Consider the following 72,089-nt stretch of genomic DNA (forward strand, 5'->3'; position numbering starts at 1 on the left):
TAGAGATTATAGTGGAAAAAGAATTATTTACTCCAGAGTCTAGCCAAACTCTTATCACAAAATATTTTTATTAAATCTTACATTACTTTATAATAATTGTGATGCATGTATAATAAAATTAGTTCAAATAAAATCTAATGTTATAAAGCATTAATAAACTTTCATTCCAGCATCTGTTAATACATTTACATTTATAATAGAATTCATAAGATTTGAATAGGCACAGGATTTTAAATCAAATATCATGTGAATGAAAACAAAACACTTAATAAACTTAAATTCTTTTATATTAATCTTATTGTTTCCAGTTTTTTAGGCAAAATCTTTTAAAATTTGGCTTTAATAATAAATTAGAATTTAAAAAATGATTATTTGTGTAAAATTATATTTCAGTAAATTTAATGAAGGTAAAATGACAAAAGTAGTTAAAATTGATGGAAATAAATATTAGGGTATTGTAAAGGAAAAAATGTTATTATCTTTCACAAAAGCTTTTTTTGCTTTAATTCTTACATATCTTAAATAAAAAATGAGATAAAATCAAGTAAACAAATTTAATTGAAATAATTTTATTCAATAAAAAATAATTTATTAACAACTATAATGCTAATACATAAATATAATACATAAATAATTACAATTTTATAATTAAAAGTCTTGTTTTCTTTGTTCCTTTCTGTCTATAATCATGTCTAGATCTAGAGAAAATATAAATATATATATCAAAATATATCACATTACTTTCAAGTGCTTCAGATATTTTAATATTATTTGATTGATCTAAATTAATTGAATACTTTTTATAAAATAATAACTTGATGAATTGACGATAAAAATATAGGATTATTGGTGGGAAGAAAAAAAAGCTATGATCATATGTTTCAACAAATAAGATAAATTTTTAAAATTTAGTTTTTTTATTCGTTACATAACTTATTCAAATTAAAATATATAGTTGGTTACATTAATTAAAAATTGTATTTATTGCAAAGTTTGATGGCTTATATGATTAAAATATATATAGATGATAAATATCTTTATAAAAAACACAACTGATTTTTAATAAATAAATTGTTGAATTTTAATCGTATAATTGCGAAAAATCGGATAATTGCGAAATTTTTAAATATTTCGGTCCCAAGCTATCGCAATTAAACGGTCTTGAATGTATCTTTAATATTTGAGAAAGATGAGTTTATTTGAAAATATTTTTAGGCCTAGTTCACACATATAAGATATTAATCAAGAACTATAGTATAAATTAAAAATTACAATAAATAATTAATATTAAATTTTCATTTTATCATCAGACTCAATATTTTATAAATTATTACCTGGATGTTAAACGTGTTTAAAATTAACCATATCTATTAATAGATTTTGTAAAATTAAAAAAATACTTATTGAAATAAGTATTTTAGACTTTAAACAATTTTAGTGAAATAGATAAAATGTTATAGGATGTTGACCTGGCCAGTCAGCAAACATAGCCATTTATGGCACTTACCCCTTACATAATTTTTATTTTAACCATTACTATTATAATTTTAGACACATTAAAAAGAGATGGTTTTTTTGGAATAAATAGTATTATTTAAAATCTTTTAGACGCATTTTTTTAAATCTATAAAATCAAATGACAATTTTTGATGATTTTTCTTATATAAAAAATATATGTTAAATTTAATATTGCATTGCCCTCAAGTGCTAGGGTTGAACGATTATTTGATTAAAGATTATATTTTCTGATCGACGCACTCTAGGTAATATGACAGTATGGAAATGTTATTATTTTTGGGATGGGATGAAAAATAAATAAATTATATATATTTTAAATTTTAGTCATTTTTATTTGTAGAAAAAGAGATGCGCAAAAAATATATTAAAAAAATTCAAGGAAGAGTTGCTTGGGTCTCTCCATTGGAATTGATCATTAAATGAGAAGAAAATATAATCTAGGAATAGTCAATAACTTTGGATGTTTGCTAATTATTAAATAAAGAATAGAGTTAAAATTTGTTTACCTACTGAAAATCTTATTTTTAATAACAATATTTAAAGTATTTTGCTAAAATTTTAAATGATTTATTATATCCTTAACTGATATATAGGAACTGAAATTTATTATTTAAAATATAATATATATTATTAACCTCTATACTTTTAGAAAATTATCAAATAAGCATAATATTAATATTTTAAGTGTGAAATTGCAAAATAATATGGTAAATAAATAAATAAAGAGGCTTAAAATTCAAAAAGAAAAAATTGTTGATAAACAGATAACTTTTTAATTCATTTGTCAGAATAAGATCAACGATAAACATCATATCATATAAGTTATTGGATTCAAAATGAATATAAATCAAGTGATAGACTACCCCTCAAAAATAAATACCTATCCTCCAAAAATTAATGCCAACCCCCAAAAAATTAATATCAACCCCCAAAATTAATACCACCCCCAAAATGCCAATATATTTTGTAGGCATTTGTCTCCAACCCACCCCGGCCATGTAGACACTGCAAATAAGTATAGATTTCTTTATAATAAGTAAGTAGACATTTAGTTTATAATCCTCTTATACAGGTGTTTATAAAATTTTAGATATAATGTCAATTTTATAGACGTATTTGACAGTTATATAATATATTACAGTTAATATTATAATAAATTTTACTAATAAATGGTTTTGATAATAAATATAATAACAAATTGCATTCAAGTATTTAACGCCATCTATTTGCTTATAAATAATTTTTAAAATTAAACATTTTATTATTATCCTGCAATAGATGTAATAAATTTGATATCTTTTCTTCTTTTTTTAAAGTGTTTTTAGGAAAGCTCTTTTTTTCTTTTTCGAAAAACAGTCTTGAGTTAAATTTTTAACACAAGTATATTTTTGATATTATTACAAACTACTATTATTTTAAGATATAATATACCAAGGTGTGCGACAATATATAAAATCTTAATTGTTTCATCATATCATTCTGGTCCTTATTTTATAGTTAGAAAATGTTTCTTTTCTAATATGGCATTGCCGTGTAAATAACTCCAGGCTTCAATATATTTGCATAATTATTTCTTCCAAAGATTTTTAGTGTTTTTATTCTATCAATTTATCCAATATAATAAATTCTGATATTAATTTACATCATGAGTGTCAGGCTATTACTGCAAATTACCCAACATCTATTATTTGTGTTGCTATGTAATTTAAGATTTACTATAACGGCTGAGAGCATATAATTGCATATTTTAGATAAAAATGGTCAACTGCGTAGTCGTTTATATATCATTTAAAATGGAAGATAATCTTTTAGAAATTTAATATCTCACAATAATTTTCTCGATTACTTATCTAACTTCCATCATGTCATCTAAGAGGAAGCTCTAACCACCATATAGTTTTATGATTTGGATTGGTCGTTTATACTCTCTCCTTCAAAAATTGTTGATTTGGTTTAGGCCTATAAATTTTTCCTTATTAGTCCATTCTATAAAACATTGTCTAAAATGGTTACAGAGAATTATACTAGTTTGATAACCTTTTGTCAATGTAAGTTACTAAGAATTTTATTATTGCATTATGTGATTTTTTATATACCAGTTTATTTTGTATGCATAATATAATAAATGACAAAATATAAAAATCAGATTAATTGCTGAGAGTTTTAAAAAAGTATAATAAATTAATATAAAACGGGGAAAAGCGGGCCGAAGGCCCGCAAATTGGGGGTATGGGGGCGAAGCCTCCCATAAAATTTTTTTTTAGTTGAGCCCCCTGAGATTGTAAAGGCTAGCGACGCCCCTGCTTTATTCAAAATATATAGTATTGTAAATTGCATATCTTTCTTCATCTATTTCATATCCCTGTTGCTAAATAGTAAATACAACAATCGCTTGTGAAATATCTAGTCATAGGCAAGTGAATATATTCAATTTTTTTTTTGTGCAGCTTGATTCCCCATAACTAATTCAAAATTCTAAACTCAAACCAGACCATTGATATTTTCTAATCATGGATGTTATTCTGGAAAAGTAAAAATCTTTTAGAATAATTTTTTATATTTCAATCAAAAATACTGTTTATTTAGTATAATTAATTTTAGTTGATTATACAAAGTTCACTTAAGTTTTAAATTGTAATGGATGTCGTCTTAGCATGTAAAAATTAAGATATTTTATTATGAAGCAGTTTAGTTGATTATACATAGATCACTTTAGTTTTAAATTGTAATGAGTGTCCGTCTTAGCATGTAAAAATTAAGATATTATATCTTGAAGCAGTAAAGGATACAACGAAATAGGAAATCAGTATTAATTCAATATACAGATTTAAATATAAGACTGGAATAATTTTTACAAAAACTTCCTTTTATTTTAACTGTTGTGCATATAATCAATATAATAGAAAGTTTTTATTAAAATCTTTATCATCCTAGAGTGTTAAATGCTGATCACTTCCAAATTTAAAAAATAATTTCGATAAGCGTTTTCGATTTTTTTGTTTCAAGGACGGGTATTTATTTTCTCCAAAATCGATTATTACAAGATTTCTCCAATAATTACCAATTATTCAATATGAATCAAATTAAGCTGAAAAACATGATACTTATTCATCATGGCACAATTAGTGATTGTTCCTCAAACATCTAACCTTGCATCAATTACAATGTTTTCTAGTCAACCTATCACTTCTTTTTCTCCGCAAAATATATTTGGGTCATCTGAAGCTGAAACCCAGTTAGATAAAAATTCTAGTCCATCATATGAAGAAGCCAGTAAAAAAAATAATTCATCCAAACTTAATCAATTTGCAACTCAAAATGACCCTCTTTATTTTTATTCAGGAGAAAGCCTATCACCTAGACACAAATTATTTAATTTTGATAATACTACCACGGATCACAATTTTATATCAAATAATAATTCTGAAGATAGAGAGAATGCCAAAAATTCTATAACTTTTGGTAGTGAGGATAAGAATGATAAGCAAGTCAGTAATGATTGGAATGCTCTTAATTATAACAATTATGTGCCATTAAATCATAAACATGAATTCAATGCTAATAATCCTGATTCAATATGGAACAATGATCAAACAATTTCCACTTCAATCAGTGATAAGTTTAGTTTCAATGTGCCAATGTCACCTACTAACACTTTAAACCTTTTTCAGCTTTTCAATAATGACCCCAAAAGTTTGGATTTATTTTTGAACACACAAAACAAGCAACAACAAAACTATGAAAATGAATTATCCCTTAATCCAAACAATGATTTTAATGATAAATCATATGATATATTCAATCCCCTTCCCACATTTCCTCCTTACTCTTTCTCCAAAAAGCACCATTCGCTTCCCACCCCAGATCTCAACATAAACGACTCTACACCAAGTTATCCAAGATCAGCAAAGTCATTTGATCACAGTTATAACACAGGCAACCCATCAAACCTAGGTCCCAATGATTTAGCAAACTTGGAAAGCATCCGTAACTACTTTCTAAATAACCCTAATAGTCAGCTAGATTTGGACCAGCAAAATTCTTTCAATCCTCATTTCAATTTTAGTGAAAATTCTAAATGGTCTCAAGGCAATGAAGTCCCATCTCCCCTCTTTAGTTCAAATCAATGGCCCACTAATAATTCAAACTATCATCAAAATGAAGACTTATCTATAAAATCCATCTCTTCAAAATCTGCCAGAATTCCTTATACCATCCAAAATAATTATAAATCCTTAAATATTAATCAGGCCTCATCATCTCTACCTTACCATGTAAATTTTCCAAAACAGCCCCATCATTATATGCAACAAAACCAACATCAGCAAAAACCAACTTTCAATAATAACCAGGGCAGTAATAACCTCCAACCCTCTACCTCTGTACCTTACTTTCATGGCAAATCTTCCTCGTTTGTAGGAACCAAACATAACTTTTCACATGGTCATATGACTGGTACACACCACTTGAATCACCACCAATTTTCAAATAAAAACCCACTTAGAGCAATAACAGGAAACACCTTGACCCATCATAACCATCCTACCAATTCCCTTCATCAACATCACCCTCATCCTTCCCACATTGGTGGGCCTCACCCTGGCAAAAGGGGCAGTCATAACATATTTGGTTCCTACTCTTACCAAAGTGTTGACAATTTTTTACCCACTCACCACAAACAACCCCCAGTCAGTACTAATCCTAATCTAAATAACATCAATAGTGGAATCAATTTGGATAAGATGGCAGCTATTTTGTTAGCCTCTCTTTGTTCTTCCAACAATGACCCTGCTTGTGACACAGAAGATACTTCTGTTAATGCCTTGGGGATTCTGCTACAAAAATTTCCTGCTCTTAAATTCAAGCTGGATCAGTTGTTGCGGGGTACTGTTGGACCAGAAGGTTTAAAATCTAGTCGGACTATCAACCAATCCTTGGATTCTGGTGTTGATTGCAAAAAGATTGATTATGATATTGAACAGATTTCACCATTTGAAAAGGTAATATACATAATTTTAATTTTTAAAATTATCATTTATTTTTATTTACCAGTAGTGCATTCTACTATTGGTATCAATTGCTGCTTTCATTTTTTATTTTTACTAATATACTACTAGCCAATGCCAAATTAAATTCATAACTCTTTTATCACATATTAATATTTTGATTGTCTATTTGGGTAGAGTTCCTTATCCCAGAGATAACAATTGTTCATAATTTTGATTGTCTATTTGGGTAGAGTTCCTTATCCCAGAGATAACAATTGTTCATAATTTTGATTACCCACCAGGTGCGAGTCCTTCTGACATAATAAAATATCATTAATACTTCATGCTAGACCTATTTAAAAATGACAAATTGACAAATCAAATAATTTATTATTTGTATTCTTATATATAATTACTATTTTGTTATATAAAATAATTCATACAAAAGTATATTGATATAATTTTTTTTATTTGCAGGTCTAATTTTAAATAGATAAAATAATCTGATGAGGAAGTACATGCCATAAAGTTATTAACAAAATTAAGAGATAATGGCATTTTGATTAGCAAATTAGTTCCAACTCATAAAAGACTTTCATAAGTCATTGATATATCTTGTTTATAACATAAGACTGGTTATCTATAGAAATGACAAAATTTTATTAAAAAACATTAATAATTATTCCTAATAATTTGATTATTTAAATAAAACATATTATTCATATTCTTTATGCGATTAAATTTATTATAATTAGTGAATAATTTAAAAACTATTTTACTTTTATTTTATAAAGTTAAGTATTTTCTAATGAGAGATAAATGACTTTGAAATGGAAATAAGAAATATGAGAAGTGAATGAATTTGGTATATCATTCTATAATACAATTTTAAAATGTATTATATTTTTTTATTATATATGATAATAGTCGAATTTCAGGATATTCGGCCTGGCCTTATTGCTGAAGACCTGGCCTGGGATTATTTTAAAAATTCCTACAGGGCTGAGGCAGGTGGACCTGCAGGTTTCTAATAAATAACATTGATGAATTAAATTGTTCTTAATATTATCCTTTGACAAAACGTTTAAATATTATCTTGGAAAAAATATTTTGGAGCAATTGGGTAGACCTGAGAACTGGGAAGACAAAATGCATATCACATTTATAATTAATTTTTCTTCCCCATTGAAACATTAAACATTAGTAAATTTTATATCTTGTTAGTATCGCTATTATTAATAAAAAGTTTATACCAATGCATCTCTTATTTTTTACTGATTTAGCGTGATATGCCTCAATATGATGTTTTGTAGGTTTTTTTAAATAATAACTTTTCAATATATATGAATACTTATTTATAAATATTTATGCAATTAAGGGTTATTATTGAACTATATTGATTTATTTTTCTGAAAAATTCCATCTGATATGATAACTTAAGGTCAATTTTGATTATGGATTTTTTCTTCTCTAAATACATATTTTAAATATCAGCGATATTTTTTTTTTCTTATGCACTTAAATATCAACAGGGATTATCACATGGCATAATTGTTATGATAATACTGTTAGAAAGCTAAGTTATAATACATTTATAAAAAAAATTTGCCCTCATAAAAGTATACTACCACAATTCTCCGAATTTGCATTAATTTTTTAAATCAATAAACGTAATCCAATTAACTCAAACTAGAGTCTTGCATCGAGCTTGATTTTTTCAAGTCCAACCTCATCTGAAAATTCTCTTTTTTAAAAATATTTTTGCCCAATGAATTTTTTTTTCAAAGGTTCAAGTTCGCCTTCTGATCCGATGTTTGTTAATTTGACTGTTGAAAAAGTAAAGATATTTCAACGAAATTAGAAAAATTTTAAGAGTTTTGTAGAAGTTCCGGTTCTGTCCGAAAAATTCGACCGAGTACGAGCAAATGTCTGTTTAATCGGTTCGGACTTTGTAGGGCTCTACCCAAACCAATCATTACGTAATAGCGTGGTTATGATTGGGACTCCCGCAAATTTAAATTTATATGGCTCGTGACTCAAATTAGACAAGTTCTGACTGTATAGGAAAATCCTCAAAGATTACCCTATGCAATTAAACATGCATTTAATTAAAAAAAAACCTTTCTATGGGACTTATTCAAGATGTCCAAATATATTTAGTGAATACTTTATGGATTGAATATTAAAATATGTGAAACATGTTTATTTTTAGGATGGAAAACCCGTAAGCCCTCTCACCCTAGCCGCCGCTAGAAAAGATATATTGGCGTCGACTTTGACATCACCCTATCAAAATTTCGCTCAAAGAGATAAATTCTGTTTCTCGCCATCATCCGGTCAAGATGACTCCGGTATAGTCGTCGACAGGTCCGTTTCAACCGAAGAAGACGTTTCTCACTCGAATAAACAATCTGCCGAAAAAACGAACTCGAACGAAAACGATTTCGAAACTCTCATTCTGAGGGAACTCTTAAATAATCTGAACTTGAACTCCACGGCTTCAAATACCTTTAAAGATGATGATATGTTTGACGCCAAAAATCGGGGGGTAAAGGGCTCTAATATTGACGAAATGAATGACCCTAATCTTAAAGTTGTTAGCAGCTATTTTAACGGTGATACGGGAGGGTGTGATTATTCCCAAGGGCACAGGAAGTCCTTAGTTTCCGATATATTAATAGCTTCCTCCAACTATAATCCGCATGTCCCAGACGAACCCGTCGATTTGCTCAACCTTCTACCTTCCCTTTCTTCAATTCAACATACGCAACAGAAATCTACTGCTTTTCATAGAGGTTAATATAAATATCCATTATTTTCGATCTCTAATATTAGTATATAACTGAGGTACGAGACCTTCATTTTTATTTCAATTCGAAAGACCTACAAATCTATATAAATTATTTTAAAAAAATTCACCTAGTATTTTAGAGTTAGTTGAAAGGTAGGCATTTTATAGACAAAATGATAGAAATTATAAAAAAAAGGACTTACAAATTGAACGTTGCAAACGTAAATAATGCATTTTAAATGCGTGCAAATTGGTCAAATTACCGCTTGGCGTTAAAAACCATTTAAAAAAATGCAAGCAGGTTTGCTTTTTTCTAGGGACCCGGAGTGAAGAATTATCGACTAAACCGTTAAGAATATTTGAACCGTACGTAATCTTAACTAATTTTTTGTAGTTAAAAGAACGTTTAAACCTGTTTCAGCCAAAATAAAATAAATAATTTTACATTTTTTAACATTCTTTCCTTGTGGTGCATTACATATTTTGCCATATCTTGGTCGTTATTTATAATTATTAAATGATCAAAATATTTGTTTAAGTTTGTATTAATTTTTCACTATGACTTAAATTGATCTACAATCTTTTAATTAATTGTTTCATATAATATTAGAGCATTCCTATTTCCTAAATTTTAATATGCAAAATATCTAAATAACCAATTTTTGATTTAGTTACATTTAATTAATCTAAAATATCATCAGTTTTTGTATATTGGGAATCAAAAATATTTGAATATCCAGAATTTTATAAACTTGCTCTCATAATACTTGTGCTTCCTGTAGCACAATTTCTGTTAAAAGGGCCTTTTGGCCTTTTTGGGGCTAAAATTTGTGTTATCGTCACAAAGAACAAATTGGATCCACTTATATTAGAAAATATATTACTTATACGTTCAAATAATATATTTAGAAATGAGTTATGATTCTTATATATTATTCAGAGATGCTTATAATAAAAATAAATAAATTTCATTTATTTTATAAATAAACGATATATTAACTTAAGTGATGGCAATAATTTAAATAAATAATATTAATTATTAAAATCATTATACAATTAATAAAAATAATTTTGAAAAAAATTTCTAACCGTAATGAACCTTTATAAACCTTTACAATTAGCTGAACCGAACCGAAACTTTATAAATTTTTTCTTAAGAACCGTAACCGAACCGTAACCATTATAATTATTACATATTGAACCGTAACCAAACTGAACCGTTATAAATAAAGGTTCGGGCCCCTGCTTTTTTCAATACTCATTCTTTCATTTTACACGTTGTTCTACTGCCAGTTCTTTAAGTACTTTGTTTTCTTCACAAGCAAGTCGAGAAAACCTTGTAGATAAGAATAATAAGGGGGGAGGGTACTAAAAAACCCTTCCTAAATTAAATTTAATATTGTACAATGTAAAAAAATGGAATATTTAGAAATTAAAGAAATAAAAGGGCAGAATTTAATTTATAATTTTTATGTTAAAATGTTGAATCAACTCAATTTAAACAACGGACGCGTTACGTTTTTTATTTAAAAAAATGCAAAATCTCAATTTGTGCCCACTATTATGAAAGAAAGAAAAATTATTACATGAAATCTTAATATAAAATGGAAATAATGTTGTTAAGAAAAATATTGACTAAGCCTCGAAATTTCGATACCATATGTCTAGACCTTTACTCCTTCTATAAACAAAGTTTTCAGGCTTGCATAATATTTTTCTGGATAAAATACAGAGTTAGCCGTTTTTAAAAATCAGCTCACGAGCCGTTTAACAACACTAAATGGAAATGATTATAATTGACAAGAAATTTTTTATATATTTTGGAAAAAGCCCTTTTTATCTACATCCCTTCTTCGCGGTTAATAATTCTTATAAATAATTACATAACTTGGGTCGTTCATCATACATACCTCTTCATTTCTAATATTATTTTATTTATTTTTTAAAAAATTACGCTTTTATTTTTTTTTGGATTCTTTTTCATTTATTATTTTTATCAAAATTTAATACAAAAATTAAGCACGTTGTTTTTGCCAAAAATATTTTTTTGGCCCCCCTTCATCTATATCTCCTTTCGCTCCCCACATCCTCAATTTTAAGTTAAATTTTATACTTTTTTGGAAGTCGACACAACCCCTCCCCCTCCCCCAATAATATTTATTTTATATTCATTCGCTTCCAATAAATTTAATTTTATTTTGGTGAAAATGATCCCCCCCCCCCCCCCCATTTTACTCTTATACAAATTTGGACCGCGATATTTAATATCATTTTATGAATGTCAAAATCAATAATTTTTGTTGTTCATTAAATTAAATAAATAAACTGTATATTATTATCATTAATAATAATAAACTCGATATCATCATGTATTTGAAAGGGAGGAATAGGGGAGGGGGTAAAACATTACGATTGTAAATATAATAAATTATACCCAAATTATTTAACCTTGAATTAAAAATTTGTTTAAAAAAATATATATAATAATTCAAGTGAAAACAAAAAAAATCTATAATATTTATATAAATTTTTTTTCCCTAGGTCTATTTCCCTTCCACTCTGTGTTGTTGTTTACATTCACTATCTTCTTTCATTCTTTCCCTTCTTTTTGTTCTTTCCTCTCTTTTTTTGTTTCCTTTCTTTTTTTGTTCTTTCCTTTCTTTTTTTGTATTATTACCCTTTTTCCCTTCTTCCCATCTTCTCTGATGTGTGCATCTTAGTTTTATGAAGGTTGACTTTACCATATTTTAATCACTATTGCATGATAAAACAATTTCAATTTAGTGTATGGCCGGAAGGATGGAATCCTTAAACTGACACGCCACACATGATTTCTCTTTTTATTAATTACCATGACGTTATTTTTCCCATCTTTTCTCTCTTTATCTAATGATTTTTGTTCGAGCAATGATATTATAAAACCTTAAAAAATATTTAAAAAATCATCCCGCCCCCGCACCAGTATAAATTTTTCTTTAGATTTAGGCTAGGTCTGCTGCTAGAATTTTTATAATTAAGCATATATGGGAAAAATCTCACTCAATTTTTATTTTACTGTTATGCAATATTAAATATTCAGCAATAACTCAGATAAATTAATGATTATCCATTATATTCTCGATTCCATCTAATTTTTTTTTACTTAAAGATAAAGGATATATAATATAAATATTTTTCCTGACAGGCTGGACTAGGATTTTATTGGTGATGTTCCTTGCAGGACTCCAACAAGGATGACGGAAGGAAATATTAAATTTATAAACATTTAGCTATCACTCTAATTATATTATGATTGTTGGTTAACTAATTTTATTCGATTTTACAAAATATAATACATTTTGTCGTATTGGGATATATGGAATACGGGATCTCAGAATATCTAACTTTTTAAATCATGACCCAGGTAGATTTTTAAAATTGAGAAAAAAAATCTGATTTGATCGGAAATGTATTCCAGTATACGTATAGAGAACGAACACTGAATTTTAGACAATTTTTTCTCGTGAACTTCTGATCTACACTTAATTTATATTCATTTTTTTATAAAGCTTTTTTTAAAAAAAAATATAAATTCGAAATTATATAAAATCTAACCAAAAATTGTCTAAAATTTATAGGGGTAATTTACTCTACATATGCTGGAATATATTCCGGTCAAATCAGTGATTCCAATTTAAAAATCACTTAAATGATTTAAAATTGAGAGGTTCAGAGTCCGCATGGATTCCATATCCCAATACGACACATAACATTTAGGAAGTTAAATGAAAAGGATTCAAACCAATTTCTAATTGCGATGAAAAATAGTAAAGAATATAATATATCAGGATTTATATGTTTTCTTCTAAAATGCGGTCGGCAATTTAAAAAATTGAATCATTGCTTGCCGAAGAAGCCGGTTATATTATAGCAAATTATTTATTTTTTTGGCTACTTGCCATTGGACCTTATCAATTTTCTAAATATTCAATGGAAAAGAAGAATGGGGAATATGAAATGTATATTTCGGGCTACTGGCCTATATTTTCTCGCGAATCGCAGGCCGACCTTGCAGGGCGACTCAAATTTTTTAAAGCGGAAACTATTTTAAAAATATAATTTTTGAAAAGTTAATGTTTTTTCCCATAAAATTATTTTCTTAAAAGGGATGGATCGATACGAGAAATATAATAAATCTTTTTTGAAAAAATAATAATTTAGGGTATTAGGTTAGTAGACTTTCATTAGATATTTTTTTTTTAAAAATTTTGCTTAAAATGGTTAAAATAGTTTTCCAAAAATCTTCTTTTCATTTTTTACTTTTCTTTCTATTATTTTTTGGCCTTTCAAATATTTATTGATAATTTTTTTAAAAATTTCCCAAGTCATAATTAAAATTCCGATTAAATTTTTGGGTAAGGTTCGGTAAAATTTTTTTAAAAAAAAGAGTCAGATCCAGATTGAGCTTGACAGATCGAGCGCGGTTCGATTCGAGTACAGTTTAAGATGATTTCTACTGCTCTTCGACTTTTATTCCATTTATAGTTTTCTTTATTATGTATTTTCTTGTACATTAAGGCTAAATGTTAAATTTAGGGCAAAAGATGATTATTTTCTAATTTTAGACAGCATTTATCCAATTGTTAAGAAGGTCTGATCTTATCGTTTCTAATTTGAATGCGATTTTTACAGGGGTGTCACTAGCCTTTACAAGTTTAGGGGGCTCAAAATAAATTTTCAAATTATTTTAAAAATTACCTTTTTTTAGCTAACATTACCCAAAAATCTTTTAACTAACTTACCTATTTTTTTTAGTGGTATAAGAAAAAATTTCAAAATTTTGAGGGGGCGCTAGCCCCTTCGCTTTTTCTTAGTGGCACTACTTGATTTTTTAATGGCCTTTAAAATTTTAATAAAAAATAGTTTATCATACATTAGGTTAAATTTAAAAACTGCATTAAGATAATCATTAAATTGGGGGTGGGGTGGGCATGGAGTAGTGTTGCTAACGGCTCGATTTAGTCTATTTTAAATTAAAATTTTAGCCAATTTATATTACGCAAAGCTCGAGATTTTCTTAATAGATGTTCAAACCTTTCTGCCATCTGAGTAAAATCTCTAGGCTTTCTTAATTGCCAATTAGTATCAAATAAGAATGTAAAAAAGAAACGTTATTAAAAACGAGATTTTAAATTAAATCAGATATAAAACGACCCAGGTTTAAAATCCTAAACAGGTTCAGAGAAACCCCGAAGTATTTTCTAAAAAATTATCCTACTTTTATATATACACACTACACTGCACCCTTCTCCACTTTATTTATTTATATAATATAGCCCCTTTTTTGAAATAATTTATACATTTATTTTTTATATAAATAAAAAAGTGTTATTAATTAGAATTTTTATCATAGTCATGCTTACTTTGCCACTATTTTTTTAAAACTATAAATATATTTTTTTATAATATTTTGTGCTAAGATATAATCATTAGTATAATAAACAATCATCCTCGTGTCGTGTGCCGTGTAATCAATTTCTTGTTGTCATTTTGAAATATTTATACCATTAATCTTAAAATGAGGCCAAGTTATATTTTAAAATAAATTTAGCGTAGGAAAAAATGAATGAATGAATTATGCCTAAGGTAATAATGGTAGGAAAAATTAGCCTCATCATCTTTGACATTTAAGTTTATTAAAATTTAGATGACCCTAAACCTATAGTGTAACATTTTTCCACATGACACTAATTTGTCTAAATCGGTAATAAATAAATAATAAAAAACTAATCGATCGATTGAATGGATTTGATATTATTTAAATTTAGAAAAAAAGGAAGTTATTTATAGTTTGCGTTAAATTTAAACAAAAATAATTTTGAATATAATTATATAGTTAAAAATAGGTTATGGTCTTAAAGCCCTTTTATTTTGTAAGATGTAATAATGGTGTTTTCTATTCTTTTTTTAATGACTTTTTGGGCCAGCAAGTTATATAGCAAATCTCTTATTTTTCGTAAAATTTTAATAGACTGGCGCTGCTCGGGGTATTAATATTTAGATTATTAAATCTACGATTTGAATTTAAATTTTACCAGGAGGCTTATTTCTTTGTATTTAGAGTAGTCTATATACTAAATCTATTTCCTACAGCCAAAAATGCATGTTCAATATATAGAATTATTCCTTTTTTGGGAATCCAACTAAAAATTTGGCCATGATAAATAATTTTTATTTATGCATGTTTGATTTTATATATTTTTAAAGTATAATTTTTTTTATATAGGTTTTATTTATAATGTTATAAGATATTACTTGATAAATTTAATATTATCGAAAAAATTTAGTAAATTCACAATTAAACAATCAGATATCAAACACAAATATATTATAAACGGTTTATTGAGCCGAACCGGCGCTGGCAGATATTATAACAAATTATAATGGGAGCGGGCAAAAAAAATTAATAGACCGGGTCGGACAATTGTGCGAAAATTCTTAGCAGGCCGGCCTTTACAGATCTATTCTTTATGCATCTTTTAGAACTTATTTTATATAAGATTTGCCATAAGAATTATCTTCAAAAAACAAATTCAGTCAGGCTTTTTTTTGACAAATATTTGTTAGATTTGCTCCGTTTTCGTGATCCAAATTTTTCTTTGTGTGCTTGATATATTTTTTTTAAATCGTATTTTTAAATAACCTTTTTTTGTAAATTATTATAAAAAAAAATTTGCACACATTTTACATTATGGCAAGTATAAAATTATGTCATTTTTTAAAATATTTATTTTTTACCTATGAGTTTGACTTTGGATATTTATTTATATATATATTTTTTTTCCATAAAATTTGTAATATTTTTTTCACGGATTTCGTTATATCCTTGACAAAATTAAATATCCGTTTATTTGTTTCGTCCAAATTTTTTTAAAAATCGGCATATACCCAAAAGTTAAAACAAGGAAAGCTCTTTTAATATAGGCCGGTAATTCTTTACATTTATGAATTTATAATAATAATACTCTCACTAGAGATCTGCAAATTTTGGCCCGCCGGGCTTAAATCTTTAAATATGGTCTCACTCAATGTAGAATAAATTGATATATTTTAAAATTCTTGCAAGAAACAACACCATTATTTTTTATTTGTTGATTTTTTTATTAGGGATGGGCCGGGTTGATAAATATTTTTTTAAAATTTCGGGTCAGGCTTTTTGGGACAAATAAAGAAAATTCTCTTGGGATCCGAAAATCTTGGGCCGGGCTTGACAAATTAAGCTCGTTGTAGTTCATTAATTCTCACATTTAAAATATCGAATTCGACCAAAAGTAAAGCAAAATAAAATGAAGAATTCAGGAAATAATTAAATAATTCCTCTGCAAGCCTGAATATCGATTCTAATATCTCCCTTATATAAACTATAATAATTTACGTTTTTTCTTCCATATTACTAACACTAAGTTATACTTCTTTACTCCATGCTCAAGCTAACTTATAAAAGAATATTCCAATGTCGGCAGATTTGTCAGAAAAATATTTTGCATAATCAGCGGATATTATCCGAAAATATACGACAAATTTCCTCGAAGTGCATTTTACATTTCAAAAAAGAAAGAGTGTAACAATTAATATAATAAATTGTTAAATTTATTGTTTCGCGGCCAGAAATTTATTGAACAGCTAATTCACTGAAATTACCTGTCCACTTTCAGAAATCGATTGTATTCGACATCTGCTCTTAAAAAATATTCAGAGACACCCAGTGTAGCTCTCATAAATTCTAGAAAGCACCTCCTTTCCTTCTAATTCCTTTGCATGGCAAACAATTTCATATTCAAGTAGTGGAGATGTGAAGGTTTTCAAAAAAAATTTTACAAAAAATTTCTTATTTTTTTTTGTTTTATTATAACTAAGGAAATTTATAAATGAGCAAAGCAAGGCTGAAACCTTTTGGCTTAACATATGTTTTGCATTTCACGTTTGCTAACATTATTTAAACGCCGATAAAAAAATTTCATAAATGCGCATTGAAAATCGTATTTTTCTTTTATTTTACAAAGGACAATCTTTTTACATTTTTTTTGTTATTCGTATGTGGCAAGCAATATGTATTAACTGACTAATATCTTACGCAATCCGCGTGTTACAAGTATTCAAGTTGAAACGACTCAAAGACTCTTGTCAGATTGTCTCAAAATCCAATGTCTTCGACAAAATCCAATTTTTCAAATTAAAAACATTGGAAATATACTCGTATAGAACACTTTAACCCTATAAATTCCAGACAATTTTGATATTACGAAATATTGATTAAAGCTATAAAACGGATTGTCCGATTACGGAATAAGGAAAAGACTTTGCCCATAATGGTGGCATATTTAAGTAATCAGTTTTAGGGTTTAAACGAGCTCCGATTTTTTTTTAAAAAGTTCAAATGAAATCCTGGATACACCCCACTGCCTATAACATATTTTATATACCTTGGCTTAACTGCGAAATATATTCAAAAAATTAAATATTTTGTCCAAGCTTGCTTAACTAATCTATATTCTTTCGATGAGGTAATTTTTTTTCCAACACATTGTTTAAATTTTGAAAATATGTATAATTTTTCGGTTTACATTTTTTTGTACCCTTATTGTTTTAATCTGCATAAGAAACATATGATCCTAAAATTTGGTTAACATCGGTAACTAACTTTAGATGGGACCTTATGAATACAGTTGATATTTTCGAAATTCGCAGAAAGAATGTGTGTGGCCTAATTTGAAGATAGAAAGAAAGACACGGATTTTTTTCTTTTATAAACTTATTATAATGCACGATTGATTGATATTCACAAGATAAACTATTCTCTACAAACTGAAAATACTTTCAAAATTTAAAAAAAAACGGTATGTGTAAATGATTTAAGTTTTAAAGATTTGCTAAAAAAAATCAAATTGGTTTAACAGTTTATTTCCTATTTCCTAAAACAACGGCTCGATTTGAGCCTATTTTTTAAAACGGCTCACTCAATATATTAGCAATAAAAATATTGCTTAAGCCTCGAGATTTTTGATAATAGATGTCCAAATCTTTATTCTATCTATGGATCAAAATATGCAGATTTGCTTAATATTTCCTGGATAAAATATTGAGTTAGCCGTTTTAAATAATTGGCTAAAACAGAGCCATTTAACAACACTACCTAAAACAATTGCACTGCAAACAAAACAGATTGTATTTTAATATCATTTTTTAATTTTTAGATTATTTTTGATATCTCAATATTTGCCCGTTTTATTTAAAAAAAGCTCCAGCTATATTTAATAAACACAAACGAATTTTTTATTTTATATCAAATATTTCGGAAAGTAATCTAGCACATATTTTCTCCCTAATTTGACTACAGGAAAGGTATTTTTTAAAAAAAATTAATAATTCTAACCATTTATTATATTAGTGTTGATTAAAAGAAATCTAAAATGTCTGAAATCTGATTTTTTTTAGGAAAAGGTATAAATATTATTATATATAATGCACATGTCTTCCAAATATATATTTTTGAAACGCAATTATCAATAGATAAAAATATCGATGATGAAAACGAAAAAATATATTTTGTAGATAAGGATGTTCAGAATGTGAACGGTTTAAAAGGCAAACTAGAGTTTGTTGAAAAGAATTAAAATTAAGTAAGTAAGTTAACACCCAATGAGAGATTCGAAATACACCTTCCTAGTATGAATTATTTGTCAATATTATAAAGGTAAGTAAAAGCATTTTTATTAGATTTTCTAGAATATGACTCAAACTCCCTTTAGATTATTAATAAATTAAAAGAAAGATAGAATATTTAAAAAAACGCAATAACTTACTTTCAAAGCTTTATAGTTTCTGTGTACTCCTATTTTAAAAAAATAATCATTTTTTACTTTTTTAGAATACGCGACAATACCTATACATTCACCGAACACTCTACCAATAGGATATGAGTACCCCCATTTGAATTCCAATAACACAGACGATTACGGCGATTTGCAATCTCTTAACTTAAATCAACTGTTGATGACCGACCCCGATAAGCTGGTAGCCTTGATGTACCCTCACGCCACTCTTAACGGTTCTGCTAATAAAATAGCTACTGGTTTAAGCCCACAGGTTGAATCTGGATTGGATGATGGGAGTAATGAAAAATTCTCTAGGAAAGTGTTCGTCGGAGGACTGCCTCCCGATATAGACGAAGGTTGCTTGTTGTTTTTTTGGGGCGAGATATATGTATGGTCGTTGAAGATATGAAATAAATAAAGAAAGAAAATGTAGTTAAGAATGACGGATTGAAAAAAATGAAATGGTGGAAAAGTTGAGAGGAAATAATAAGATTTTTCTAAATTATATCAGTTTTTAATAACATGATAAATTTGAATTTTTGCTTAGTGAGCTTAATTTAGTATTAATCCGTTTCCAGTGACGAAATTCTTATATTTTGTTTGCATAAAAATTGATTTATTTAGAATGTTGGAATTTGTATTTTTACTTTGATATTTATTTTAAAAAGGTTGACCTTAAATTTCGTGTGTATTTATTAATCAATATTAATAGTCGTTTCGATTGAGTATTGGACCGATCTTATATTTATAATTTGCATTTTGATATAATCGATGTTTATTTTTAAAACGACAAAAGGAGAAAAAAACATTTCTTTTTTGAAAATTTATTTTAGAAATGACCTTTCGCAAATTTTCAACGAAATGTTTTTGTTGTAAAATCGATATGGTGTAGGTTGGTTATATGTTAATGTTACGGAAATTTTTTCGGCAAAATTTTAAAATATAAATGAAAATTTGTATCGATCTAAAAAATTTATGTATCGCATTTATTTTGGACTTTATTTATCTGAATTAATTGATTATAAAAGAAAATAAAGGATTAAAAAAGGAAATTATTTGATTTTAAAAAAAATTCAGAAATTATACATTTATTCTTTAAACCCAATGTACATTTTTTAAATATAAAAAAACATTCGCAGAAGAAATAACCAACAGTTTTAGACATTTCGGGTTTTTGTTAGTTGACTGGCCTCATAAAGCCGAAAGCAAATCTTTCTTTCCACCTAAAGGTTTTTATTCTCATAATTATTCCCCTCTTCTATATTCTTTTATTCATATTTACATCTATTTCTTATATTCTATCCTTCCTTTCTCGCTTCATTCGTATTTTTCCCTTTCCTATAATAGCTCAACTGAAGGAATTTAAAAAAGTATCTGAATTAAGGATATGGATTAAAGGTTAGAAAGATATGGGTTAGGGTTGATTAAAAGTTAGAGAGATATGGGTTAGGGTTAAGACGTATTGAAAATGCTTTTATAATCAATTTTATAATGACTAAAAGAAATTTAAATATATCAGCTTTGTAACGGCAATTTCCTTGAGTTGAACCGTAATCTTTATTTTCCCCTTTTAGCAGTTATTTAGTTCTTTTTTTTTAAATTAAAAATTTTACAATAAAATACTTTTTATTATTGATTTTTTAAAAAAAATACTTAATGGAAATTTATGAAAATAAATTCCAAGGTTACGCTTTCCTCCTTTTTCAGGACGAAACATCAGTCCAAAGCCTGGTCGAGGCGTGCTTCACGGAAAATGGCAAGAATTACTTGTATGTCAGTAGCCCAACCATCAAAGATAAACCCGTATGCATATGATTTATATAAATTTAAATAAATTGAATTTATCGTTCCCGAATATTATTGGGTTTAAACTTATGAAATAATCGAATCAATATCTAAGAATTTTTAAAAAAAGGAAAGTTAACTAATTTTACAATATTTGGGTTTTAAAGGTTGAGCCCCCGGTCTTGGAAAACTGAAAAACGGGGAAAAAAGGAAACTAAAATATATTATTGAACTAACAAGCATGATTATTTTTGCAGGAGAAATTGCAGCATTTATTTTTATAATAATATATTAAAAAAGATGAAGAGATTTTACCAATCCACTATATTGTACCAATTCGAAACACGAAACATTTTTAAATTTTTTTTTATAAATATAAATCTAATAAAGGTTCAAATTCGAGCCTGGAGTCTTAACGACGCAGATTTTGTGCTGGATTCTTCCCAGCCTCTAGACCCCAGGAAGACCATATTCGTTGGTGGGGTACCTAGACCATTAAGAGCGCGTAATATTACTTTTAGCATTTTAACCTTATCTTTCTGAATGAATGATCATGGATCGATCCAAGGCCACAAATGATTATGAGTGTCATTTTAAATTATTGTTTTAGATGTTGTTCTTATGTGATATATAATGACCATCAAATTTAATGTAGTACTTATAAGCTTTAAAAGTACATTAATTGAGATTTGAAAAATTGAAAATATAGGGCTTATTTACTCCTTAAAAATAATAGATAATTTAAAAGGAAACTTTTATAAGAAAACACATATTTTTTAAAGTCAAGCTTATAATTCTTAAATTTTATTAATAAATTTTGCTTTATAACAGGCAAATTGCGACGGGTCGAAATTTTTTACCTTGAAAAATTTTAATATTTATATTTGATATACTACTAAACCCATTGGCTAAAAAAACCCGCCCACTCGCTAGACTAACGAACTTAAAGTAGATGATATGGCATATTGATTTATATAGCGAGACTGTCTATTTTTATTTAAAATATGTACCAATTTTTGATTGATTCCCATTTCTTTTTAAATCTCCCCACCCCTTGCTCTTTTCCCCCTATATTTCTTATTTATTGTTAAATAAAAAATCATTAGAACTATGAAATTAGTAAACTAGTATTTCCATAAAATTTATATTTTATAAATTATAAATATTAATATATTTATAATTTTACTATATATTCATTTAATTTATAATAATAAATATCGATATCATTTATAATTAATTATTAATGTAATTTATCATTATAAATATGAATGTAATTAATTTGAATTTATAAATATAATAATAGCAAAATAAAATATCTTACACAGGGTAATTGAATTGTTGATCTATCAATATATAGAGGTGTCGCTATCAAACCTTTAAATGATAATCAATGCTAAAATAAAGACAACGTCGTTGGACCGTGGATAATGAATACCACATATAATAATGAGCATAACATCACGAAAGCATAGAAAGAATTTTTATTTATACCCGTAATATGCTAAATGGTGAAAAAAATTCTTTTATCGTTGCAAGGAAGGATAAGAGACAAAAATGGAATGCTGATATTTATGTTCTATACAATAAGAGAGACGAACACATCACTAGCTTAGAATAAATATATGAACAACCAGAATAAGTACCGAAAATATGATGCCCGAATCTGAGGATTCAGCATTTGTTACATCACATACAGTCAAATTTGATGATAAGTAAGAAAAAATTTTAAAATTTTATTTCAACGCTTTTACTTTTGAACATGTTAAATATAATATATGGTGCGCAACACAGCTCACATTGAAAATTAGTATGACGGAGTTATGTACCATATTTCTTTCAATAACATTTAGAACTGATTATTAAAGCAATTGAATAGTAGTCAAATGAATAACTGACCAAATATATGATATTCATAACCTGGTAAACAAAAGAGTAACGCCATTGAGCTAATAACATTAATAACTTTTGTTAATTCAATTTTAATATTATTGTTTACTTGCAATGAGAACGAATGGTCAATGTTAAAGAAGAATTGACAAGGTTAAAGAAATTCGTTGGGACAAATATTTGATGACTTTTTAAATGGTTAATCTTCCTAAAGAGAAAGATATATCTTTATAAAGTTATTTTTCTAAGTATGTAATTGGTGTGTCTATTTGATTAATGTATATGAACTCCCAGTATCTGTAAAACAAATACCAATCATCAAAAACCGTAAAGGAAGTTAAAATTTAGTCAATATATTTGTTTGATTATTATAACGAGATATTGATTCGTTTTTTAATTAAAATCGTGAATTGGTAAAATGACATTATATTATATCAGTTAAGCTCAGAATCAAAACTGAAAAAGCAGTAGATTAGATTTCATTTTTTTGACCATGATATGCGCCGATTTAATTAGGTTTTTGAAATATATTTGATTTGTCATACCCCTTCCAATAAGTGAATTATAAGTATTTAAATAAATGCATTTTTAAGTCTTTCCAAATAGCATAGAAATGAGCATTTTCTCCATATAAATGATGTCCCAAAATTTTTCCAATTTTTAATTTTTTTTTACTAATCAAATTATTGTCCTCTTTTATATAATACTGATTATTGACACAAGAAAAATTATATTGACTTTTTTTTTAAAAATATTGGTAGTTTATTCGTGACACAAACATAAAAATGTATAACCTTCATTATTTAAGTTATATCAAGCTAACGAAAAAAACTGAATTACCCAACTTGTTTAAATTTTTTAAAATTAAGTAATTTATTAAGTATAATATCGTATAACATAAAATTATAAAAACAGTTTATAAAAATAATAATAATATTTACTTTAAAAACATAAAAATCAAACACATAATAATATAATTAAAATATCATGGCCAAGGCCAGCTATTTTTTAATTAGGTTCTCAAAAAGGAGCCACAGTTATATTTCAACTTATCAATTTGCATTTTTTACCGTATAAAGAAAAATTCGCTTTGTTCATTAGTTTAGTTACTATCTTAATTTTTGAGCATAAAAGTTTTAAAAATTATGTTAAGGGAGAAAAATGTCCGTTTGTTGATAATATGATTGAAGTGAACACGTAGTTTAATAATTTTAAATATTTTTTATTTTTCTTTTTCTCGGCTGTTAGTTAAGAATTCGAATTTTTGTCTGATGGGAAAGAGGCGGAACAAATGAAGTCCCAAGTTGGAGATTTGCCTAAATCCCAAGGGATTGTAGACAATCCATCTGGTCTCAGACCATCCTCCTCTGATGATAGATTGGTAAGTTCGAGATGTTTGGGATGTTGAGCGCAGCTTTTAGAATTCAACTTATTAGATTAAACAGTTAAGTCCATGCCTCCCTTAAGAGGTGGCCAAAGTGTTGCAATAAATATAATTGTGTGTCGACCTATGTCTACTCCAAGTTCATTTGATAAGAAATTACCAAGGGTTCGACCGGAAAGGGCTTCCAACCATTCGTGACCTAGTCTTGTCGTCGGACTTAAAGGATTGGGTCGAATCTAAGGGGATATTTGATAGTATGTCGGCAGAAAGTTATCCTTTCTTCTTCTTTTTTTTGGTTTATATATTTTTTTCTGTACTCTTTTCATTCTGTCTCTTCTTCATTAGTTGCATTTTCTATTTATATATATACCTCAAACTAATTCTTTCCTTCCGCATTATAAAATAAAGTCGAACTAGCCCTCATAATGGACCGTCTATACGGTAACGTGTGTTACGCGGGTATTGACACGGATCCCGAATTAAAATACCCCAAAGGAGCGGGACGCGTAGCGTTTAGCACTAAACAAAGTTACGTCTCCGCCATAAGTGCCCGCTTCGTTCAGTTGCAGCACGGAGAGATTGATAAAAGGGTAAACTATTATTTTTTTTAAATTATAATTAAGAAGAAAATAATGTAGTTTAGGGCTTGGAATAATGAATTTTTCTTTTCTGAACACTGTCTATAGTACCTACCAACATAAGAGGGTAGCTTTAAGATGTAATTAATATTAATTAAGAGACTAATAAATATTTTGATAAATCCCTTATTATAAGTAGTGAAATAACCTTTTTTTAAATATTAATTCTTTTCTATGCTGATAAATACCACAAAAGCAAAAACAAGTTATATATAATATCCAAAAATATTAATTGATCAATTTTTTTTGTACTCATTTATTTTTTATAATCTTTAAAAAATTTTGAAGGGCTTTATACAAATCGTCGAAACTATAAAATATAAATTTTTTATAGAAATATTAATCTCCCTAGGTTAGATAAGGACTAAGTTTTCGGTTTTTAATAAAATTTCATTTAATGCATTAGAACGTCTATATTTATTCATGGGTTGTGAATGAAATTTATAATATTTGAAATTTTTAATGGCAAATCACTAAAATTATGTTGACTTTTTAGATGGCGTAATTATCTACACCCGCCATCTTTCATGGAAAATTGCATTATAAGATCCATTTAGCAAAATAAATTGACACTGTTGTTCAATTTTAGAAAAAAAATTGACATTTTTGAAAATTTGATCTTTTTAGAAGGGCTTTATAACGATGCCTTAACAATGATTTTTCCCCTATTTTTGTTATAGCATGAGAGGGTAAATCTATGAATTTTTATACAACATTAAATAACAATTGAAAAAGGCGCTAGGTAAAAGAATTTTTTAGAAAATATTTCTTTCATTCGTATACTAATATTTTATTCCTCGTGACATTTTATAAATTTGTCAAATATTCACTTTTTTTATTTTCTTCCTTTTTCTAATTAATTGTTTATATTTTTTATAAAGGTTGAGGTAAAACCTTACGTCTTAGACGACCAAGGGTGCGACGAATGTGGAGGAATCCGCTGTGCCCATAAATACGCGCCCTTTTTCTGCGCCAACGTGGCCTGCCTCAAATATTATTGCGAGGCGTGCTGGTCGGCTGTCCATTCTAGACCCGGTAAGGAATTTCACAAGCCACTAGTCAAGGAAGGTGGTGACCGGCCCCGTATGCTGCCTTTTCGGTTGTGCTGAAAATCGAAAAAACTAACCATATTGGGAGATCCCGCCAACATGTCATATATACCTTATCAAGATATCCTGTACATAAATTCATAAATATTTAAGGGAACCATTTTAAGCCCTGGGGGCATATTATTCGTGAAAAGATAACATGGAATATTATTTATTTTATGCGCCATTTTATTTATATAAAATATTCGTCAAATATAAACTAAGTCATTAAATGCAAAATGTTTAAAATTTTATAATCATTTTTAAATATAAAGTAACACTTTATACTTTTTTTGCATATTATAATATCCGATGTATTTATAATTCTTAAGCTATCCATAATACAGAAATATCATTAACTCAGGTCTAACATATATTAATTTTAGAGACAGAGATTATATAATATATATAATTTATTTTTATATTTTTAAAATCAAATCTTTATAAAGAAATCCTAAAATATTATATACCTGATTTATATTATTTTTTAAAAATTTTTTTTATACAATCATCAATCCCTATTTTATTTCCTCAATGCATCAAAAATTGTTAAAAGATAATTCATAGAAATTATTGGGTGATTGTAAATATAATATAAAAAATTACAAAAAAAACTATACATATATAATTAAAAAAAAAATATTGTTTAAATTTTTTGTGCAATAATTTTTCTTTGAGAATGTAATAGCACATAATTTCTTTGATTATATAAAATTAAGTGATTAAAGTTAAATTTATTTATTATTTGCTGCCATAATATTATAAATTTTGAGTTTAGCAAATTTATAAAAAGATTCTTCTTACTAATTTATCTATAATATAAAACCCTTTATAACTATGATTAAAACTGGCTTTATAGAACTGCGTTAAAATCATACAATTAACCATAGTAGCCCTTAGTGATTACATATTTTTATGGGAATTTAGCTATTTACATAAAATATTATTTCTTATCATTATGCCTTATTCAGTGTTAATTTTTTTTCCCTTGTCATCATTCATATTTCATACTATATTTTAGCATATATATATTGTTCTTTATATTTTCCAATTTTATATTACACAGAAAATTGCAGCGAGTCATGTTATATTTTTTTATAATTTTACCTTACGATTTTTTTTGTAAAAAATTATCAAATGAACTTGTTTTTAAAGAAAACAGGCTATTTTCAAACTTGATATTCAAAACAAATCAAACAAATTTTATAATAATATTTTTTTTGATAAAATTAAAAAATTAATTTTTTATTTAACAATTTTTTTTCTAACGAATATTACTTATTTTATTTTTTTGGAAAATTATAATACATAATTTTTTTTTTAAATTTTAGCAAAAATAAAAAAAAATTAACACATTCTAATTTTTTTTACTGATTAATTAATATTTTTGTACCACATAAATAGCTTTATATTTATCGTAATACCATATTTTGACTTTAGTTAAATATCCAACATGTCATTATAGATACAGTAGTAATAATATATGTTATAAAACATTTCTATATATTTTCAACAACTTTCTTATAAAATTGTTTAACTTACGGTAATTATTTGTAAGAAATATGTTGATAAAATTTTATAAGCATAATTATAGCAAGTTAAACAATTTTGTTAGAAAGATGTTAAAAATATATATGGAAATGTCATACAGCAAATCATATTAATACTGTATTATATGTTTGATATCAGATTCCGCTTTCGTCTATCATCGCCTCTATGAGAACACTTATTATATTACGCTTTCTAAGTTACAAATTGTTCCTTAATCAATAAAATAAAAGTTTTTTTTTCGCAGCATTTTTTATATATTATATAGCACACTGAACTGAAATTGGAATTACCTAAATATATTACATACATACAATATATATCTAGAATTGTGGAAGAATTACCCTTTAGGAATATCCTCATTATTTTTAATTGTAATACCTATTTAACACCAATCTTTATTACTTGAGAATATTCGATTTTATATACAATGCTAATTATTAACGATTATGAAATTTTAGAGTTTTAATAAAAATTTTATCATAAATTTCTTTTAAAAATTTTAATTTTTGTAAAAACATATATTTTTAATACCTAACAAAAAAAAATTCCGAAATTCTTAGATATATATTATAATATATTTAATATTATCATACACTACTATATTTTTATATAATTTAAAATGTTGTTTTTATTATAAATAATATTGGTATATAGTGATTACTAAAAAAAACGAATATTAATAAAAAAGAATTTAATCTATTTCAGTGTTATGTATCAATATTTTTAGTTTTGGATTTATTTTAGCAAAAACGCTTTAACTCATTTTCCATATCTTTTTATTATTGAAAAGCTTTTAGAAGAGAAAACTTCGCACTTATCTATAATCTATTTATATAGGGTTAGAACTTATTTTTCGAGTTTTCTTAGGCCACGAAAACATCCAATAACGTTTATCATTTTATATTAGAACTCGTTTCAATTTTGTTGCCCTAATAATTAGAATTTGACAATTCTTACTTTTAATCATGATAAACAATAAGAACATTATCTGCTAACCAGTAATTCAATTCCTAAACTGACAAAAATGGGAAATTTTCTATCTAATCTAATGAAATTTAACAAATTTGTAATTCGGGTAGAAGGAAATTATTTTAAGAAAAGAAATGTTATAAATTAATAAAAATAAATAACGGCCAAGGGAATCACCACCATTAAATTCTATAGGAGATATTTAGGTCCACCTATTACAAGCTTTTGGCCGAGTTATATGAATAATAAATATTATCTTTTTATTATTAAAAAATGTTCCTTTTTTTCGGAAAATTTTGAATGGCGAGATATGGTATACAACTTTTGGGGAGAGGATAAAAAGATTAGATGGAAATTTTTTTATTAACTTAAAATGATAAAAATAGGCAAGTTTCCTGGCGTCATTCTAAGTCCCCTTTTGCTAAGCCTATGTGCCACTGAGTTCCAATCAAGATGCACCTCTATCGTACAAGGTGCCCTGTTGACCTGATTTGCTCAATGTCATAAACACGGTTATTGAACAATTTTTAATAGTCTGATTATCACGAATGATTTATCTGTTTTTTATAAATGCATGCGAAATTTATTAACAGCTTTGTACATAATTATCTTTATCATAAATTATAATATAACAAGAATGAATATTTATTTCATTTTCAAATATTTCATGTTTTAAAAATTTGGTAATCGAGAGATTTAAAATTAATATATGAAGATAGCTTTTCCTACTATTTGGTGAGAATATGGTAATCTATATATTTTTTTAGTGTGATTCAACTTCTAAGATGAAAAGCCTAGTCATATATTTCTTTATCAAAATTGGCACCAGCCTCATACCATCGTGACTTATGTTGAAATAATTTAGCTTAAATTTTTCAAGGTGTGCATTGGAGTTACACTGGTAATAAGCCATTATTCCAAAATCATGGAGATAAATTTCCTTCATAGAGGGTAATAAATTGTAAGTGTATACCATATCTCTTGTTATTAAAGGATTGTAACTCAGGTCTAACACCTTAAGCCTCGTCATATATTTCAGTATCTGGGCTGGTACTACATTTATATCATTGTGACTAGCATTCATAAATTCAAGTTTAAATCTTTTAAGTTGCATGTTTAAATTTAGCTTGTAGTAGCTTATCAAGGAAATATCGTTTATATAGTTTTGAGATAAATCCAAGTGGGATAATTGCATTGAAATAATCACACAAGAGTGCCAGGAAGGATTTGAGTAAACATAATTATGATACAAAGCCTGAGGAGAACCAAAATAAACCCTTTTAATGGACATCATAGTGAGTTTAAGTTTGCGAATTTTGTTAGAGTGCCAAACAACGCACTTACGTGGGCTTGACTTCATATGATTCAAATTTAAGCCATCTATCCTCAACGAATCCACTTCTAGGTTTCTCCTGATATAACAGGTAATTCCGGGATGTGCTGCATAAAACAAATTGTCTTTTCCAGATAATGTAAGCTCAAAGATTCGCTTAAAATGATTTCGTTTTTTTGGTTTAATTACATCCCCAATCAAAATCGAGTTATAGCGATGATTAAAAATTAGCGATGTGCAATTGAAACCTGAATCCCCTTGGGTTGATTGCTCTTCAAAGTGTAGATATTTACAATATAATTTGGTAATAATTTTTGCAGAAATCAGTTTATAATTGGCATTAGTAGCCTGAGCAAGAATCAACAAGATTAAGATTAGATCCCAAAGAATTTTGCTGCATGGCATCGATATCTTTGCAGTGCTTCGATCATTTAAAGTTTCTTTTGAATTCAAAAAGGGATTAAATCAGAGAAATTCTATAAATTTTTGAAATAATAATTTGAGGAAAACAAACGTAGAAAGAGGGTTTATAAAACATTAATAAAGTAACGTAAAATCATAAGAATATTTATTTTTTTAAAATTATTGTTAATTTAATGCGAAGTATATGTATATAATATTTAATTGTTGACGTACTAGAAAAAATAGTTTTTAATATTAACTTTTTTTTAAAAAAAATATGCAATTTCAAAATATAGGAGCTTGTTATAATGTAGGAATACTTCCTTCCTTTGGATTTTGTATAAAAATATTGTAGAACAAAAATAAATATATAAGAGATCTACAGAATGTCAAAAAATTTGAAAAGAAATTTATTTTGGTGACCCGGGTTTCGATTTTTGATCATTTTTAAGTTCCCTAGAATTTAAAATTTTGCTATTTTGGAAAATTTTGTTAAAATTTTTAGTATACGCCTGGATTTTTTAAAGTTTACTATTTTTAGTGTCTTAATTTTCTAAAAATTTCTTCTTAAAAAGCCAATGTTTATCAATTTAAAATAAATTAGGTTTTGCATAACCTTAATCAATATTTACAGATTCTAAAAATTTTGCACCTAAGAATGACTAACTTTTTTTTAACTTTTTGTGGGAAATTTTAATTTCGGAAAATATTTACATAAAATAATCAAAAATTTTGCAAATAATTGATTTGCTGACATAAGTAGAAATCATAACTATAAATTTATGACCCAATAATTTATAAAATAAAAGGGTAATTTTTTCTGACAGGAATCTTAGAGTAGATCTGAAAAATTAATTAGTATATAAGTTTTGAAAATATTCATGGTAAAAATTTATATGAAATGCAAATATGGTAAAAAATAATCCTAACGTGAAATATTTTTCATTTTTTTTAAAAAAATCAACCTCTAAATACCAAATATACAGACCCATAGCCGAAATTTTTAGCGGGGGAGTGGGGGCGAGGGTATTTTTTTTTGAAATTAAACAAATAGTCACACTTATAAATATTTTGCTATTTTTATTAAAAATTTGTAAATGCGAAAACTTATTATTAATAAACAAAATAATACTATACTATGAATTCATATTTATAAATTTTAACATTAAATATTAAAAGTTAAATGTGGGCGTTATTTCTTTTCATAAGCCATTAGAACCAAATTTTGCTTTCGTTTAAATTTCATCGATTCACTGGTGCTCGCTAAAACCCTCTTGAGTGCAGGGAGAAGGCCTTAGAAGCTGCATTTATATAACTTAATTGCAATACTTTTTTTAATATATAATATTAATAATATTTTTAAAATCACGTCTTTCTGCTACTTCGACCGCTAATCCCCTTCCTAATTTCATTTCATGATGTAATGTTTCAATATTAAGATTTAATAAAGACGTTATTGGGCCTATTTTATCTGCAATAAAATAATTTGGGTCAAGGAGGGTGGGGGATAGTTAAAACAAGATAGAAGGTTATAATCAGCGTCAATAAATCTTTCTAAAAACTTTCAACAAAATAATCAATTAATTTAAAATAATATTCTTTTTAAAGAACTACAATTTGAATAGTCAAATTTTAATTTGGTATCAATCAAAAATTCTAAAAATTTTTAGGCGTATTACGAACCCTTGAGAATTTTTCGGGGGCCAAATTAAATTTTGATATAATATTTTCACTTTAATCTTTATCAAGTCGAATGGATTTTCACTTCTTTTATTTTTTAATATATAAATTGTTGAATAAATACAATTTGTAATATCCACTATATTAGTATCTACCGGATGATATTTTAATAGATCAAGTGTTATTAACAAATCATTAATTACAACAGTCAATATAATTTATATTTAAGCACTGGACAAAATACCATTGGCTTCGACTCAATCATTGGAAGCATCCGAGTTAAGAGTTCCATTAAAATAAAATTCTAATTAATCAATAATCTCAAAATTTTCATAAATGATACGCTGTTTCCAAATGACCAGCCCACCTCTGGTCTAAAGGTTTAGCAATGCAATTGTAATGCTTTCAGCATAAAAACTTTTTAAATCAATTACTATTAAATTATTTTAGATTTTTCCACAAACTAATAATAAAACTAATTTTTACAACCTTCTGCATCCTTTGTCTCATCAACCTTAAGACAAAAACACGGCATCTCACTTTTATTATAATTTGATGAAATAGATTTTAATACAATTTATGCGAATCGATATGACTTCATTTTGAATTTAGAGTGACATGTGTAATGGGTATTTCTTGGCATTGATTAAAAATAATTAATTTATTTTTATCTTTTTTGGCATATGTAGGAAACTCAGAGTTGAGAACCCGAATTCGGGTTTAGAAATTTAAAATTATTTAGTTGAGAATTTTAAAACCACAGATTCAGAGACCAATTTATAGACGAACCCGGGGTAACATGGACCCGGGCGGGTTCAGCCTCTTTTAGAAAATTGGTTTTGATTAAGTTCCTGTTATCAAAATTTTCGCTATAAAGTGTTTAAAATTCCTAATCCCGAATTTTGGAACTCCGATAAAAACATTGAAATAAAAAGCTTTGAAGAGCAAATTATACTTTCATCTGCAGCATCAGTTATTGTTTTGCAACCAGGGTTGCCATGTCTCCCCCCAGCAGCGGGAGACTCCCGCAATTTTTTAGTTTACACGAAGACATCTCTCTTCCTCAAAACTATCGCAATTGACGCAAAAATCTACCACAATTTTTTAATTTCTCCCGTATTTTTTTTTAAAGTATTTTAACGTTTTTAATATATAAATAATAATTTTGAGACAGTAATTGATTATTTTTATATTTTAAAAAAAACAGGTCTAGTTTGTAAATTTCTTATCCTTTTTTATTTTTATCCAATAATAAATCAACATCATTTCATTCATATAAGTCAGTAGAGGGAAGTATATCAACATCGATTGCAATACAAAAATATTCTCCAAAAATAATAAATAATACAGATGCAACTACAGTTGCGGAAATCGTATACACCTATCATGTAGTTCAACATTCACAGAGCTATATCATCACAATGTGGGTCGAATCTTTTTCCTATGATATTTAACGACTCCAATATAAGTGAAAACCTTACTTGTGGTAGAACATAAATGAGCAAAGCTATCACAAGTGTTTTAGTACCTGAATCCTAGACAATTCTAGACGATTTGAAAGATGGGTATCCTTATGCAATTCTAACAGATGCATCTAATAAGGGAAATATTAAAACATTTCCTTTGTCCCTTCACTATTTCAACAAAGATAAGAACATTTCAATAAAACTGTTAAAAAATTTTTCCTCGGATAGTGAAAAATCCAACGAAGTAGCTAATCACATAATGTAAATATAGCTGATTTAGTGTTATCAATGAATTGCATGTCAGCTTTCTGCGCTGTTAATGCCTCTGTAAATTTTGGCAAAAACCAATACCGAATTGAGGCAGCACAATAATGAATTAATACCAATTGGCTGTATATGCCCTATACTACATTTCTTGCAAGAAGCAATCAATGTACTATCTATGGATGTCAAAATAATTATGATGAAATTTTTAATGAATTAAATGAGTTGGTGGAGTGGTATGACTTGGAATGGTGTGAGTTGTTGCGATATGTACCTATCATGTGGTTATCACTAATACCTGCCATCGATAGAATTTTAAAATTTTACAAACCCTTAAAAAAATACTTTTTAAATAAAGATTTTAAAAGCTGTCCTAAAATTTTGAAAAATTTTTTCGAGTATGAAATGGCAGAAGCATATTTGGGATTAGTTTCACATGTAGGAAATCTACTTCATGCAGTTAATATTCAGTTGGAATCAGAAATTTATTAATAAAGATCACATGCTACAGCTCTGTTCATCTCTACAGTTAAAAATTGATAATAAATTTTATAGCGCTATTGATAAAAATATTATATTAAAATGTTCAAATAATATATTTTATGTGAATGTCCTGCAAAACGACCGCTTGGAAATCTACCGTGTGTGTATAACATTATAGGGATAGGCGCTTAATTATCACGTGTCCCGTTTAAATACATAAAGTACAACATTCACAGAGATTATCATCACAATGTTGGTAGAATCTTTTCCCCATAATATTTAACGACTCTAATATAAATGAAAACTATACTTGTAGAACAAAAATGAGCAAGGCTATCATCAATGTTTTAGGACCTAAATCCAGGAGGTCAATTCTTGACGATTTGAAAGATGGGCATACACATGCAGTTCTAACAGATGCATCTAATAAGGGAAATATTAAAATATTTCCAATATTTCCCTTGATCCTCCGCTATTTCAACAAAATTAAGGTCGTTTCAATAAAAATATTAAATTTTTTAAATATAGCAGATTCGAGATTATCAATAAATTGCATGTCAGCTTTCTGATCTGATAATGCCTCAGTGAATTTGGTAAAAACAGAGTGTATTTACAGAATTGAGTCAGCACAATGTTAGTTGCGATATGTTCCTAATACCCGCCATCGATAGAATGTTAAAATTTTATAAGTCTTAAAAAATTTTTTCTTAAATAAAGATTATAAAAGCTGCCCTAACATTTTGAAAATTTTTTTCAATAATGAATGGCAGTGGTATATTTAGGAATGATTTCACATGTAGGAAATCTACTGCATGCTGTTAATGCGTAGTTGCAATCAGAAGAATCTTAACAAAGATTCACAAATTTAGCAGATGTGTTCATCTTTACAGTTAAAAATTGACAATAGATTTTATGGCGCCATTGCTAAAACTTAATTATATTTTATTTGAGATTAATATAATAGAACTAAATGTTTATCGTTGTTATTGAGATATATATAAAATTCCTGGCATGACATATATATTTGTTTAACTATTATCTGGGCTTCTAATGTTATTAAAGCAATTCGATTTCTCTTCTTTTTCCAGGCAGTCTCAAGCTAAAAATGCGCTCGGATAAGGCATTAGAATGAGGTAAGGAGACATACTCGCATATTTTTTCCAAGCATGGGGATTTATCGTTATTACGAAAAAATTCTACCCATTTCTCCTTTGCTTTTAGACCATCTAACTTTAGGTATTTTAGCGAATCATAAAAAATAAAGAGAATTACAATCTTCTCAAACAAGGCATCAATGTCTTTTGGTATTTTTAATATTTATTAAATTATAAAAACCATCAATTGATGGTTTCTGTTCCAAGGTCATAATATTTATACATTTGTAAATAGAGTTATTAAAATCAAATTTTGATCGTAAATATTCTAAAATTGTCTTAATAAAAATATCTGCTTCATTTAAAAATGTATTAATTAGAGTATTCATTATTGAAAAAATTTTTCAAAATGTTAGGGCAGCTTTTATAATCTTTATTTAAGAAATTTTTTTTAAAGACTTATAAAATTTTAACATTCTATCGATGGCGGGTATTAGGAACATATCGCAACTAACATTGTGCTGACTCAATTCTGTAAATACACTCTGTTTTTACCAAATTCACTGAGGCATTATCAGATCAGAAAGCTGACATGCAATTTATTGATAATCTCGAATCTGCTATATTTAAAAAAATTAATAGTTTTATTGAAACGACCTTAATTTTGTTGAAATAGCGGAGGATCCAGAGAAATATTGGAAATATTTTAATATTTCCCTTATTAGATGCATCTGTTAGAACTGCATGTGTATGCCCATCTTTCAAATCGTCAAGAATTGACCTCCTGGATTTAGGTCCTAAAACATTGATGATAGCCTTGCTCATTTTTGTTCTACAAGTATAGTTTTCATTTATATTAGAGTCGTTAAATATTATGGGAAAAAGATTCTTACCAACATTGTGATGATAATATCTGTGAATGTTGTACTACAAGATAAGTGATTAAAATTGCCGCAACTATAGTTGCATCTGTATTATTTCTTATTTTTGGAGCACCTAATTATGTATTTAAACGTGACACGTGATAATTAAGCGCCTATCCCTACAATGTTATAAACACACGGTAGATTTCCAAGCGGTCGTTTTGCAGGACATTCACATAAAATATATTTTTAATTGTAAAATTAAAATCATTTTTTTTATAAAATTTTATCTTGTTTACATTCTTATATATTTAAAAAAAATCGTTGGTTTTTTTTAATTTTAATAAATCAAGATGTTATTTTATTTTGAAATAGTTACCGACAAACAAATTATAAAAAATAATAGGCGGATAATTAAGTCAATTCAAAGCAAAAAATTTTTTTTTAGCACTTTTTATATTTCTATGCAATTTTCATATTTCTCCCGCACAATACCTAATTTCTCCCGAAATTTGGAAATTTTGACCTGGCATCCCTGATTGCAACCAGACCCACAAAAAATGAGCTTTAGTTGAGAAATTGTATCAAATCAAATATCAATTTCAAATTATATCGATTTCGCTCAAACTGAATCTGATGTTTAGAAAAAATTGTCGATATTTCTTTCCTTCTTTATATTATGATTTTTATCTAACAATATTTTCATTGAATTTAAGTGACCTTTAGGGTTTCAAGTTTTAACAGCATTTTTCAATTGCTAAATCATTTTTTCCCAAATTTATCACTTGTTGCACAAATATTTTTTACAACGAAAACAAAAGGCAGCATCAGCGTCAACACTGTATTCCAACAAGTGCCTACCATGTATATCTTTTTTATTGCTATTTTCTCTTCGATGTTGTTTTTTCCATGTAATGGTTAATGAGAGAATGAATATTATATAGTACTGTATACGTTACTCCAAAAAAGAAACGCGCTAATCGTTACTTTTGAAAATAGGGACGCGTTAACGTTACTTGTTACCTTGTGTAAAATGGAATGCGCGTTACTGGCTATTCAAAAAGTAACGGGTTACTCGTTACTTAAAAATAAAATTTTTTTTCCCCTATATATATAAATAAAATAATAATTTTTTTTAATATATAATTTATAAATAAAAGAATACAAAAATAATAATATATTATAAGATAAGATATTTTTGTAATAATTTTTTATATATTTTTAGCAACAATTGATTTTTAAAATTTTAATCAGATAAACAAGAGTTTTTAATGCTAAACACAGCTTTCGCTATGCTAAACAGACGAGGGTTGTATCATATTGGATAAATAAAAACTTTAATTTGAGGGAATTTATTAAAAATTAAAAAATAACCTTTATTTCAAAAAAAGCTTAGTTCATCTTTAAAGGAATATTCATTAGATTCTCATCCAATTTTTTAAAATCTTTATTAGAAAATAATTTGAACGTGTGTTGTTTTTAAAGAAATCAAGTGTGTAGTATTATGTAAATTTAAGATGGTACGAAATTTAACATTTTTATAATTTTGTTATTATGTATATTTAACATTGTACGAAATTTAAGATTATATTTGAATAATAATAGTTTAATATTTATATGTTTATTCTTCGAAAATTGGTAATATTTGTACTAGATTTAAGATTTACATATTTGAATAATGAGATTTTAATTTTATATATTTGATTCTTCGAAAATTGTTTAATTTTTTATATATATATATATATTTTTAATTCTTCAAAGTTCAGTTTTTGGACAATTTTGATTCTTCGAAAATTATGTTATTATTTTTTAACGAATGATATTTGGAAATAAAATTAATAAAACCAAAGGAAAGAGTTAATAAAGAAAAGGTAAATATACAATTTGATAAATTGGAATTATTGAGAGGAATTACATTATATATTTTAGGTACTCAAGGGTAAGTAATTAAACATCATTATTATTAGAATTAATCTTTTATTTAATAAAGAAAGATTTAACAAACCTTGGATTCTTAATTGCTCTCCCAATTTAAACACCCTGAGTGAAGTTCGGAATTATAACAAAGTGTGCCATTGTCAAGATCTTTTCTCAAACAGGAAATAATTTTTTCTTCCTTCGCTGACTTCTAGTTTTACGAGGGCCAAACTGATTTAAATAGCGGGTTTATTGCTGATAATATATATTCAATTGAAATAAAATATTATCAAAATATAAATTGTGAGCATGACTTTAATGCTATACCTATCTTGGTCTTGCAGAATTGCAATAAGTGGCTTACGAAATTAAATTATTAATTATAATAGTTATCGTGGGAGTTAAATTTTCCAAATGTATTTTTTCTTCTCTCTCCAAAATCGAAAGAGCCACAGGTTCCATAACTTATAAAATCATATATATATAGCCATACAATATTCATCTATGAACGACTTGTCATTATCTGAAACCCTCTGCAATTTGAATTTACCACAAGATTCGTCATATTTATGGCCATTCTCCTCTATATTAATTTCACGGAGTTATAGAAGAGTTCCATCTTGATATAACCAGTTTAATCAGAGGTGCACAGTTTGGAGGATGCCTGTTTATTCACAATTGAGGTTAAAATATTTGTGTTGGGACACAATTTACACTTACAAAAGTGTAAATATTTTGCCCATAGTTTTCTTCATTAGTGTAAATGTTTATTATTATAATCACTGAAGAAAATGTACAATTGACACAATATTCTCTATAAAATAAATTTATAATATTAATAAGTATATAAATTTATATATATTGATTGATTCAATATTAATTATATTAATAATCTTGTTGACTAAAAATTTGACAACGAAAATTTAAAATAATAGGGATTTGGTGGTTGATGTGACCTAAAACTCATTATTTTATTGATAAGAGAAATTTCAATTACTTGAGCACATCACTAAGGTAAATGTAATTCATCGCACATTATATATGTTTGAGAGTAAGTTTCTCACACCTTTTAAGTTAGGGGTACTCTTAGTTCTTCTAAGAGTAGAGACCACTGTTTAAGTAGATTTGTAAAATGGCAGGATTAGTACCCATACATAATTGGTTTGTCAAGGTACTATCTGCTGAATCTAATAGCAATATAAGATTTACAATCTAATTTTTGGATAGTTTAAAATTTTTCGAAAGGGGGTATTCAGTAAATTATTTTTCTGGCAGTTTTAATTTAGATAATTTAACTATAATTAAACTTTTCAATAAATAATATATTTTTTGAAGATAAGAACTCCACAAACTCATAATTGCCTACGGTATTTTGCAAAGAGTACCGAATAAACTAGGAGGTGCATTTGCCTTATTTAAAGTTATAGGATACCAATAGTACTAAAACTATGAATATTCCGATTTTATAAACTTTTTATAAGTATCAATATAAAATTGGTTCTTTCTAAAATATATCCTGAGGGCTTTCTATTATTTGGGCACATTATTCATTTTTTTTCAAGACTAAGGTCTAACTCCATATCTCTTAATACAAATATTTTAATTTTAATCTCCAGATTTATCTCTACTCAAATCTCTATAGGAGTAAAAATGGCAAAAATAATTATATTTAATTTTTAAAAGGAAAAGATGCAAATAGGTAAAGGAAAGGGATGCCAGAAAAATAATTTAATGATATACCCCCTTAATTTAAAACTATCCATAAATTAATTGGTTTGTCTCAAGATCAAAAATAAGAGCCTGGAAGTTCTTTGTATCAAGTAATACATTAATAAGCAGGCCTTATATATTTCTTATTTTCTTTTTAATATACAATAAGATATCTATCCGAGATATCCAAAGGTTAGCTATATTTTGATATATAAAGCTTATTTATATTTTTATTGTTTTCTGTGTCAGGGTTCCCACAAGACCAAAATAGGTTTACCAAAATCTTAACTTTTACGCTGGGTGGGGATGACCCTATTTTATTTCAACATCTATTTTGATTTAATTATATTTCTCCCTTTTTATTTTTAGGATTTCATATAAATATCTCTCAAGAAGAAAAAAAGACATCTTTTCGTTAAAAATTAAAACCTATAGTTATTTACAGTCAAAATGCTATTGTCTTATCTCCAACCCCAATATAACTAAAGTTTAGGCTGAGGTTCAGGGACAATAATTCTTGATACAATATAATTGATCGACTCTCATGCTTTAGTTATAATATTTTTAATTTTAAAAATAAATAATAGAAATTTTATAATTAAATATGAATTATGATTTTCCCATATATTTTAAGAAAATTTTAAAGTAAAGAGTAAAGTTTTGCGTTACCTTTACTTAAAAAAATAATCGCGTTACCGTTACCACTTACCACTAGAAGAAGGTAACGAATGGAGTTCTTTTCTTAAAAAAGTAAGGCTATTATGGACGTTACTTTAGAGCACTAATATTATATAATTAATATTTTTTTAAGAATTGTCTTGCTTTTTCGTTTAATTTGTAATATAAATTTAGTAATTAATATAATATTTTTCTAAGAATTTCACGTTTTTTTCATTTAGATTTTATGATTCATTGAGAATCTAAATTTAATTGGGGGCCATAATATTTTGAAGATCTAGAGGCCGAATTTTTTTGATTATAATCTTAATCTGGCCATTTTTTAAAATCGACCTGAATCGGGCTTTTTAACAATAACACTACACATGACTACGTCCCTGCGAGTATATAGAAAAGAATGAAAGGAAAAGTATATAGGAAAAGGAAATTAAAAAAAGTTAACAAAAGGAGCGGTTCTTTAAATAGCATAATTTAATAAGTAAAGGACATTTAAAATTATCTATATTTTTTTCCCACCCCAGCTTCCCCAATGGTTAGCACACAGAGCCCTCTAAAGAAGGAACGGGCAGGGGGTATAAATTAATTGCGTTTTAACTTCGAGGTATTTTAGTTAACATTCATTAATCATCCATTTTATTATTTTACACTTGATCGGGCTTTGCCAGCAAATATATCTCCTTTCTATAAAAATGCACGTTTTCTTAAAACAGGTAGAAAAAAGTTATTCTAATTTAAAGTCCTGCACTCACAATCCTGGGTTCGGTCAAACCAAACTGTCATTCAAACTCGAACAAACGTTCTTATCAGACTTGGTTTTGGAAATCAATTTTATAATGTAAAAGGTGAACTTTGACAAATGTTCTCCAAAATTTTAAATTAATTTGTTTTCCTAATACTCATCTCTGGAAGGGAAATTTGTGTATTTAGAATTTTTCGACTTACTTGAAAAATTAATACATTTCCCATTTTCTTTGAATCAGATCAGACAGATTTAGTTTAAGTCGAATCGGATAGGACATGTTTTTAAGAATAATATTTCGGATCGGGTCAGACTTGATCCTACGATAACTTGATTTGTTGTTTATCGGGCTGATGACGTGAAAAATAGGCTGGGACCTGATTCCGTTTACATTTATTTATTATTAATAATTATATTAATAACAATACCATAGCAATGACATTTATAAAATATTTTAGATTATAAAATACTTATTTTGGAATTTAACATAATAATAAACATACTCTTAATTTGTATAATATGTTTTAATAAAAAAGACATTAAAAGAAGCCATTATAATAAATTTGCATCTAACATTATGCATTTACTATATTATATATTATATATTAGAATTTATAATTATAATAATTCTATTAACCTTTCAAATATATTATATTATGCAATGTTTAATATATAATAAAACATTAATATATTAAAATTAAATAACAAAAAACTAAATTATAATAAAATAAACCATTATATTATATACTTGTCTAAAATATGTATTATCAAGTAAAAATTTGTTTTAATTTCTTTCTAATATATGTAAAATGTAAGTAATGTTATAGGCATTATTTCTAAACTCTACCTGATGCTATAATGTAATAATAATAACATATCTATAAATTATTTATAAATAATAAAAAGCAATTAATAATAAAGTATAACATCATAATTTTTAATTTAATACCAATTTTTTTAACAATAGCTTAAACATTTCAAAATATAATATTATGTATATAACTTCAAAAAAACCAATAAAAAATTAATTTTTCAACCTTTTCAAACTAGGAACATGAATAAATTTAAATTTTTATTATAATAATTATAATTTATTATTAGCTATTATTATTTCTCTAACCTTTTTTGAGATATTAAAATCTAAAAAAATTAAAATTTTGGTTTTAATATCCTCATAGTTTATTCACAATGATCGTTATATTAAAAATTATTTTCATACCAACATAATTTATATAAATTTATTTATATTATTCAAACTGATGTTATCAAATATTAAATAAAAATTTCAGAAATAATTTATGTGACAGATAATACATTTAAAAAAATATTAATTTCTCCTTTAAAATTAAACTTAGCATATACGAAATAATTAAACTAATTTTTGATTCGAACAAAATCATATTAAAATTTATGAAAGGTATATTAAAGATCTGCAAAGTTAGGCCCGGCCCGTACCCAGCCCTAATCCGGCCCAGCCTAAACGGGCTTTGGACCTGGCTCGGGCCTAATTATATTAAATAATCGGATTCGGGCTGGGCCTAATATTTTTTAAAATCAGGCCGGGCCGGGCCGGGCCTAATATTTTTTTAAAAAAATCAGGACGGGTCGGGTCGGACCCTAGAAATTTTTTAAATATATCTAAATTTATCAATTTTATATTGATTTTTTTATGTAAATAAAAATTTTTGATTTTATTTAATGAAACTAAACGCTATATATATGTCTTTTATTTTGAGTAATTATAAAAATTAATTTCTATATTTAAATAAATTCTGACCGGGCCGATTAATTATCTTAAAAAATTTTCGGGTTCGGGCCGTCAAAACTTTTAAAAAAAATTTAGGGCCGGGCCGGGCTTGAAAAATTAGGCCCGATGTAGATCACTAAGGTATATTTTATCAGGGATTCGAACCGAGCCCGAATCCGGAAAAACTCGGATTTTTTGAGAAATTTCCAAACCCAGCCTGAACCTCGTTTATAAAATTTCCACAACCCCGAAGCGAACCCGGGAATTTTTTTGAACCCATGTTCAGTGAATATTGTTTAAAATCATATATTAAGATATTTGTAAAATTGTTAATACAAATATAAATAATTTAATGAGATTTTTTAAATATTTTTAATTTATTTAAATATAAACGGTACAAATCCTTAAATATTACAGATATTACTTAATGATGATGAATAGATTTATGCTAGATAGCATTTTATTAATTTATAGATTGGGATTAAACCCATATCCACATCCATTTTATCTGATGATATTAGTTCGGATGATGAACAAGTAGAGAGGCGTGAGAAAATACTTAAAAGAGGGCCAACGATGGCAGAGAAAACTATTGGAACGATAATTATTGAATTTGGCAATTTAAAAGATTGTATAAGAAGAAATATATATTGCATTATTGGGAGTCTGCACCCTGATTTATATATTTTATCTAAATTTTTATTTGCTATTCCTGCAACCTGAATTAATTTATTATATTTTCATATAAATATATTTAATAGAGATTACCGTTGAAATAAATTCTTCACGTTTGAAATTCATTTTTCACTGCAAAGATCGAGAATAAGCAAACCTCTCTTGGAAAATGTTATGCATACGTCTAAATAAAATTTTAAAAATTTTTGTATTTTCAAATATATTTTGCCTATAAATAAAATAAAAATTTTATTTTTTATACTAAATTTATGACTAGTTTTTTAATTATGATTTAAATATATAATTTTTTTTTATCAATTCAAAAATTTCTAAACCCGAGCTCAACCTGGAACCGAGCCCGGGTTCATAAATATTCCCCTTAACCAACCCAAACCGAACCCACTTAATCTTTTTTTTCTACCTTGAACCAAACCTGGTTAAAATTTTTGCCGGATTCGCATTTTTTTTGTTTTGAGGCTAAAGTATCAAAGCTACTGAATGAACTGGTCCTGGGTTTCTAACTTATTTAGAAATAATTGCTAGAGCCAATTAAGCTAATTCACTTGGGGCTATACGGCAAGGAATTAAATGGCAAATTTGGGAAATAAGAATTTGCTAGAATTATTTCATAAAATATTTTAAATGGGTTTTCTGCCTGTGAAACATACCCACTAAACCCTAATATTTTTTACCAATTATATTTGTAAAGATTTTTCTAGAGATTTGGACAACGTAATTTCTAGTGATACCTAAAACGCTGATGTAATTCTTGGAACAGCTAATGAGCCTATACCCTACTCACTCTCTAAGCAAGATGAATAAAAGGGACAACGGAAAATAGAGGTAGATAGAGGATATCATAACTAATTTTGATGGTTTAAATTTCCTATTTTTGCTAAAAATATTAGGGGCCAAGTAAAAAATTTTTTTGTTTTTTTGGGGGGGGGGGGGGGGGTGGGGGTGGGGGATGGGGGCAAAATATTATATTTAGTAATGCATTATAGTCACTTAGTGAGAAATGCAAAGATTTGTATAATGCACTAATTGTCCTGAATGGGTATATGCTATTTGTACTATCTATTTTATATCTCTCGTTATTGTGAAGAGTAATTTTTAAAAATATTCATAATTTGTTTTTATCGCTTAATCACGTTTCAATTATGATATCAATGTATCCTATCCATTACGCTAGCACCAGGTTAAAAGGGTACAGTTGCATTATCCCGAAAAAAAGTTACAATTTACAAATAATATATTTTGAATCGGGTTATTTTAAAAATATTTATAAGTTGGGTAAGTTTATAATTACATGGATTTCATTTAGTCAACCAAATTTAAATAATTTTTCCTTATAAGTAAATGGCTATTCGATGACCGCCATAAAATGATTATATTTTATAATGGGTAAAGGAATCTTTGAAGAGGATTTGGAAACTCTAATTGAAATTAAGGAATCTATTCAGCACATTATTTTGTTGGGCTCTGCTAAAATCCATGAGTATTTGAAATAATTATAATTAGAAACGCGACGTTTTAGAATGCTCCCTCGTTAGAGATTATTGATTTAACAACAGTCCTAACTGACTATATATAAACTTTGAGTGAAAAAATTGATAATTATTATAGTTTCAAAGAAGGAATATTATTATTTGCAAAATGGTTCTTAAATAATTATCAATTTTTTATTATTGATTAATGTTAAAAAACCTTTTAGGATAGTTTGAAATAGATAGCCAATTTTTTTTACTCCACGATAGAAAAAAGTAAAATGTTTTTAACAACCTGATTTTAGGCTATTTGAGTTGTAGATGAATATTTCAAAACTTTTGATAATAATTTGAAGCGAATAGTGTCAATCTTTACTCCAAGAGGTAAAAGTAAAAATTTTTAAACAAATAAAATCTTTTTAGTCCAAAAGTTGTTTTAACTTTTTCCTCTTGTGGACTAAGAAAATGGGCACCATCAATTTAAATTACTCCAAAAGGTTTTGTAACACTAGTCTCTAACCAAAATTTTATATCCGATCTAAAGCCATATTTATTAAAATGTTCTAAATTTTAAAAGCACTTAGACACCACCTTGCGTTAGAAATTTTAACGTCAAATAAAATATATTCATATCTTTTTATTTGCTCATATACTTGTTAATAAAAAATTTATAAATGATTATTAGATAAAGTTGATATAATTAATTCCAAATTTATTTCCATAATGATAATTTGCAAATTATTCTTTAAATAAAATACTTGTTCCATAAACGCATTCTCTTAAATACATTTATAACCCAAATAAATGAATGGTTTATAATTCATCATGCAGCTTACAAATCCGCAGATATTACTTCCACAAAAACCTTTCCAACCTTTTTCAGATGGTGATAGAAAAAAATAAATATTTGTTAGATTTTTATCATGAAGATGTTAAAATATCTTATGATGCCTTATTAGCTGAATAACTATGAATATAAGATTAACTATGGTTGATACAGTCCAAAAAATGCTATAGATGCTTAGCATTATTTCAAACACATTTTAGATTGTATTCCCAATGTATCAAAATGGTCATATATATATATATTAGAAACTCTTCCCATTAGTAAACTAATGAGAGAACATTCTCTTTTTTAAGAAGAATAACAGAGCCATGCAGAGGTACCATTTGCAGGGCATAGCCCAGATTTAAAAAAAAAATTTTTTCGGCCCGGGTTTTTTAAAAAAAAATTTTCAGTCAGGCTCGGCCCGAATTTTTTAAAAATAAATTATATTTATTTTTGATTTTTTAGATAATAATGGCTATTTCAAATATTTGGTTTTAAAATATACAACTCGGCCCGGATATTTTTTTTGAAAAAATTTTCAGGCCCAGCCCGGTTGTTTTTTTTTAAAAAATTTTGGGCCCGGCCCGGGTATGTTTAAAAAAATTTACGGTCCGGCTCGGTGGCCGGGCCGGTCTCTGAAAAGCATACTTATGAAGTACAACTTCTGAGAGTAGATTGAATGATTTGAATCTTTTGAATATTCAGAGGCATTTAACGCCAAGCAAGGATAGATAATTGAAAAATTGCTCAAAACATACAAAATACAATTATTCCTAAGAAACGTTTTGTGTATTAATTTATATTTCCAACATTTAAATTTTTTATACTTTATATATTTTATAAAGGCTCAAAAAATTCAAATTTCAATTTTGGGTCATTTAAGTGATTCATATCTTGGTTATATTAACTTTATATTTTATAATTCACATTTATTTTATAGATTTCAATGCCGGTTTATATGTATAATATTTTTGTAATTCACATTAATTCAAAATTGTGTATTAGAAAAGTTATTAGTCCTAATAAATTTATGCTTAGTATTTTTAATTAACAATAATATTTCTTAAAAAAAATTTATCATCCCCCCCCCCCCCCCCCCCCCCCAGACCAAATTCCTGCGTACGCGCCTTTATTATACATATGTTGAATTGGCGCAAAGGATGGGAAGTTTGTATTATATTTAATAAATAAAATTTTATAAGGGAATTTATTGAAAATATTTGAAAAATGATCTTTATTTTCAAAATATTTTATCAGATCATCTTCACAAGAATCAATTTTTTTTATCTTTATCAGAATTTAATCTGAATTCTTATTACCTTCAGAACCCTTTTTATAATATGAGCTGCTAGACATTGAGGTAAAATATTTGAATTGACACTTACAAAGTATAGATTTCATTTTTTTATTGATATAAAAAATATTTCATTCATACTAGGCCACAGAAATAAATAATCTTCATCTGAAGATATAAACACTTGACATATATTCTAATAATTTATAATAATAGAGAATATAAATTATAGTATATAGAATTCAACAACCAAAATGTAATAAATAAAATAAAAAGCTTTGGTGTAAGTAAGGATCTGAATTAAAAACTAGATATTTTTTCCATATTTTTTAAGAAAAATTTAAAGTAAAGTAACGTTTTGCGTTATCGTTGGTCAAAAAAAAATAAACGTGTTACTCGTTGCCTTTTAACCAAGTAACGAATTGAGTTCTTTTTTTCAAAAAAGTAACTCCTTTAGTAGCGATGTTACATTAAAGCATTAGTTATTAGTTATTGTGTATATCATTTTAATTCTTTCAAATTTATTATTTTTTAAAATAATTGAAAAAACCAAAGTGAAATGTCTAAAATATATTTTTTTAAAAATTTTGCTTCAAAAATTAATTTTTCTTTTTAATTAAAATTAATTTTGCTAATATTCACAAATAGAAATTATATTTTATTTTTTTACCCACATGACAATTTGATTAGATTCTATTTTTTAAAAAATAAAATGTTTTGATTAAAAAATAGGAATAAAAATTGAAAATTAATTTTAATTTATTTGTTCAAAATTGTCGCAAATTTTGTAAATTTTATACAAAACAAAATTGACAAAATTTTAAAATTAATTTATTATTATTATTTTTTTAAAAACCAAAATGAATTTAGTTTGTTAATAAATGATGAATGATATGAATTCTAAAAATTGATTCCCCTGATTTTAAATGATACAAACTTAAAGATTTGTAGTAAAAATGAAAAAAAAGGAATAAACAATTAGAGGAAAAGAAAATGAAGAAAATATGTTTAATAAAATATCATCAATTTCTTCTCAAATTTATGAAGAAATAAGAATTAAATGCATTCTAATATTTCCCAATTTATTTTATTACAATCAAGTCACAAATGATTTCTGTTTTAAATTTTATTACAATAAACATAATTATTATTAAATTTTATAGAATTCCGGATAAGGATAACTTTTGAATAGTCACACCATCAAATTAACTGTCATGGTCATAAAATTTCTTTTGTGGATCTTGTTTATTTTATGGGATGATCTTATATTGATTAATACAGTATCTCATTAATTCAAACATTTTTCTTTCTCTCCCAGTCTTCAAATCTGCCACTAAACCATGCATTGATTTAATATAATATTTACAATTTTCTATTCTCTTCAAATCCTTCACCCTTTTCCGAGTGGTGTAAACATAAAATTAAAGGAAAGGGCACGCTATTTCTTTAAAAAATAATAGACAGGGGTATGCAAAAATAAACAAATTTCCCTTTTAAAAAGAATTTAAATATTTTTCCATTCATTTTCATAATTTATCTAATCAAAATATAAATTTTCTACCATATTCCTAAAAAAAAAGGAAAATCAAAACTAATTTCCTTTAAAAATAATTTTAAACTATTTTCTTTTAAATATTTTATTTTACCAAGCTCCGTTCTAACTAAGGCGTCCAAGCAATTTAGCTTAATTCAATCTTAATTGGAGGGATTAGGTTATCACTCAAACGAGCTATTTTAAAATTAACTTTGGAAAGCTTATTATCAATCAATAAAATAACTAACCAAAATCTTGTCGTTTGTAAATCAATATATTATCCTTCGTAAAAGATTAATTTTGAAATCTTATTTGAAATACTAATACTCACCGCTCAAAAATTTATATTTTTAATCATACTCTAAATCGCAACGCTAAAAAAATGAGTGTTTGACATTTAACATTGAAGCGCCAGGTCAGCAATAGGCGAGGTTTAACTCTAATGCCTATTGTTTAAAAAAATTTAGCCAGCTCGCACACCTGTCCATTTTTTTAAATTTCCTCGCCAGCCCTCACATTATCAAATTTTGTCTAACTCGCCTGGCCTGCCAAATGTTTAATAAAATTATTTTCATGGCTAGTTTGGCTCTTTATTTATTTTATTTTATTTTAATTTTTTTTTGATTAAATTTATAAAATATGCGATATTATGAAATAAAAAAATGATTAATAAATAGAAGTTGTCCGAAAAATATTTAAATTCGCCTCCCTATTCACACCAATTCTTTACTAAATATTTAACCCAGCCCCCATTCGCCCAATTTTTAAAATCCACTTACCCAGAGAACTCGAGGGTGTGAGAGTACTAAAAATTCACTAATTGTAAACCTCTACTCATTACACAGCTCAAGAGCTATTTTATTATATTTCAAACAAATTTATCAATAATACCACTTTTACTTTATTTTATAGTATATACTAAAATATTTTCAACATTTATATGTAGATTTCAAGACCTAAATGAAATATTAAAATAAACCGTAAACGTACCGTAATTCATATAATATTTTGCCCGTTGTAAACTTTATATTTATTTTTCCTATACAATAATCTATATAAATTAAATTACATCTATTTAAATTTTGAGCTGGATCTTTAATTATAAGGCAAAAAAATTTTGGAAAAATTTGAGGATATTTGTTTGTGTTGAGTAAAATGAATTAGAAGTGAAATATATATGCTCCACTAAAAATGTATAAATTCATTCATATTTTTTCATTTGTTTTTATAAAAATATAATAATTATTATGTTAAAATATAATATAATCCAACCCTTCCCTATAAAATAAAGAAATCGACTCTTGTAAATATGTGGTAATGATATATGGCGTTGTTCATCATATAGCAATTTGATGAATAACGACTAAATTTTATCAAAATGCAATTTGGATATTACGATATTCTCTAATTTTTAACGCTTGCGAATTCTTTAACTAATATTTTTAAAAAAATCTTACATGAAAACATATTTTATACTAAATATTTTTTCAGTTAATACATAAGCCTTACTCTAACCGTATAAAGAAATTAAGTCAAAGACAGAGGCCAAACTTTTAGGCCACACCCAACTCGAATTAAAACATACTGCCCTTTTTCAAGCCTAGCCTAAATTAAAAAAAATTCTCCACCCCTCCCTCCGGGTTTAAAAAAAAAGGAAGCTATCTAATTTATTCTATCTCTATCGTGTGATTGGTTTCAATGGAAAATACAAAATTTAAAAGCGAATAAATTTATAATAATTTATAAATCACATGATTATTTAACCGGTTAATTAATTTTAAGTTTATTTTTGAAAAATTGACCCGATCTTAGGTGTTCTTTATCATTTTTTTAGATCAGGGGCAGGGATGTGTTTTCTGATCTATAAAATCCAACCATTTTACGGCCCTATTTCCGGTTAGACATGATTCTGGACCCGGTTTGCAGGTAGTTTTAGAGAGAACTGTCTCAACATTGATTTTTAAGACGAGATGTGTCCCAAAGATGTTGTTCTTAGGCGGGACTTGTTCACAGGAAGCTAATCTTGCACAAGCTACGTCTCTTCCGGAAATAAGAGGACTTGACATTGTGACATTCTATACCTGCAGGTCTCTGATAAAAAAATAAAATATCTTTTCTCTAATGGGAATTGAAATGAACCTTACATTTTTTAAATTTAGGTCGCATTCTCGTTATTACCAGGCTTGCACCAACTTGTCTTGGTCCTTTACAATCCTTCAAAAAAATTTTTATTATCGAGAATTACCTACAAATAAATAAATGTGATTTTTGTTTAAAAGTCAACTAGGATCTTTTAAACACACTCATTAATCATTAAAAATGATTTGATTTATAATTAAATTAGTCTTAATTAGCCTTATGATGATTATAAAATTAAAATAAATAATTAAATTATACTTTTGTGTCTATACTTTGTTTTTATTAATTTAATTATATTAAAATATTTCTTTTGAACTCGTATTGCTTGGTCCAAATTCAATTGTTTGAAAATAAAATTATTAAAAATAACTGTCATTATATTATACATCTTTATAGACTAAATTACTTTTATAAAAAAAAACTTATTTAATTAAAAACTGAATATTAGAGTTTATTTAAGGGATGACATTAAAATGGTAAAAATATTTTTAAGAAGGTAATAATAATAATCCCCTGATCAATAAATCATATATATGTTTATAAATTGTAATACATATATGTATTTCCACCTTTCAACTTTTTTACCTGTAAAATTTTTCACACCTGAGATTGTCAAAAATGAATATTATTATTATAAATTATACCATTTGTCATCAAATAAATCATCCTCCGATTTACTATTTTTTCAAATTATCATCTTTTTTTTCAATATTTCGCCAAAATAAAAAAAAAATTGACGATATATAAAAATAATATTGTCGCAAAAAATATTGTTCATAATTCTAATCAAATTTTTTTTTGAAATTGTATTTTGTAAAATTGAGTCTTAAAAATTTATTGGATTTTAAAAAGGGGGAGGTAGAGGGGGGGGGGTTTGATAAAAGATTATTTACTATATTACTTAAAAAAAACAATTTTGTATAAAAGAGAAGAAAGAACAAGAAAAGAAAAGAAAGTTAAAAAGAAAGGAATAAGAAATAAAAAAAATTAAATTAAATTTCAAATCGAGGCTTTTATATAGATGTTTTTTTTGATAACTCAGCTCCAAAATAAATTTGACCATATACTAATACATACCGTCGGTTGAGTATTATAATGTTCTGTCCACTTATTTGCAAAATGTTTCTATTTTGTTAAAATGAATTTTTCAGCATCAATTCCTTTATATCCACAATAAAAATGCTAAAATATTACTTAGAATGATCCTTTATTTGTATTATTATATTATTATCAAAAAATAATTTCTTTTTAGGAAAAGCTCTCCTAAACAATTTAACAATTTATCAAAAATAAAATAAAAATCTAAGTTTAACGATTTGTTTTCTAAACTTTTATTCTTTAGCTTTACAAATTGTTTTCATACAATTTCCAAAACTTACTCCTCATCTAAAAATGGAAACGTATATGATTTCACGAATGGACATGTTTGTAATTAATTGTATTATTTATTTTTTTTCTGTTTCCGAAGTTTCGATAAAAATTTCATATTTGACAACTTGAAAAATATTTTTTTATTCATTTTTTTAATACTGTGGAGATATTTTACAAAGATTTTTAAAGTTTAAAAGAAAAACATAAGAATTATTAAAAAATATTTTAAAAAATTCACAATTTGCAAAAAAAGAAACAATAAATATAAAATATATATAAATTTTTTGTTTTTTAAAAATAATTTGATATAGTATATCTACATTTCTTAACTACGCGAATAAATTTATAAATCTATAATAATATTCGGAAATTTTACGCATTTGCGACAACTTGTAGCAATTTTTTTAAAAAAAGAATTGTTCAATAAGAGTTTGCTGATATTTGATTAAATCCGCTATTTCTTTTTAGATCTATGACAATTTGTTCAAAATTTTAAGTTATTAAATAATGCAATTTTTTTTTTAAAAATTTGATGTTTTTTAAAATTTTAATTAAATATCTTTCTTTGAAAAATATATTTGTAGTTTAAATTTAGCGAAGAGTATTTCCTCAATTAAATTAAATTTAGAAAGAGGACCTTTTAATCAAATCATGAAATTCCATGTCATACATAAGGAATAATCTTTAAAATTTTTTCTTAAAAGAAAATATAAAAATTTGAATTTAGTTCCTTTTCTAAGGACTTCCGCTGGAATAACTATCATCGTTATCTTGTCCTTCTATTTCTGGTTTTGGATATTCATCATTTTCATTCACGATCCCATTGATTCCATGAATTCTATTATCAAGTGAAAATTTTTCCTTCCTTTGATATTTGGCTATCGCTAGATCTGCAGCGTGTTTCTTGCGCCATTTAGTTCGACGGTTTTGAAACCATACCTAGTATATACATTAAAAAAAAATATATAAAGATTACACATGGAGAATATTGAAAGAAGTAAAAGAAGAAGAAAAAATAAAATAAGAGGGAATCTCTTATTTAAACATCAATTAAATATCTATTATAGATTTTTGACCGAACCCGCCCCAACCAAAATTATTTCCATATTCCCAACCTGGCCCAATTCACAGGTCGAGTCGTGGGTTGAGTTTTCGAGTCGGGAGTAGGATTTTGCAGATCTCTTAATATATATTAAAAATTGATTTATATCAATATCAATTATTAAAGAAAATGCTCTTTTTTTAAAAATAAAATGTTATTGATTTCTGCTTAATTGATCAAAAATGAAAACTAATTTAAAAATAAATAATAATTACAGATTAAAAAAAATTAAGGAAATTATTTCAGGAAAAAAAATATATAAATCAAAGGGGAATTAAGATTTGTTTTCATGAAGAATTTTAATTAGCCTTAGATTTCTTTAAAAAGTGAAAATCTAAAAGTGCAATTGATATAAGTCTATTGGTCTTAATGTTAAAGTTTCCTAATTATTTTACAATTTTAATTGTTTCCTGCAGTATCCTATATTCTCCCGCGAATGATTTTGAAACCCCATAAAGAGAAAAAAGTTAGGCGACCTTTTAAATAATTATAAATGTATTTCTTAGTCTAGTTTTCGAAATTTTTTTATTACTCATTATCCTTTCGGCTGTACATCGACATGGTCATTAACAGATATTTATATAAAATAAATTCCGATATCAAGATAAATAAATTACACTAGGTAAGGTAAAATAGAAAAAAAAGGTTAATAATTTATGGTATCGTATTCGCTACTATTAAGAAGCTAAATAATGTATAAATATCTCTATAATAAATTTACAATTAAGGAAATGACATCACCCCCCCCCCCCCTTTCCATACTAATGTTTGATAAATTTAGTCAAAATGTCGAATTTTTTTTATGACAGATAATTCGGATTGATATAGGGAGACGCGAACCGATTTAGTTTCATAAAATATATACATATAAACCTAACATTTTGGTCCAAAGTTTCGAACTAAAGAGACTGCTCAAATATAATATAATATTTCTCTTTCTTTTTAAAATTGAAAAAGGCCTTAATTTTATAACTGAAAATATATTTTATGTTGTCAACAGAGGGGGTCTTATGTAATATTTGTATTATTATTATTTTTTTTAAAAAAAATAGAAGTCAAAAATATCGTCTTTGCAAATTCAATCAGCCATGAAAAAAAATATATATCATTTTAAATCTTTTCAAATCTAACAATCTATAATAGTAATAAAAAAATCGGCTATTTGGTGAAGAAACTGAGGAGAGAGATAATAAATTTAAAAAAAAAATTTCACACAAGGAAAAAAATAAAATAAATATTGTTCATTTCATTTTCTTCTAATTCGATACATAATTTAGATGTATACTCTATAAAAATTTGTTTTGGGTGATAACTTTCAAATTTCCTAGTAAAGTTTCGATTTAATCTGGGCTCATTTTTTTCAAAGATTTTGTGTAAACTTGTAACCAATTTTAAGAAAAACATATACACCCAGTTCGATATAGAGAATTAGCCAATGTTTACTACCTATCCCTTTTAATTTATACCTTGTTAAGATATCTATTCATGAGACGTAAATTAAAAAAATCTTTAAAATATGTTTCGAATTTTAACAAAAACTTTAAATAAAAAAATAAATAAAATGGATGGGAAAAAGATAGTGTTGTTTTAAAAGTTACTTTTAAAAAGTAACCAGACAGTTAAATTCTTAAAATTATATTTTAAAAGTAAATAGATACATTTCAAGTTACTACTATATAAATTATTTATTATCATTTTTTTATTATAATTTTAAAATAATTGGGCCATTTACAAATTTTAATCAAAGGAATTTAAATGGAAATACAATATAGAATAATCGCACTGAAAAAAAACATACGACAATGCAGAGTTGTTAAAGTATCTAGATATAAAAATGTGGTATCTGTATCTAGATAGATTTTTGATTAAAGTATCTGTATCTAGATATTATTTTAGAGGTATCTGTATGTTTTTAGATACTTTTAAGATACATTTTGATATACTTCTATTTAACGCTTTTTTATATTATAAATAAAAATACTTGAATGTAAAATTTATTTTATTTCATATGAGCATATAACTTGGTATTAATATATATATATATATATTGAAAAATTATATATATATGTAAAATATTAAAACTTATATATAAAAAGAATATATAAATATTAATTAAATATTATGTCCGAGTTATCAATAACAAGCAAATTCTGATATTACAATCCATCTCAAGGAATTTGCCATTTTTAATTGCAATGGAATTGGTATTTTATTTAATTTTATTCTATTATATTAATTTTTAAGATTAATATTGATGACGAAAATGACGACATTCTTCCATGGCCAATTTATAGACCATATTTTAAAATAATATCTCAAAATAAAGAAAACAAATCTCTGTTAGTAAAATGTTTGCCATGTCTACCAAAAAATATGCAAATTTCAGTTTGCATTACCTCAACTTGCAACATTGTAAAACATTTAAGGGTATAGATACTAAATAAATGTTTACAATTTTAAATTTCAAGAGAAAACATCAAACACTCTTGATCCAAATAAAAAAGGGGAAGGAGAAAAAATCTATTAAAGAAAATATTAAACTAGGCTCATCGTCCATTGATTTTTTTTCCAAGAGACCTCAGACTTTAACCCAAACCACTTTAGATGATTTAATAACTGATTTTATTATAGATAACATTCAGCCATTTTCAATTGTTGAAATTCATAAAAATGATCAAAACATTAGCTCCACAAAAAAATATAATTTGCCGACAGACAGTGGTTGCTAGAATCTCCCAAAGATGGGAGAATGAAAATATAGAAATCATTAAAAGTCTAATTGAACCCTCGTTAATATGCACAACAGCAGATTGTTGGAATGCCTATCGCCGGTACAGCTTACATTTAAATTTGTATAATAATTTAATTAAAACAAATTATTTGAGCAGTTTTAAGAAATTTTAATTTTTAGTTCATAATGAAGCCGGTAGCAAGTTCGATATCCTGCAGGGAAATAAATATATGTTCACAGCTTATTACTGTGCAACTATTTCCCAGCTGATTATTAAATTGAAAAATTTTAAACAAATGAACCTGAAATTTTGTTTACCACTCTTAAATGCCTTACTTAAAGGGAAATTAATAATAAATTAATCAATATTTCGTAATTCTAAGTTTATTGGGACAATTTTTGAAGATGAAAATATTTTGGCAACTATGCTTCATCCTTTTTTTTAAACTAGATTGGACATGGTTACAAATGGATGAAAATTTAATAAAAAAAACAATTAATACAAAGATTAGTTGAGGAATTATCAAAGTCTTCAAATGAGTGCAAATTAACCTGTGAAAAAAAACCAATAATTTAATATCCGATTTTTTTCAGTATCCCATAGCAGGAGATATGATTGTTAATGATTTAAATTCTGATAATCAACAAATTTTAAATAGTTTTTTCAAAAATGAATGCCGAGATTTTAGTATTTTTAAATAATATCCTGATATAAAAAGTTATTCAATAAATATAACACCACAGTCCCTTCCAGCGCCCCTGTTGAAATTTTTTTTTAGTATAGCTAAAAATGTCTTCACAGATAAACGAGAAATTTTGAAAATATTTTGATACTGAAATCTAATAATTATTTATATTAATCATATATTTTGATAAAGGTGATATCGAGTCAATAAATTTTTTAGATCATTTCATGAATTTTTACAATAGTTTCTTAATTTAGATTTATTAAAACCTTATCTAAGAGTATAATAAAAAATGTATCTGTACCTAGATACATTTTAAATTGTATCTGTATCAAGATAACTTTTTAGAAGCTGTATCTGTATCTAGATAAATTTTTAGACGATGTATCTGTATCTGTATCTAGATCCATTTAAAAAGTATCTTTTAACAACTCTGCGACAATGTAATATTTTTTTGCACCAAAAAAATATAACATATAATAAAAAAAAATATATAAAACTTAATATAATATTAATTTTTCAAAGATAAAACTCAACAAATTTTCATTTGACTTTAATAGCGAAATTAGCTCTTAATTTTCTCGCCAAATTTAGGAATCCCGTTTAGAGCATGGGCAATTAGTGCCGTTAAACGGCTCGATTTAAAAAAAACGCCTAGTCTAGTATTATAGCCAAAAAATATTAAGCAAGCCTAGAGATTTTTTTCATAGATGCAGAAAAATTTGGGCATCTACTAACTAAACTTCTAGGATTGCATAATATTATTTTGGCTTAAATCTTAATTTAAAATCGGTTAAATAGAACCATTTAAAAACACTATGGGGTATAATACTTTTTTTAAAGGTACCTCAGGATTTCTATCTGCAATATTTGTCGACCCTCGACAAATATTGCAGATAGAAATCCTGAAATCCCTATTTCCCAACCTCATAGGATTTTCCATCCTATGTTTATCATTCTTTTCACTACGTGTCAAATCAAATACAATAAAATATTTTTGAGTATAATATATAAATTAAACAGAACTCTAGATCTTTGGGTCTAGGTCATTGAGGGAGGGGAAATAGAACTTTTCATAAAAATATTATCGACTAAGGGATAAAGATTTTTAAGTGCCATCAAAATTAATCATCTAAGTCCTCGAGTCCAGTTCACGAGAGGGGAAAGAGTGTCAAAACATTCTATGAAAAATACCTCAACAAGAGATTCAGATGAAGGCTAATGAAAAGGTTTTTTTGAGTGATATTAAAATTAAGACATACAAGTTATTTTGTTCAGAATAAAAACTGAAGCTCAGAAATTTTTTTTCTTAATTGCTTTAAAATAAAAAATACTTGAACTCAGAATTTTTAATGAATTTCACAGATATTATTTTTAAAAATCTAACATAATTTTCTGAACGTTTCATTTCATTTTTTAATCTGAGTGTTTCAGTTTTATACCTAAGTAATTTTTTTTTTAGCAATTCAGTATTTTATATGAGCAATAAAAAATATTTCTGAGCCAGGCGCAAAACCGTTGGGTGAGAAAGTAAGAAGCCCCACCCCCTCTCACCGGAAATTTGCCTGATTCTTAAAAGACGTGAATTTTATTTTGAGAAAACAGCACTAAAATTACTAAATTAAGCTAGCGACTTACTTTTATTCTTAAAAATAAGACAAAAATTTAATTTAAAAATATACAAGCCATTTTGTGTTGTTAAAAGATACCTTTAAAATGTATCTAGAAATAGATACATGACCCAAAAAGTATCTACATGCTGATACATGTCTTTAAGGTATATTTAGATATAGATACAAAATTTTCAGGGAAAATTAAGATAAATTTTTTATTATATTCATATAAAGTGGGATAATAATAAAATTAAAAATCTTTTGTTAAATTCAAATTGTGTGACTAAACTATTCAGTTTGATATTTTTATAATTGAATGATTATAAAATGTTTTGCAAAGTTTTAATCACTGAGACATAGATATCTGCAAAGCCTGGCCCGGTCCGCTTCGGCCTGTCCAGCCCTGCCCGTCAAAATTTTACAGAAATTTGACCCCATATTTTTGTCATTTACTGCGTAAAATAAAACTTGTCTTAAATCTGAAAGAAATAAACTCGGACAAAAATTTAAATATTTTTAAAGATAGGATTAAATTCAAAATGCATCTATTGATACAGCTGAAGGTATGTATGTTCATACTTTCCCAAAAATGTATCTAGATAAAATACAGATATAAGATTTTTGCAACTAGATATATTAACAACTATGGGAGCTATTACATCTTTAATATATAAAAGTTTTTGAATTATGTTAAGTTAATTTGAAAAATTAAAAAACAAATAAAAAAAATTAACATTTTGAATAATGAAAATGAAACTAGAGATAAAATTTGATTTTTTTTCTTTTAGGTTTTCCCATTCCTAGCCTTATATAAATATAAATGTATATATACCTTTACTTGGCTTTCAGTCATACCCAAGGAATAAGCTAATCTGGCCCTTTCAGGTCCGGCTAAATATTTAGTTTGTTCGAATGTCTTTTCCAACGCAAAAATTTGCTGTCCCGAAAATGTGGGTCTGCTATTTTTCTTATCGTTTACTTCTTCGGCGGCCTCTTTCAGATCCTCCACCTCTTTCGAGTTATCTTTTAGAGACTTTGGATCTTTAATATCCACTTGTCCGGAAGTTGCAGTAAAATCGGTAAAATTTTGGCAATTCGAACCATTTACAGAGGACATTCGGGATAATATTTGGGTCATGGATGTAGGTGAAGATTCGGGGGCACCTGAGTGTTTATTATTAGAACTCGTGGAATCATTTGAATCATTGAAATTATGGTTAATAATAATGTCATTCGTAATTCCAGAAACTTGGTGTGAAGAAGTTATTAATGGTAGAAGTAAATTAGTAATGTCTTTTGTTGCATTATCATCAGGATATATTTTATCAGTGAGAGAATCATTTGCATTAAGATAAGAATTATTTATCGGATTTAGAGGGTAATTATTACCGCTAAATTGGCAGAATTTAGAGTATAATTTTTCTATATTCTTAGCCTCATTAGGCTCATCTTCGTTGAAGGTGACCGGGTGGTATTTCGAATCGGTCGTAAGCCCCATATTCTGATAGTAATATAGGTTCAGCATATCTAGATCCAGCCCACCATTGCCTATTAGAGATCTCTGATACATGAGAGGATACCAATAATTGTTGATCAAATATTCCACAGGGACATCTGTATATGATGGATTATTGTTCCTATATGTTAAGAACTCATCGGTAACTGGAATTTCTGTTGTAGTGGAAATAGAATGAAAGTTCGTGGGAGATTCTCTTAGAGGTGCTGTCATGGATTTACAATATTTGTAGTAATTGAAGTATTTGTCATAGTCTCTAGTGGAAGGAGAAGCATTTGTTAGAGTAATATCTTTGCCAAGACTGATAGAAGTAGTTATGATATCGTTTATTTTAGGATTATCAAACTTCGGATATGAGATTCCGTTGAAAGAATCCTTAAAGTGAACTTCTTTCAGATTATTGTGAGTGGTGGATAATATAGCCGGGGCAATATGAGAATATTTATGTTGTGGGTAAGGCATCAAGTGCGGAGTCAAATTATACAAGTAATTGGATAAATTGTACCTGGCTAAATATGAAGAATTTGAAAAAAAATATAATGACGACACAATTTTCTTATTTATTATATCCCTTTTTAGAGGAAAGATATTTTTTTAAATGACTATACCATAATTTAAGATTTCTGGTACCCTAAATCAAAAAGAATAATAATAAAAGACTCTAATCAAGCGAACGACGTGTTTAAATATAATAATGGTTTAAAAAGGCACTTTATTCGTTCATAACCGCATCGCTTAGTGTATTTCCTCATTATAATTTCAATCTTCCCTCCCTCTTCCTTTAATCATTCTCAAATAAAATATTTAAATCATTAATATATACTTGCCCTTACTTTCAAAATTGTCATCTTTTTCGTAAGCTCTGAACTTAAGGAAATTATCTGAATACGCTGTATTTTCATAAATAATTTCACCATTTGACCCTAATTTATTATTATCCAGGTGAATGGTGCTTGAACTATTTTTATGTAAATAATTGGGTAAATTAGAATCATCAAAGGAAGATATATTAAGCGGAACAGAACTATAATTTTGTGCGGAAATAATTTTTCCGTTCTTTTCTAATCCACAAGAAGAGTTTGCAAGGCGAATATCATGATTACTCCCATCGCGGGTATTCGAGATTGAACAGGTGTCTTCTAAAATTTTAGACATGTCATAACTAGTTCTAGGCTTTTTGGAAGAAACTTTGCAAGGAATTTTGAGTGAAGATTTATTTGCGCTACTGGCTGAAAAAAATTCCCGATGTTTTTTCTTTTTGCTCATTTTAAACTGGAATGTTCCTGCCATAAGCTGCTGCGTTGCCATTATAGAATTTATTTTCCGTGAACTGGAATCATCGGTTATTCTTATTTTTTTCTTGTTCTTATCCTTTGCTAGATAATCTAATTCAAGATTACAACGGCTATTATTTTCCAATTTTTCTGTATTTTTGAGGTTTTCAGCAATATTTCTATTGTTGGGTTTGAGTGGCGAATTTAACTTTTCGCGATTATTGGCAAATATTTTGGGATTTTGGACATCGCAAGTTTCAAATTTGGCTTCCATATTGATTTCTTTTCCCATTCCTTCCTCCTTCTCATCCCTTTTTTCCCCTCCTATCACACATCTATCCAATAAATATTCGAAATGGGGCATAATGACCATAATTGTTTACGTTAAATCTTGTTTTGTTACCTTTTTATTGGTCTGGTCTTTGTATAAACAGTTTTTTTAAAAAATTATTCTAAAATTTAATTTTCCTTTATTTAATTTTTTTGCATTCAAAAATAAAAAGAATTTCTCTAAAACTTTTGATCGACTTATTGATTGACTTTTGAGTATACTTTTCAAAAATATATTATTACATATTATTTGCATTACTTTAAATAATATTATAAACAATATTTAAATTTTTTAAAACATGTTTATCAAATTGGAAAGTTATTAAACATATTTTGGAAAATTATTTTCTCTGCGTAAAAATTTAATAAATAACATAATTTTTATTAATTTTTCTAGCAGTTATTTTTATTGGAGTCTTGAAAAATTTTATTAAATATTATTTTTTTTCCAATAAATGATTAATTTTTTCAATTTTATATTAAAATAGTCTAATTTTTTTATAAAACAAAATAATATTTTTTTATAAAACAAAATAATATTTATTTATACAATTTTATAAAAAATATATTTGAGGAACTTTTAGAACAAACACGATGGGTAGTCTTTAATCTAATTATTATGCTATTATTATGTATCGATTTACATTATTAGATAAATGTCAATCATTTCTAGCATGTTTTAGTTATGCCTACGCGAATTTAAGATTTAAAAAATTGCAATTGAACTTTGTAGGAAATTTTAAAAAAATTTTAACTGGACAGGCTAATTAACTTTTATTTTATTTTATATTTAATTTAATTATTTTTTGCCACTTATTTTCTTTCTTTTTTTCATTTTTAAAAACAATCTTGTCATTATAAAAAAAAATAATTCATATTTAAAAAAAAAAAAATACAAATACAACTTTTATTTTGTTTTTATTTTAAGGAAGAATAAGGAAATATTAAAATCTTTTTAATTTTTTTTAAATGAAAAAAAATAAAATAGTTCCGAATGATTTCACTGGTATAATTATTCGAATAAAATTTATTACCTTCACAAAAGTGCTCTTTTCGGATCTAAAATTGATTAAATCTGGATATTGCAATAATTTAATTTCTGCGACCTAGCCCTAGCCTGGATATGAAAATAATTTAAATTCTAGCCTAGTATTGTTAAACGGCTCGATTTGAGCCAATTTTTAAAGAAGCGAACTCATTATCTTATCCAGAAAAATATAACTCAAGCATAAAGATTTTGTTCATAGATGACATGGCATAAAGGTTTGGACATCTATTAGAGAAATCTCAAGGCTTAGGCAATTTTTTCTGGTTAAAATATTGAGTTTGCCGTTTTTAAAAATTGGCTCAAATAGAGTCATTTAACAATACTATTCTAGCCTAACCTAGCTAGAATAAATTTTTTAAAAAAACACCTAGTTTATAAAATAGGCGAAATATTTGCTATGCCAAGCAGAACATAATTATTTTCTTAAGAGCATGCATTCATCAAAAAATAAGCTACAATAATAGCACAAAATGCGCTTAAAAAAGATATTGAATATTTTGCAAATAATTACCAAAAATCACTTTAAAATGTGTTTTATTTACATGTATATATATATATATGTCAGAGACCTGCAGAGGTACCAAGTGCAGGCCTTCCCGAATAAAATTTTCGGTCCGGGTGTATAATAATATTAATGGTTTTGAAATATATAAGGAGATATGAGAAATGGATTAATGTATTTTGTTTTTCTATTTATTATATAATTCAAGATTTTTGGCCGGTCCTAGATTTATAAGAAAAAAAAAATATCGGCCCGGAAATTTGGCACCACCCCGGTATTTTTTTAAAATTTATGCCTGGCCCTATTAAATGGGGTAATTTAAATTATAATATAATATTGGTATAAATCTAATTTACTCATTTATTACAAATTATTTATATTTTACGATATTAAATATTGCATAATATTACCTAATTCAAATTTTTTCTTATATCACGAATTCCATTTTAAATATGACAAAAGTATTTCGTGTTTTTATTTCATAGGTAATGGGGTTTAGACGTAGAATTTATTTCGCACTTGGGCCGTTAAAAGTCTTGTTATGGCCTTGATATTAAACCTTATTTTTTAAAAATAATTATAGTCTTATACACTGTCATAGGTGTAGCAAAATGAGGATAGTTTTGGGACGTTCCTCTCTTTAGAAATTTGCCAGTTCTCATAAATATTATTTTGAGATAATAACACCTACATACCTCCACCTTCTCTCTCCAAAAAATTATATATACCATATCACTATTATATTTGAAAAATAAGTAAAAGTGAATAATTTTTTAAAATAATGCCTATAATTTAATATTTTCAGAAAAACATAGAATATTATTTTTACAGAAACTGCTAAATAAATTAAAATAAATTTTAAAAAAGATTGATGTATCTGTTATCTTTTACTAAATTTTATAAGTCTTTATTTTACTGGACCACGAACTCTAGAGATATTTCATTGAACCAGTCGAACCCGAATTATTTTTTTTAGAAAGAGGGTTCACAGCCCTGGTTTTAATAATTGACAAGACTTTTTACATTCATTTCAATCATTAAAAACCTAAATAAGTCATTTAAATATTTATCTTTCTAGCCTTTTATTTGCGAAAGAGCCGATTAAAATTAGTGATAATTTTACGAGACGGTCTTGCGCCATACAGGAATTCAAGTAAGACTTAATTAAAAATAATCCTCAAAATGATTGATTTATCTGGCAGCATTTAGCTTATTAGTGTAAATATAGGGTAAAATATTCTAAAGAGATTTTTATGGACTGTTTATGCAATATATTTGTTAAAAATTTAAATTCAGTTAACATAGCGCATCAATTACGTTTTCCAACGAAACTTGATCCGTTAATTAAATATTTAATTAATTACAATTTTTTCAAATCAGTTTCAGACAATGTAGGTATATTCGAATAAAAAACCTAAAATTATCCATGAAAAGTTTTAACTGCTGAAAACTTGATTCCAATAAAATCCTTGCTTGATTGAGTATATGATTAAAAAAACCAATCCTATTTGGAGGGCGGGAAGGGGGGGGGGAAGAGCGTCATCTACTTCGTAAAAAGATTGTTTTTAAACTTTTCATTTTCTTGGTGCTATCGAGGAGTACTCTTACACACTCATTTTAATTCATCAGCAAGCTCTTTCGCTGATTCGAGGGAATTTTTAGAATTGTACATCTAGAAAATATCTAAAAAATTTTGCGTGCTTTTTATAAATGTCACTACTCTTTCTAATTAAATATTGTCACCTTGCATGGCCTATCTTCCAGAGGAAATTTAAGTTGTACCACCGCAAGGCATAAAAACACTCTTCTATTTATTTGTAACGCTTGAACTTGAACTCCTTTATAGTAGCTCATCTCATATTAAATCAATTACCAAAACCTTGTCCAAGAATTTTTTTATCTCTATTCATTATTTTTTAAATTATGTTAAATATAAACCAAGGTCTGGCCGGTTTTGTAATTGATTTCAGGAAAGGAAACACAAGGTTCATTTATTTCAACGGATGTTAAAGACTTTAAAGACATGCTATCCTCTCATTTAAAGTGCCTCCAAACTTGGGAACACGTCGGAAATCAAAGATTTGCCGATCAACCTATTTAGATTATCGCCATCAAAAGCGGCCACAGCTGACTTCAGGACAAGAGAAACAGAGCCCATCAAATGACTACCTGCAGGCGCGAAATTGTCCAACGAAGGAATAAGGCAAGCTAGACTATAAAATGTCGATTTAGAACTCGTCGTTTGTGAGAGTAATCCCTTTTTCTATCCAGGATACACATACATCTAACCATTTATGACCATTAAATATTTTTGCATTTTCTAAGTAGTTTAATTAGTTAGAACAGGAGATAAACAGAGTTTCTAAAATGCACACTGAAACAGAAAACTAGTAAACTCTTTAAATGGCTGAAAACGGGGTGGTAAGAAACTTGGAGACGTGAATAAAGATTTATGGCCGAATCTAGAAATGAATAGCTTGACTTGATAATAGAGGAAATAAAATCATTAAAAGAAATCCAAAACGAGAAGGAAGAAGCAATTACCATTAAATTGAAATGAAAATATAAGGCTGGTATATATTATATTAAAAAAAGTATGTCCATGTAAATATTTTATAATATAATATTAATTATCCTATAGGAGACTTAATCCAATTGAATCTATAAGCCCCAGGTTGGGGGTTTTTGAGGCAAAAATTTACTTTTACTATAATCAATCTTGAGAAAAAGGTATTGGGCTATCTCACGGTATTTCGTAAATTTAAATAGAACAATTAATTTTGGACTTATAATGATTTTGACAAAAATTGCTCAGCCTTGGTCTCTTATTTTAAAAATTAAATGCGTTGCCGTCATTAGTTACCTCGAAAAATGGAATGCGTTATTTGTTATTTAAGGAAGGTAATGCGTTACTCGATACTTGAAAAATATAAAATATTATATGTAAATTTTTCCCCTATAGGTTGTAAAAAATAATATATTGGCATCACAAGAATCTTCATTCAGATCCTCGTCAAATTTATTTTTATATTTATCAGAAATTAATCTAGTATACTTGTGTTATTGAAAGAAATCAAGTATGATTTTTGTTTGTATTTGTCTGGACCTTCTCTCAAGCTAGTGCCCCTAATCTTCTTTTTGTTGTAAAAAATGTTTCATAGTGAGGCCAGAGCAGAGCTAAATCATCTTCATCCGAACAAATAAGTACTATAGATATATATATTCTATGAAATAGATTATATAGAGTAGAGGAGACAGGGAATAATGTTATCCTGGAGTTGATAATTTTGTTCTCAAATTATTTTAAAACTAATCAACTTTGATTTTGAAACTATAAATGTATTTTAATAAGATGCTTCAATGGTTCTAAAAATGTTACGCAGATTACTCATGAAAAGTTTAAAATGTAAATTTAAATTTTAATACGTTAAAAGTAACTTTTTAGAATTTTTTACATTTTTACAAAAGTTTCTCAGATTAAATATCAATTCTAAATGATAAGGTAACCTTAATTTTATCATTAAAAATATTGGAAATATTATGGCGCAGGTTTTGGCGGGATGCGTATTAGCCATTTATAAACAGGGATTATTTTGAATAAATAAAATTCACCTATATTTATAGGAACATTAGAAGCCAAGAGTTATTCTAGGGTCACGAGTGAGAATTTTTTTTGCAAATTATATGACAGTTCTAAGTGACAAGTTCTTCCGAGTGATATATATAATATAGATGAACCTGGTAAATTTAACATTTTTGACAATTATTTTCATTTAATTTACCTAGAATTAACATTTTTATATAAAAAATCTAAATAAGTCCCTCTGACACGCAACGCGAAAGTTGAAGATACCCTGGGTGTTTTAATTAATTTTTAAATTTTTAAATTTTAATTTTTTAAAATTATTAAATATTAATTTATACGTAGAAGATATATGTAAAGAATAAAAATATGTTTAAACATTTTGGAAAATTTGCTTCGTCTATTTTTTCAAGCACTGTGATTTTAATCCCGGTCTCTCCTATAAATTCACATGCCTTGAGTGATTCATTATGTATTAGATTAATAATCTTAACTGTATAAATTTCAACAAAAACATGCATGTAATAAATAAAAAAAAATGACGTTAGAACTTTTGCTTGATGTGCCAGAAGACCGCAAACAAATATCTTCATTTAACACTACCGCATATGGTTATAAATGAAAAATCGTAGGTTTCGAAAAAAACATTTTATATTATTTACCGCATAAGCCTGGGTTCTAATTTAGTTTTTTACTGAAACTGAATAGAACTTGGCACCATTATACATTAACCGAATGTTGGGTGGTTGATCTGAATTTAAACCTGCTTAAATTATTTATAAAATTTAAAAAACATTATAATAAATAATATTATTATTAAAAATAATTTTTTCCCATATTTTTTAAAAAAAATTTAAACAAAAAAATAAACACGTTACTCGTTACTTTTAACAAAGTAGCACCATTAGTAACAAAGTTATTATTTTTATCGACGCTACTTTACAACACTATAAAAGTTGCGTGAAGCGACTTTCCAAAAAAGTATTTTGCTAAGGGGAAGAAGGAAGTTTCATTAAATTGGTTTTTTCCCCATAATGTTTATTGATTTAATTACACGAATTGTAGACCTTTGGCTAAAAAGATTTCTGTGTTATAAAATTATTTTTCAAATTTCAAAAGATGCCCAATAATATTAACCCAAAAAAATACAAATGCTTAATTAATAATTGCATATGGCATAATATAAGAGATGATAAATGGACAGACCTATTTAAAAAAGACATGGTGGACTAAATTTTAACGAAATAAAGAAATGCTTAAAAATTGTTCTTAAATTGTATATTTAAAAGGGAGAAAAAAAGGGATTATTATCCAAAGAACTAAGAAATGTTTTAGGAATCTTAGACGAGGATTCGCGTATATTTCAAGGTGTTAAAAGATATGCAGTAGTGCTCAAAGCATGGCAGAGTGATTTACTGACAAAATCGCAACGCATTAAGAATACCTCTCTGTAATATTATCCTGTTTACTTTTAAAATGTTTATTTTATATTTATAGAAGCTAGATATCATCTTATAAAGTTACTGTAAAGTTTTTTTTACTTTATATGCTTTGAGGACAGCTTTGACAAATTTGAAGATTCTGTCACTTCTACTATGGCTAGTGCTATTGTTTTTTATTTTATTTTATCTTGTGTTTTGAATAAAATATTGCTGATAAGAAGATTAGATTGTACAAATTTTCAAACCACTTCGAAGGATATAGGGTTTGCAATAATCAAATTCAATTGGCAAAATATAGCCTGATTGATTTGAGACGTATAATTTAAATTAATGTCTTGAATTATTTTTTAATCTTAATAGATAATAACATTGAATTTGTGATTTTTTTTTCAAAGGTACAATATTTATGAAGGGGAGAAATCTACCTTTTGATTTTAAAAGTTCTAGACTTTAAACACTTCAATCCAAAAAGGAGAAGGCATACTTTCATTATTAAATATAATATTTTATTTTAGCTATAAAACAGTTTATGCTGCATTGATTTTATCTATGAAATTAAATGAAGAATTGATGAAATTTTTAAATAAAACATCGTTTTTTACACCAAAGGGAATGGCGGAAAAGACATTGGTTAAGGATGATATTGAGGACATCTGTGAATTTTACCATTCAAATTCAAGCCAAGTTTTTAAAAAAATGTATAAGTTTTGAAATTTTATATTATGGTTAAAACGAGGGATATAATTATTACACATGACCTGGAAAGAATCTAAAGATTTGTTAAATTCTGAGAATTGTAAATTTATTTAATTAAAATATTATATTAATACATTTATTAGCTCTTCTGATGAAGGCGATGTTTCTGAGACTTATGATTCAGATTGAAATTCGTTTTTTTACTTATCGTTTACTTTAAAATTTTTATACTTTTCTTAATTTATCTATTAATATAAATATTTATTAACTATTCATATTACCGCATATAGGGGATAAAACAATTGGTATTTTGCATTTTTACCATAATATTTTGAAGTATTATTAAATCAGACAGAACCAATTATATATTTATATATAGTCAAATCCCTCATCTACAAGTTAAAAAAAAGTGTGGCTCTCTACCTATAACACTTTAGGAGCTGTGATTAATTATGTAAAATGCGCCATTTCCATTATATATACCGTAAAAGTAACTAAGCATCAGGGTAAAGTGATAAAAATAAAATTGATCATAACTATATTGTGAACAAAATATAACAATTTTGACATCTATTCATCACATTTAGTATAAATTAACCAACAAAATACCGGATTGTAAAAAATTATATCAAAAATAGCACATTTTGAATGTGCGCATTATTAGCACAACTTATATTTCAATTATTCCTCCCCTTTGCTACTATTCATAAAATTTTATTCCAAATAACACACAAACTATTTATAAATGCCATTTTTTACACAAAAGTATCTTTTGTATGGTATAGACGTAAATATTTAAAAATTATATATTTAGAGCTTAAATCAGACAGAACATTTTAACCTAACGTTACCCCAAGGTGAGATATATTGTACAAATCGTTATTGAGAGAGTTAATGTTAAGTTGTAAAATTCTGATAAATTTTATTTCATAGCTATGGGTTTAAAAAACGTGTATATTTAATTTTAAATTCTGAGCCGGAAAGATATTTAAAAGATGAAAATATGTACAAAATTAGATATAAAAATACATCTTCACATCAAATACAAATATTGCAGATAGAAATCCTGAAATCCCTATTTCCCAACCTCATAGGATTTTCCATCCTATGTTTATCATTCTTTTCAAGAAGTTATACCCGTTAACATTGTTACCCCGTCAATCGCTTTAACCTGGTCTCTCCTACTACCAAAAGGGTGTCAAAAATTCATTCACTGTTTTTCGGAGGGGCTTTTCAAGAGGGTATTCTGCTTCCATCGCTTAGAAAGTGTAGGGGCCATTGCCCATATGTTGTAGCATAAAGTTGCTTTTCAAAAGAAAGTAGTGTTCTATCGCTAGAGTTACAAAAAAGCAATAAAACTACTTCACAAATGAATGTAGCAGAGTGGCCTTTACAATATTCTTTTTTTAGAAAATATTATCAAAATTGCGCTTTCCTAAAATATTTTTTTAAAATTGCCTTTTTTGGAAAATATTTTCAGAACCATATATTTTAGATTTTTTCTAAATTTCTTAGGGGGATCGAGCCCCTGCCACCCTTGTGGCACTACTGATAACTAAACCTGCAAAAAGATGGTTAACCGTAATTTGCCGAATGATATTAGTTTAATTTATAAATTAAATTTAAAATTCGCTCTAAAGTTCATCAATTAGAGATCCAAATATTATATATCTACAAATAATTATTAATTTGAAATAACTCAAAATCAAATCCAACATAGTTAGTGAGGAATAAAACATCCTCAATGATCTACATGAATTTGATTGATCTGTTTGAATACAACAAAGACAGGAGTCATTGTTAAACTTTTAAAAGTATATTCTATATTTCGTTCATTTATTATAATTTTAAATCATATAATTAAATTATAATTTTATAATATAATTTAAACCCCCTACCTAATACTAAATATACATATCAAACAACATATATTAGCTAAAAATAATTTAAAAAAATTCTACAAATAAAAATTTGGTTATAATGGGTATGAAAATGAATTATAATCCCACTCTATTTTAAACATCGATATTGACGATATTTTATCAATTTCTGTCAAAATTTCTTAGAAAAAATTGATTATTTATATATTCATAAAAAAATTTAAAAAAATTAGGGTTGGATTCATAAATTTTTATTAAAATTATTCTTGAAAGTTGAAATAACTTACAAATATTGTCTTTTAAAAAAAATATCCCTTTCCTTTATGTTCATAGAATTATAAATTTAAGAGGAATTACAAAAAAATTTGCTTATACTAAAATAAAAAAATTTTAAAAATTAAAAAAATATTTAATTGACATTCTAATCTGTAATTTTACGATTCAGATCAAAAAATGGCAATTGATTTTTGAATATAATTTCTTTATTTCTTTCTTTCTTTCTTTCTTTCTTTCTTTCTTTCTTTCTTTCTTTCTTTCTTTCTTTCTTTCTTTCTTTCTTTCTTTCTTTCTTTCTTTCTTTCTTTCTTTCTTTCTTTCATTTCGTAATTTAATGTTATTCATTTCGTAACTTTATAAGTTATAAACAAAATACTTTTATTTAAAAATAATTAAAAGAAAAAACACCATTTAATTAGTTGTAATTAAAATCTAAATTTTATTTATGAGTTGTTTTAAATATAATTTAATAGCATTTTTTGAAGCGGCAAAATGCCGCTACCTTAGAACTCATTAACTTTTCCAGATATTTTAAAATGATAAAGAAAGAGGTGTACTATATAATTATTATTCCTAAATAATATTTTATTATAAAAATTAAACAAAATTATTTTAAAAACAATGTTTTGATAACGATTTGACTTTTAAGGTTTATATTATAACAAATTTTTTATAAAAATAACTTAATCGAAGCAATTCAGGAAGGAAGGAAGGAAGGAAGGAAGGAAGGAAGGAAGGAAGGAAGGAAGGAAAAATATATTTTTTATATATTGACTTATATTATTTAGCACAGAATAAAAACTGAAACGCTTAGATTTTTTTCCTTAATTGCTCAGAATTAAAAAATAAAAAAATTTCCCAGATATTTCTTAAATCTAAGACAATTTTCTGAGCGTTTCATAAATTTCTCTGGGTGATTCATTTTTTAATTTGAGATAAATATATCTGAGAATTTCAAATTTTTTTCTTAATATTCTGGAGCATTCAATATTCTTCTGAGCGTTTATTTGTTGTGCCTTTAAGGATTTTTTTCCGAGCATTTGAGTTTTATTTCTGAATGACTAAATAGGAACCTCTATTTTTTTAAAACTTTCGTTTGTAAATCAAATTTTATTCATCAGGCTTAACAATATGTCTGAGAAGATTCAAATATCACCATCTCTATGGAATCGCCTGACCATCAAGCAGAAATTACTTACATTTTTAAAATATTAAACCATAAATATACGAAATTTAACATATAATATAATAA

General features: G+C 26.6%; 1 protein-coding gene across 2 annotated transcripts; it reads left to right on the top strand.

Moving 5' to 3' along the window:
- Window positions 1-4,538: 4,538 nt before the first annotated feature.
- LOC135925826 (uncharacterized) lies at window positions 4,539-26,283 on the top strand. Of its 2 annotated transcripts, XM_065461342.1 has the most exons (8): window positions 4,543-6,518; window positions 8,719-9,301; window positions 19,205-19,507; window positions 20,291-20,380; window positions 20,836-20,954; window positions 21,327-21,441; window positions 24,616-24,797; window positions 25,727-26,283. In XM_065461342.1, exons 1-8 carry the CDS (start codon window positions 4,632-4,634, stop codon window positions 25,952-25,954), a joined length of 3,507 nt encoding a protein of 1,168 aa, XP_065317414.1. In that variant the 5' UTR covers window positions 4,543-4,631; the 3' UTR covers window positions 25,955-26,283. The 2 variants fall into 2 exon arrangements, with proteins under 2 accessions (XP_065317415.1, XP_065317414.1); XM_065461343.1 differs by lacking the exons at window positions 21,327-21,441; window positions 25,727-26,283 and having other exon boundaries at window positions 4,539-6,518; window positions 24,616-24,746.
- Window positions 26,284-72,089: the final 45,806 nt, after the last annotated feature.

Source organism: Gordionus sp. m RMFG-2023, chromosome 3 (genome assembly GCF_954871325.1).
Source record: "Gordionus sp. m RMFG-2023 chromosome 3, tfGorSpeb1-WG-v2, whole genome shotgun sequence".
Lineage (NCBI taxonomy): Eukaryota > Metazoa > Nematomorpha > Gordioida > Chordodea > Parachordodidae > Gordionus > Gordionus sp. m RMFG-2023.

What these genes read in the sequence shown, in the direction of transcription:
- LOC135925826 (XM_065461342.1), top strand. Translation starts at nt 4,632, where the DNA reads ATGGCACAATTAGTGATTGTTCCTCAAACATCTAACCTTGCATCAATT. An exon ending in ACCTAGACCATTAAGAGCGC is followed by an intron (nt 21,442 to 24,615) that starts GTAATATTACTT and finishes TATAAAATAAAG; the next exon opens with TCGAACTAGCCCTCATAATG. An exon ending in ACGGAGAGATTGATAAAAGG is followed by an intron (nt 24,798 to 25,726) that starts GTAAACTATTAT and finishes TTTTTTATAAAG; the next exon opens with GTTGAGGTAAAACCTTACGT.